Source organism: Balearica regulorum, chromosome Z, assembly GCF_011004875.1.
Source record: "Balearica regulorum gibbericeps isolate bBalReg1 chromosome Z, bBalReg1.pri, whole genome shotgun sequence".
Lineage (NCBI taxonomy): Eukaryota > Metazoa > Chordata > Aves > Gruiformes > Gruidae > Balearica > Balearica regulorum.
The window spans coordinates 55,976,488-56,030,089 of NC_046220.1; the positions used below are offsets into that span (position 1 = coordinate 55,976,488).

The following is a 53,602-nucleotide window of genomic DNA, read 5'->3' on the forward strand; positions in this document are numbered from 1 at the left end:
AACTTTCCCAAAAGAAAGCAATCTCAAAATAAAAATATGACTCAGAACATTAATCTACCAATGAACCAAGAAGCCATTATGAGAACAGTTTACTAGCAAGTACATTTACAGGGTGGAATATAAAGCAAATTCAAAACTGTAACCCATGGCAGGGCGCACGTGGCAAAGCTGTGTACTGAAGGAGAGAAAGGACTCCCAAACCCCTGTGCTCTCTGTGCCATAAGTAACAGGTACTGCATGGTGGTACCATGCAAAGATAACAAAAATAAAACTAATTAGCCATAGGAAACTGATCACTTAGTGAAACTGCTGCCAGAGACAAGCCAAATAACACTAAGCTGCAGGCAAGTCAAAAAAAGTTTAGATAGAGCAGGCCTGAAAAACCTCAGCCTTGAGGCCTGGAAAACTCAGTACAGAGCTGATGGTCTGATGCTAGGACTGGAGATACAGTATCACAGGGCTACACGGTAACAGCTATTCCCTGGGACTACAGTGACTAGTTGCAGTAATTGCAGTGTATTGTAGCATACCTAACATATGTAGTTTGTGTATATATCACATTTGGTATTTAATAGGCAGCATTACATGTGTAAAACCTTTTGCAGATTTAAAGACTGCAGGTCAAACAGAAGATCAGTGACTAAAGTTAACACTTGGTTTTACAAAGCTACCTTCATCACCAGAAGGCCTAAAAGGTGTGGCCAAACTATACCTACTAGACCATACCTCAGAGCACATTTGGTTCTCTGGTAATCCTTCTAACATCCACAGGGACTGCTGTAGAGGGTAACCAGAGCCCACTATGAGACCAGCAACAGTGTCTGTGACCTCTGCATATATCACAGAAGAGAGGACAGCAACCTCTACAAACTCTGTAATGACAACCCAGAAATGTTAGGGAACCTCTCTAATGGTATCAAGCATGGTCAGATACTGAAAGGCTCTGTTAGACTAACAAAATGTGATGACATGAGAAGGACAGTACCAATAAAAAAAGAGAAATGTTAAACACTTCTCTATTTACAGTGAAAAAAATGCTTTCTAGTAAACACTAAATCAAATCCCACTAGAAAGGAGGAAGAGAATCAGATAATGGCAGTGGGTATCACCTGTTTAGCATTTACAGCACTTGTGATGCAAGAATCCTTTTCCAAATGGAAAACCAGTATGAGCAAATATAAGCTGCACAATCATTATCCTGGGAATTACCAAGCAGCAGCATATCTCTTTAGTAACAACTTCACTTTGAAGTCACAGGGTAAAACAAATCTATTCTGTACATTGTTATCCAGTGGGTTCCTCTCTCGCCGCAGATTTCACCATCTAAATGAATGTGTTGGTTTTGCGTGGCAAGGTTTTGGTAGCGGGGGGGCTACAGGGGTGGCTTCTGTGAGAAGCTGCTAGAAGCTTCCCCTGTGTCTGATAGAGCCAATGCCAGCCGGCTCCAAGACGGACCTGCCGCTGGCCAAGGCTGAGCCAATCAGCGCCTCTGTGATAACATATTTAAGAAAGAGAAAAACAGTTAGAGAGAGCTTTTGCAGCCAGAGAGAGGAATGAGAAGATGTAAGAAACTCTGCAGACACCAAGGTCAGTGCAGAAGAAGGGGCAAGACGTGCTCCAGGCGCCGGAGCAAGATTCCCCTGCAGCCCGTGGCGAAGACCATGGTGAAGCAGGCTGTCCCCCTGCAGCCCATGGAGGGAGGATGAGGGGGTGTAGCGATTCCACCTGCAGCCCGTGGAGGACCCCACGCTGGAGCAGGTGGAGACACCTGAAGGAGGCTGTGACCCCGTGGGAAGCCCACGCTGGAGCAAGCTCCTGGCAGGACCTGTGGACCCATGGAGAGAGGAGCCCACACCAGAGCAGGTTTGCTGGCAGGACTTGTGACCCCGTGGGGGACCCACGCTGGAGCAGTTTGCTCCTGAAGGTCTGCACCCCATGGAGGAGACTCACGTTGGAGAAGGTCGTGAAGGACTGTCTCCCGTGAGAGGGACCCCACGCTGGAGCGGGGGAACGATGAGTCCTCCCCCTGAGGATGAAGAAGCGGCAGAAACACCGCGTGATGAACTGACCATAACCTCCACTCCCCGTCCCCCTGTGCCGCTGAGGGGGGCAGAGGTTGAAGCCGGGAGTGAAGTTGAGCCCGGGAAGATGGGAGGGGTGGGGGGAGGTGTTTTAAGATTTGGTTTTATTTCTCATTCCTCCACTCTGTTTTGCTTAGTAATAAAATAGATGAATTCCCTCTCTAAGTTCAGTCTGTTTTGCTCATGATGATAATTAGAGAATGATCTCTCCCTGTCCTTATCTTGACCTGTAAGTTTTCTTTCATTGTACCTTTTCTCCCCTGTCTAATGAAAGAGGGGAGTGATAGAGCAGCTCTGGTGGGCACCTGGCCCTCAGCCACTATGGAATTTGCAGTTTGATTTTAAAAAATCAAGAGTTTGATGAGTAGGAATCAAATTACCAATCCAGTTTTGTCCTTGCAGTTCAGAAAAGAGGTACACTGGTCATGGGAACTGGTGCCAGACATGAAGGTAACCAGCATAACTAATTCAGTTAATATTTATAATATTATAATAATAATAATTTATAATTAAATTATTAAATTAAATTTATAATAATTTATAATTAAATTGTTTAGTAATAAACATGACATTTGTAAACGGCAAATTTACTTATACAGCTAGTTAGTGTACATAAAGCTACAAAACAGTCACAAACCCAGACAAAACAGTCACAAACCAGTATGAGAATCTCTTTCCAGTAAAAACAGACTACAAAAACATTCCCAGAATGAAGAGGAAGTTCTAGTTTAAGAGCAACTTTACTAAGCAGATAAATTATTTAGATAACTAAGAGGATTAGATAACATTGGGACTTCCCTTACTGCAAACAAAAAATGCTGTGTCAAAGCTAAAGGTTTACATTCACTTTATGTGCATGCTTGGATTTTCAAAGTTCACATATCTATAAATATTCATGCACTTCCTTTTTTCAAAAGTCAGATAATAAGAGGAAAACAAAACCCAAAAATCTTTAAGGGTAGAACCATTTTTTATCATTAACATAACACAGTAGAAATCTAGATTCTCATTCCCAAATGAGAATCTCATTCTCATTCCCAAAATAAAAATAAGCAATTGTCACAAGTTAAGGAATTAATTATCATGTAGTTTAAAAAGTCTTACAGTGATTCATGTTTACAGTCAGTACACTTCTAGTGTACTGAGATAAATATGCTATGGTGAAACAGGGAAATCAGTTAGCTAAAGACTATGAACTTAGGGCATTGATATTTACCTCTTTCAAGATACTTAAGTGTTTTGATCCAGCAGCTTTAAAGTTATAAGTTATTAAATAAGAATTTGCTGTTCCATTTTAGAAAATGTTGATAGATTTTGGAATTTAATTTTGTAGATACTTTTTCCAGTTCAAGGGAATCAATCAGGCAGACTGATACAGATATAGCGTCCTTTCCTATAGCTTTCTGAACCAATGCAACACTGCCTGCCTTCAGAAACGCCAACAATCTAACAGCACCATGCAACACATGATGTTGCCTGATTTTTTTTCTGTGGACTCCAAATCATGACCTGACAGATTGACGGTCAACAGGCCGTAGCCTGGAGTACTTGGACTGTGTCTAAGCATAGGTTTTATACTGCTGTACTCCACAGGACAACGGTTCCCAGACGATGTTGTGCCAGCACATCATGAATAAGGCAATGTACCTAAGTAGATGTGGCAGCACCACTTAACCCAGCTCTTGTTCTTCATCATGCATTTGAAACACAGTGGTAGCAAGACGTTGACGGAGAAGTAGGACAGGTATCAATCAGCTAAGCAGTACAGAGATTCTGGATTTGATTGTGGCTCTTCAGAGGTGTTTCTGATTTCCTGTGACAGCCACTCAAATGGAGACCAGCAATGTAGCTGGGAGCGTGGGAACTGGAACAGGACAGGCAATGTTTCCCAGCATGGTGCCATGAATATTCACAGTATCAGTGGAATCATTCTGTTCAGCTTCTGTCTGGAGCAGCAAGCAGGTATCAGCAAGGAGAGGCAAAAGCTGCAGCCCCTCTTGCAGATGGGCTCCTCCCCAGTGTCTGCAGTCTGGTGTAGCTCAAACCTGACTCCCCTCCACATGCATAAACCACAATGGCTCTTTATGCCCTATGTGAAAATAGCCTCCATTCTCTCTGCTACTTCTTAAATCCTTTCTTCAAGAACTAGCCCCACTTCCCTAGCAATCAGCCACAGTTTCCCCCCCCCCACCCCCATTGCTCTAATCTTCTATTATTGAAATCTGCTGCCCCATCATGTTAACTCCTCCACAGAAACCAGACCTCTGTGATACAGGTCTACCAGAGCTGCAATACAGAGGTCTACTGCACTCTGAAATACCTTTCTGCTCAAGAAAAGAAGAAATTTGGACAGACCAAAATGGTTTGCTTGGCTGCAAGGGGCTCGGTGAGTGGGGGTGGATGATATCTTTGGTGACCGGCTTTGAAGGAAAATTACATTCTCTGAAATTCACCAGTAAGAGACCCATCAAACACAATTTTCTCCGATGAAGCCTAATTGAAAAAAAAGACCGGTTAGTGGTTGCCAGTGCAGTACTGCCATCTTGCGTGGAGCAGGAGAATAGCAGGAAATGTCTTCCCCGGATCTCTGCTGTACAGGTAGCCGGCAAGACCTCAGGGAGTTGGGTGACACGTTCCTGTTCATCACACAAGCCGCTGCTCCAGCACACTGGGAGGATGGATTCTTCTATTCACGAAGACAGATCTGTTATCAGCAGTGCATAATTTCATCTTAGTTATAATTTTTTCTGTCCTCCTCTGCCTTCTCACTCTCTGAGCTTTTCTTACAGCATGTCTCTCTCTCCCTCCTTCTCAGTACGCCACCATTTATTAATTTTTTCAGCTCCTTCTCATAACTATGCTAATCTCCATTTTTCATAACATTTTACACAACCACTCATCACTCATGTACCTAACAGACTTCCATGTATCCTTCCACAAAACCTTACTACCTTCTTGGATCACAAGCAATTAGAATTAAGTACACATAGTCCAATGCATCCTCCAGTTCTCTGCACTGGATTGGTGTTTTGTGAGTCAGCGTGCCTGTTTCTTCCTCCCTTGGTTGTTGCTGTCATTCACTGTATCATTATGACAGAGAATGTTTTGATTCTAGATAGAACCTTATGCACATATTAAGCTGCCCCAGAAGAGGGCTTTTCAATGTTCCTTTCCTATGATTGGCAGCTAGTTATTTTAGATAAACCAAGACTTATGCAAGGATGTTTATTCAAGTGAGCAATATAATGCCTTCAGTTAAACTATTAACTGTGGGCAAACCCCTCGCTTTCAAAGGTGTATACAGAATCTTGGGCCAGAGGCCTTCATCCTTACAAGTGCTTACATCTATAAGCAGTTAAATCAACACTTACTCTATACTGTAAATTGACAGTAAAAGTTTGACATGGACCACTCTGTCAAACCTCTGGAGCTGAAAATACATCCTACCATCATGGTTTTAAAGTTTGTATCTCCTTACAAACTAAAACTATGTGTGGTCACGAGATAAAATACTTTTAAAAAGTCACAGGCATTTTTAAAATGTCACTAAAAAAAAAATCAAGTTCTTGGAAAGATTTGAAGTAAAAATATTAAGCAATTTTCTACAATAGAAATTTTTTTTTCCTTTTCTCCTATTTTTTCTGTGCCATTAAAAAAGGGGAGGGAGGAAAAATGGGAAGATAACTGTCTTCTTTCCTGGTTTCAGCTGGGATAGAATTAGTTTTCTTCCCAGCAGCTGGTTAGTGCTGTGTTTTGGGTTAAGGAAGAGAATAACATTGATAACACACTGATAGTTTAGTTGTTACCAACCAGTCAAGAACTCTTCAGCTTCTCATACTGGCCTGACAAGAAGACAGGGGATGCCCAAGAAGCTGGGAGGGGGCACAGCCAGGGCAGCTGACCCAAAGTGGCCAAAGGGATATTCCATACCGTATGATGTCATGTTCTGTTTAAAACTGGGGGTAGGCCAGGAGGCAGTTCTGTTCTGGAAATAGCCGAGCATTGGTTTTGGGTGGTGAGAAATTGTGCTGTGAATCACTTGGGGGTTTTATTGTTATTGTTATTATTCTCATCATCATCTTCCTTTTCTGTTCTATTTGTCTTTATCTCAACCCACAAGTTTTACCATTTTCTTTTCAATTGTCTCCTCCATCCCACTGGGGGGGTGAAGTGAGCAAATGGCTGTGTGGTTGTTTTGGCTGCCTGCTGGGTTAAACCACAACACTTCTCTGACATTTTTTTCAAAACCACAACCTTTGCAAAAATGTATGCATTTAGAAAATGAATTAATACTAACAAGAAGAATCACTTGCAGGTCAAAACATTAGCAGCAAATGACACACACTATGTCTGAATTTTGAACTAGGAGACTCTTTCTGGAAAAAGATGATTAATTCTTGTTGTAAGGTGAGATGTGAAATTCCATTATGAGGTAGTGTTTGAGGTACTGTATATTCTCACGGACTAGTGTTGGAAACTTTAATGACACAGTCTTTATGCCAAAAGAATCCCGGGAATCCTATGCAATAGTTGTATCACTGTCTGAAAAGCCAGCTGACAGAGCATAATTTTCGTCTCAACACTTTTTTAATTTAATATTTTTCGATTTCAAAGTCAGCCTTTAATTAGGGATGATGATGCCATGAAAACATTCTGACACATGATGAAAGGAAGAGTAAGACAAGAAGCCCAGTTGTAAGAGGCATTTAATTCCTTTCTTTGCTAATTTATACTTAATACCTGGTTGCATCATGCCCGAGCTGTCAACCTGCCAGGGCATGTGTATACGTTTAACGTGGAGAGGAGTTCCTGGAAGTTTCTTGGGACAGTTTCTATAGACCAGAAAGAAAAAAAAGAGGAGAAAAATGACATGGACCCCACTGCAGGACTGGCACTTCCCATCCAGTGCATTTTTAATACCCACCCAAGCTGCAAGAACCGGCACGAAACCCATCACTCCTTCCCACATTTATGTTCTGAAGCTACCTGAAACCTGTAACGTCATTTCAACGCCACTGTACTCCTCGGTTAAAAACATGTGGTACCATCCTCACTTGAATGGAACCGCATTTTTTTCAGAGTACTAGAGGATTTAGGATGTTTCCTTGAAATTAGCTTAAAAGAAAATAAAAAAAGGCAAAGCGTTCTAGTCACGACAGAAAACAACGGCTCAGGCACGTACAAGCAGCACCGCACCCCCTCAGACGTTTGAAATGGCGGGCTGACGCTGCTCTCCCTGAGGGAGCACGCGCGGGCTCCACCCCGCTGTCCCACCGCACGAGGCCGCGGAGCACTGGGCCGGCACCCGCCGCAGGGGCCCGGCCAGCAGGCGCGGCGGCCAGGACAGGCAGCCTGGCGCCGGACCTTTAAACCCCGCCCGGCTCCGCCGGCGCCGGCCAATCGACGGCCGCAGACAGCACGGGCGGGGCGGCTGGTGACCTGCCGCGGGGCCGGTCGCAACCGTTGCCCTCTGCCCGCGGTCGATCGGCGCGTTTCCCGGAGGTGAGGTGAGGCGGAGCCGGGCCGGTGGCCTCCCCCTGGAGCGTGGCTGGGGCCGCCCGCTGGCAAGGAGGTGGACGCGGTTGGCTCAGGCCCGCCGAGCGTGAAGGGCCAGCCCGTGTAGCTGCGGCGGGTGCCGAGGGCCCCGGTCCCCCTGTGGAGCGGTTCGACCCGCCCGCCGCGCACCCCGCGGCCTGCCTGCCGCTCCTGCCCTGGGGCAGGCTCCTCCCGGGGGGCGGGAGAGACCGAGGAGAGCTGCCCGCGTTTCCCGCCGCGCCGGTCTCACCTGCCTCGTCTTTTCTGCACTCCAGGGCACGATGGGGTTCGTCTTCTCGAAGTCCATGAACGACAGCCTGAAAGCTCAGCAGGAGTTTATGCTCATGAACTCACGGCTTCAGGTAACGCGTACGCCGTGGCGGTGCGGAGGAAGGTCACCCGTCACCCACTGTCTGCACATAGCTGGGCTTGCAGCTTCACCTGCTGAGGTCTGCCCTCCTCCCAGGGTTAAAGGTCCTCCATGTACACACTCCACCAGTTCCGGTGTGGTCATCTAACAGCAGGTTCAGATGTGCAAAGCAGCTATTCTCTGGATGTAACGACTTCCTTGGAAGTCTGTGTTGACAAGTTGTAGAGGTGGAAACTATGCTTATGGTAGCCACACCCTAAAAATACAGTTGTGGAAGCACCGTGAACAGTCTGCTGAAGCACAACTGCACTACTCCTGTGTTAAGCAACAGATAATCAGGAACAGTATGGTTACTAAAACATGGATACTATTCTCTTAAAATACATGAGTTAAATATGTTTCAACTCTTTCATCATACAAAATCTTTCAAACAACTCTTTCTTTAGGTACAGTTAGGTACCTGCAGTTAGTCCATGTTAATAGGAAGGCACTACACAGCTATTCATTGTTCTAGAAACCTCAGACTAAATAGGACATAGGGGATTGTTTATTCCCTCTCATAAAATAATAAAATAGCAGCAGAGAAAGAGAAGGAAAACCTGTTGGACTAAAGTTCAGAAAGTTGTGCTGAACAGAACTTCCAGTCTAGCGCTAGTTAGAACTTTCTGATTTGTTGTTAGGTATCTTGTGTTCTGTAACTTGGTTATATACTAAAACACAATCTGAAGGACTTAGCTGGAGTTTATCCCTTTAGTTTTGCATTTAAATTGAATACAGGTAAATTTAAAATGTTTAAAGTAGTGATGGATGAACTTCCAATTTATTAAGTTGCCAGTAGATGGCATATTCTAGTTTTCAAAGCAATGTGCAGATAGTAGATTTTGTAGGATCATGTGTAAACTGAACTCTGGAGGTGACCCTGGAATTGTGGCTAGGAAGGAGAAAGGTAGCATGAGAAACAATGATACAACAAAATATTGCATAGCTTTTAACTGTTTAAAGAAAACCAGCTTTTTGCATGGTTTGTAAACATAATTTTCTGTTTGTGCTGGATTATATGTTTCTCAGATACAAGAACAAGTTTTGCATACAATTTTATTTTTCCTTATACAGGGGGACTCCTCCCACCCCCACAGTTTTTGGAAATCCAAATGATGGGAAGGTTTTCAGTTTGAGAGAATGAAGATGAAATTAAAGTGAAGGCTTGCTTCATGATCTCCTTCTCTGCTGTGCCAAACAAAAGACAGAGTTGAGGAACCAGCTTGAATTCAACCTACCATTTGTAGGGTGCTGCGGGCTATGAATGGCAGTCTTTGGCCTCTTGAGCCTAGAGGCCTAACAGCTCTAGTTCTAGCCCAAATGCTCAGCCTGACATTAAAAATAAACTACTTTGAGGACAGTTACCAAAAAGATTGCATACAAAATTTTTGCAGGTTGCTCTTTAGGAACTCTTCCTGTTGTGTATTTCTTCTTTTTGTCAATAGTGATAGTCAACATAGTAGATTTCTTTCTAACACTACAAATGCCCAATCTTACCAGATTTGTACTATGTTTGCAGACATACTGGCCATGTTAGAAAACCTACATCTTTTAAAAATGCATGAAGTGAGCAGTTATGTCAGATGTGAAAGATGCAGTGGGGGCAAGGGGAGGACTAAATTTTATGCCATAAGGGGATGGAAGAAAATAGCTATGCCCTGATCTTAGGGAGAGCATAGGAAAGACAAAAAGACTTCCAATTGTCTCTTCCTTATTTGAGTAAAACCTGTGACGTGTCTGGAGTTTAGTGTTAGACAAACTACTTTCAGGCTATTTGTGGAAAGTAGTATAGCCTGATTTATTTGCTTTTAGACAGAAAGTGTAACTAGAAATACCTGGAGAAGTTAGGTCATGCTAAGACCAGAATGAAATAGCTTAACTTAAAGTATTAGATATTCTCTTAAAGTGAAATAGTGAGATTTGAATGCTATCAGTTCACCAGTCTGCCTCTGAAAGCCATCATAGTTATTAATAAAATAGAGGCTTCCACTTCAAAGGAATATGATGTATTTGCTATGAGAGATTCAAAAATACTGATTTGTTTTATACATAAATCTGTCCCAAAACATTAGGAAATAGGGTACTACTGTTACTCCAAGCCAATTTTTGTGAATCAAGAAGTCATCAAAATTGTTACTTCTAGAATACCCTCCCTACTAGCAATGATGGTGTGACACTGCTCAGAAATGAACTAGTAAGTCTTTGCATTGTCCTGGAGCAAAACACTGCAGGTGTTGGTGACACAGAATCTGTGAAGGCTTCTCGTATTCCTTGTAGATGAGGAGGAGTCATAAGGTTACTGTAAGTTGTTTGGAACAGAATATTTATGCTATCAGTTTCCATGACAGAACACTTTCTTTTTTTTTTTTTTTTTTTTTTTTTTTTAAAGAAGAAAAGAAGTAGGTATATGGTCATCTTTGTCTGGAGAGAAAATACAAAACTGTTCAGTCATTGACTTCTCCTCTGTGGAGGCTTGCAGTTTGAAAGAAGACCGTTGCAAAAATAGGAAGGCAAGTAACATGGCAGAAGTTGATGAAGACCCCTCTAAATTCCAAGCCTTGGTGCATAGTAATGCTTGGTCAGTTTTAGAGTTGCTTTGATGTGTGCTGGACACCCAAACCAGCTCAACTACTTCAGAATAAGAGAACGTTAAGAGATGTTGTAAAGTTGTCTGCGTATTTTTTTCTTTATACTCTTCTTGGGACAACTGAAAAGAAGGGATTGTGGCCTTGTAACTTGTATCTTAATGCTTTTTGGCAGAATAATGAAAACTCAACTGTCAGTTTGCCTTGATGTTGAAGGACTTGCCAGTTGTTTGTGTTGTCTTGGTGTGGCTCCAGAATGAAATACCAGTCTGTATCAAGTGGGACTGTTTATGGTAGAAGTTTGTTGAGGCTTCATTTTTATCATGAGCCTGCTCCTTAAAGTACAACTTGCAAAATTCTTCACAAACACTTAATATATCAGATCTACATCTCAAGCCTAGCATATGGCCTTGCTGAGTGCTTTTAGTGTGGCTGAATGGGTAAAAGGAGGTTCCAGGTCTCAGAGCATTTATAGCTGATTATTTATTTTCATGAGCTATGTGGGTGCTCTTAACACAATTAAAAGCAGGAATTTAATTTATTTCTTTTGTTGAAGTGCTGTGTTCTGTACTTTCTGTTCTGGTTAGACTTTTATTCTTTACCATTTTTTTTCAACAACCCAAATACATACCTTGGAAAAAGCTATTTAAATAACTATTTACTAAGAAAGCTGTTTTCAGGCACAAGGCAACCTGGAAAAAGACACGCATTTTGAATTTGGCAACTAAGAATGCAGCATTGTTTGTGGCCGATTGTTCGCTCCTCAGTATGAATTAGAATGCTTTAAATGTAACTTTTTTATTTGATATTTCTAGACAGTGACATTCCTTGACCAACAGGTGGATCTCTTAATAGGAAGTTGGCTAAATTCAAACACTTTGAAGCTGGCTAAAAACTTTATTGTGATGGAACAGGTTTAAGTATGATTAGTGCATAATATAAGTACATTGTCTTCAAATAATTAAAAGACTTTGTGTACTCTATATGTAGTGTTATTTAGAGTGATAAGGAAAATCATGGTAGAAGGTCATGGTACAGATTAAAATTTTAAATGTCATTTCTTATTGTAAAGAATTTGATTCGGGGACTACATAGAACAAAGATTACTAAATTAACTTTGCACTACAGAAGAATTTTTCTGTGCTGATGAGTAAAATACATTCTAAGTGCAACTTAAAAGATTTTTACTTCAGGGTATTGACATAAAAAAGCCTAACCTCTCCTGTGGAATTTTTTGCCAAACTTTCTCATGCATGTAGAATAATCGAAACCACTTTCTTTTGTTTTGAATGGAACCCCACCAACTCAGTACTATGCCACTCCCTGCTTGCCCCCCTAATTAGATTTTAGTTTACACCCTGCTGTTATTTTTATAGAGGTAATAGTGCTTCTGGCTCTAAAAAAGTTGCTTTTCCTTGTTCTGCTTGGGAAACTCTTCACAGTAGAAACCAAGTCAATTCCCAGGTTTCCTGTATATAGTCTGTAAGTACTCGGTGAACTACACAAAAGGTAACCCTTCAGAGGAGGAGGTGGCTGAGTATTTTATAAGGAGGGTTTGGGGTTATTTTGCTTATGGTATTATGAGAGTTGAATGACATGAAGATATCTTGATGTGTTTGGGAATATTACTTCACAGTAAACAGTGGTTTCTAGTCTGTGAAATTAAAAAATTGAAGTTCTTGTAGCATTTGAAATCCTTGGTAACTGTTTTCAATTATATCTCAATGTATAAGGTGTTTTCTTTCTTAATAAGAAGAAATTTTTCATTGGAACTCCACAAAGAATTGGCGGTACACAGAGTCCCGTAATGACTAGCCTTTTTACTCTTTCATACATTAGCTTGTAGTATCGTTACTAATGAGATCTGAATTGATGACTAGTTTATAGTTTTGTTATATCACTCTTTTATTTTAACATGAGATGACCAAAATGGGAAGGCAGTATGTGACTGATTTGTTTGTGGTATCTTTACGTATAAAAATCATACCTAAGGGATTAAGCACACGTTTGATGTTACCTAGCTATTGAAGTTTTCACCTAGATAGTGTTGTGGGAAAACTGTACAAGAAAGCAATAAGGAGAAAGAGAAATGTTGATTTTGGTCAAAGAATGGAAGAGAAATATGTGTGGTATAGGAGACTGCCTAGTGAAGTGATCTAAATAAGGGCAAGTCAGCTCAAAAAACAAGAATTGTGTAGCTGGCGTTTAAGACGTGGAAAAGATTAATACCTAGCTTTGTTGAATTGCTAAATGTGATAGTGATCAGGTTCTAAACAATTAACTTCTTTCTCCAATATTTTAGAGCACAAAGAATTCTCTAAACTATTGCAGAGCATTTTTACTGGGTTTTTAAACAAACAAACAAACAAACCCAAAACCAGAAAATTAAAAACCTCTGTGTTTTCTCCAAATGAAACAATAAATCACATTCCCCCATCCTAAAAATTTGTTCCTGGTATAGCAGCATAATAGGAGCGTTTTGCTTTAGTGGCAGAGGTTAAGTAAACAAGTCTAGAACATATCTGGTCCTTGCAGAAGCTTTTATGAGTGACAACGTGCTGGAGTTTCTGTACTGTTGATGGTTCTGGAGAAAGGAGGCCTGTACATGCACAAGTACACATGTACACAGCCTGAGAAACAAGCAGGAACAAGAGCTGTTTCTGGTCACAAAACTGCAACACCATCGGAATAACTGAGATGTAGAAGGACAGCTCATGCAACTGGAAATCTGTAATGGACAGATACAAACTCTTCATGAAAGACAGTTAAGGAAGACAAGGAGAAGGGCGGCCCATGATGTGAAGGAGTAGGTTGTCGGTTAAGGTCAAAGGAGAGGCCACAAAACATGACACTGTGGTAGGAGTATGCTGCAGACCACCGATCAGGGTCACAAAGTACATGAAGTGTTTAAACAACTGAAGAAAGCCTCTGGATTACTGACTCTGGTTCTCATGAGACTTCAGTCCCCTAGCGTCTGCTGGAAGGGCCATAAAGCACCATAAGCAATTGAGTACATTTCTGGAAATGTGAGGGATAACTGTTTGATACAGAAGGGTATTGGATGGGCCATCCAAGGCTCATGTGCAGCAGATTTGCTACTCACAAATAGGGAAGAACTGATTTGGGGACATAATATCAAAGGCAGTCTTGGTTGTGGTGGTGAGATCAGAGTCCTGAGGAAGGCAGGTAGCACAGTGCAGACCCCGAACATTGGGAGAGCAGATTTTGTCTTATTCAGTGAACTGGTAGGTGAAATGCCATAGGAGGCAGCTCTGGAGAATAAAGAAAAAGGAAAGCTGACCTGTTCAAGGACAGCCACCTCCTAGTGTCCCTGGCAGAGCCCCTGGCAACAATACAGGCTGGGGACTGACAACTGGGGAGCAATGCTAATAGAGATGGAGGGGACACTGGAAGACAGCAACCAGAGCATAAGCTGGCAGTGTGCCCTAGCAGCAGAGCAAGTCAGAAAGACCTAATAATGAAGGCTTTATAAACAGTAGTGCAGCCAGTAGGTTGAGGAAAATGGCTGTTGCCTTCTGTCGAGTGCTTTGTTAAATGCATTTAGATACTGCACCCATTTTTTGCCCCCAGTACAAGAAAAATGTAGATGAAAAGGAGCGAATGTAGCTGCGGACCATCAAGATGGTCAAGGGCTGGAGCGCTTCTTGAGAGAAGGCCAAGTGAGCTGGACTTACTCAGCCTGGAGAGGGATGCCTTCTGCGGTGCAGGATCCAACAGCAGCCCCCCAGCAGTTGTGAGGAGGATATCAAGAAAGCAGAGTCAGGGTGTTCACAGTGGTGGATTGCAGGAGGGTCAGAGATAGTGGCTTTACATTGAAACAGAATGGGGGGAGCAGTTCAGACTGAATATAAGGACAAACCTGTCCCCCCACAAGGACAACCCAGCAGTGGAGCAGAGGCTCAGTGAAGCTGTGCAACCTCCATCCTTGGAGGTTTTCAAGACCTGACTGGATAAAGCCCTCAGCAACCTGGTCTGATCACATAGCTGACCCTGTTCTGAACAGGACCTGCTGAGGTCCTGTCCAACCTGAGTTATTCCATGATACTCTGACCACCATGGAAGCAGGCACAGACTGTGGCCCACTGTATTTTGGGGATCCTATGAGTCCTCACATTCTGCTTTTTGCCAGATTGAGATTTGGCAAGTTACCACTTGATGTCTGCACTCCTGAGCACCGCATGCACAGCAGCAATCTGTTGAAGCAAGCTGTGACTTGGTCTAGCTTTTAACTGTCAGTTGTTAGATAGACTTTACGTATGTGTAAATGATACAGAAGTAACATCACAAGGGAAGGAAGTCAGAATTAAAGTATGCCCTGCATGTCAGATTGCAAAAACTAAGCAAAAATCTAGTTGTCTGTGGAAATAATTTACTTGAAAAAGAATTGTACAATCTCCTGTATATTTTGAAAGTTTTCTAATATATATTGCTGTATTCACAGGTAAGTTTTCCCAACACTGCTTAATATTATGTATCCAGCAGTAGCACATACATACATCAGTCAAAATCAGCAATTCCAGTAAAAAACTATAACCATTATTTATGCAAAATTTGTTGCAAAAGTTTTGCTTTAAGATTACAGCAGGTTGGCCCCGCCAGACTTCCAGGGGCAGATCAGACTGATAGGGGTGGAAGACTAGAGGACTGGAATTCTTGAAAAATGTAAGTTTTAAGAGAAAGTAATACAGGAGAAGTAAAAAATCACTGAAGGTGCTGGAAAGAAGAGACTAGTTAGTGCTTAGGGCTTATAATAATTTCTGTGGCTAACAGATTTTGTTGTTGTTGTTGTTTTAGAATAGCAGTTCAGAGTGATTTGGAGTTTTGTTTGGTTGAGTTTTGGGGTTTTGTCCCAGCAAGAGAATTCCTTAATAGGCAAAACGGTAATCTTCTCTGTGGGAAAGCATAATTGCATTCAGGAGTCAGAGATAATCCTCCAAATTAATCTTTGATGGGAGCCACATAACCTTTGAGAAAATAAACAGGCTAGCAAAATAATATACTTCTGACAAATCTTGTATTTACCCATAATAAAAATGTTTGATTATAACCTCCTGTCTGCAATATGAATCTCTGGATAGTCTCACTCCCTTTCTCCTGCGTCTCTCCTCTCTTCATATTTTATTATTTCAGACTGTAAAGTGCATTCTTCTCCCCAGGTAATATTGGATAGCCAGGAAACAGCCATAGATCTGCTTTCATAGCAGTTAGTCTTTGGGAGTTTATAGACTTGCTACTTGTATGCTCCCTGTGTGGGTACAGGAAAGGTTCCGCACTCCTTGGTGGAAAAAAATGCCAGTATCAAGTAAAGTTGGATAAGTAAGGGGTTGATTTTTCTATTTTGACAATATAGTGCAATTGCATCTTTTCTGAAAATCCATGCCAGCCTTTCCTTGTTTTTCAAATCTTTTCTCTCTCTTAGAGTCCCCAAAGTCATATAGGTTCATTTTGAGCCATGGGAAGACTAAGTTACCCTATTCTAATGAGGGCCAGCTGGTGGTATTGAAGCTCCTCTGCAGTTTCGTACCTAATTGGGTACATTTATGCTCCCTTCTTTTTCCCCACCCCCCCTTGGTGGTGTGGTGTTTTGGGCTTTTTTCCTGCTTTGTTTTTACAGCTCCTTTTAAAGCCGTTTTGAAGCAGTTGTGCAAAATAAGGGAAATAAAACTAGAGACGTTTTTTCCCCAGTTGGTAAAAATTATTAAGTTTAATAGCTGAGCAGGTAGTATAAAGCATTGCTAGAGAAACTCATCGTCCAGTGAAATAATGCATAGTCTGACTTTTTAAAGATGAAAAAGAATATAGCAGTTTCTTTAAGTGAAATGTTCTTTTGTACACAGCACAGAAATGCCAGAACCATATTTGACTCTTGCAGGTTCTGTACCTGTAGAAATAACTTCATTCAAATTATAAATCACAAGATTTCTGCTTATGAAAACTACTCTTAAGTGTTCTGTGCTTTCATCTGTTCTTCAGCTCTTGCCTATGGAGAAAGATGTATGCATTTTACATTGTATGTATGAGCTATGGAACCTGCATTCCTGATTTAGCTTGAAGTGAAACTGCTGTTGAGTGTTTTCCATGTCTGCAAATGGCTCTAATGCTCTCAGTCTCATAAGAATCTGCTTTGGAATATTATTTCATCATAATATTAATGCGTGAACATTAATTTAATTAGGCTGGAATTTGATGTTTAAAAATAAGTGTGACAAAAGTATTTGTATTTGGAAAAACTATCAGAAACTCAGTGAAAGCATAGATAAATGCAACTAAATATCATATTTTTTCTTTCCTCTGCACTGTCAGCACTTGGTTAGAGGCAAAACATAGCATGATTGCATTACTTTCCTGCCAGGGTTGTATTGCCTTAAGAGGTTTGCACTGAATGGCAATAAATGAAAGGAATGAGGCAGTTTTCTCTTCATGGTCAACATTTTGTCCTTAAATCTGAAATGAAAGTATAGAAGTACCCTGTAGCAAGCTTCTTAATAGACCATGTCTTATGACCAGATTATATTGGATTTTTTTCTGAATTAAAGTAATAATAATAATAATAATAAAAAAATAGTCAGACCTATTATAAATGATGGAAAAGGATGAGAACATTTGGATTTATATTCAGACACTGAGCAGTTTCTCAAAATCTGGCCATAATTCAGCGAAATGTTGTTTATGTAAAATTTTATATTGGAGGATTGGTTTAGTATTCTGATTGTCTTGATGAATTAGAAAATACCTGAAATAATAGGCAATGGTAGAATAGGTAATAGAATAAATACTAGTCTAGAGCAGTATGTCCAAGAAGAAAAAGTTATGTTAACTGAGATTAAGTGACTAGTCTTCAGGAGCTTAAAAAAGACCTAGATTTTATACACCTGTGCATAAATATCGGTGTACTTTTTATATATATTTTTATATACACACTTATATAGTGATATATAAGCTGAGTCAACAGCATAGATTCTTATAAAAAGCAAATGTGATAGTGGATTTATTAACCAGGGGATAAAATTACTCAATTAGCACTACTGCCGACTTTGCTGGGAAAAAGATTTTGATACTTCTTTTAGTGACCAAACAAGCTGTGGGAAGTCCAGAGGGTGGTAGTAAGAATAATAAAGGCATTAGAGGATTAAAAAAATCATATTTGTCTGATGCTATAAACATGTCTGTTATGAATTTTAAATTTGTGTGTGTTGCTGGTGTTTTTTAATCCATTCATTTTTCTCATACGTCCTTCTAGAGATATCGAGTCTTTTCCATTGCAGAAGCAAGCGAGAATTGGGATAAATATTAGGAGACTTTGAGTGCTTAACTGTCATTATATGGGTTACTAAAAAAGGCAGTGAATTCTGTTACTGGTGGTCTTGATTGGGATAAATAAATGCCTATTTTGGCTGCCTGCTTTCAGGCTAATTTTAAAGGACCTGTGAATATGGTCTCTAGCCTTATCCTCGTGATTATGCGAATACAGAAGCTGAAGTACCTGAACAGAATGTAGCTCCAGTTAACGAAGGGCTGGCTAATATGTACCAACTCTTTCTTCTAGATTTATTTTGCACTCAATACTGTTTCTTCCTTAGCAACATCTCTTTTTCCAACATTATAATTTCTAACTAGTTCAAACACACAATAAATGTGCTTTGTTTTGGTTTTCTAAATACAGAAAATCCCTTTTTTTCAGGACTTATCACTGATTTCTGTGTGAATGTTATTATATTATATCATGTTACCAGTGAGATTTTTGTCTAGCAAAGATGACGAGGTGTTGTAACTTCAGTTATACAGCTGTTTGTTATTGGTGTTTGGTTTTCATCTCAATGTCTTTTTGAAAATGTACACAGCAATAGTAAGGTTTATATATGCCCAGCAAGAAATAAGTTTAAACCTTTCACCAGGAGTTTTATGTTTGTTTCTTATTGGGAAGTATCTGATAATCTAGTTATGCTCCTAGTAGTTTTTGGAATTCTTACTTTTTAAGAAAGAGTTTCTGTGGTAACATATGTGACAGGTTGTAGTGAAAGCGGCAGCTGAAGCATTTTAAACATTTGTGCAAGTCAAAAATGAGATTATTCATTTAGCATAGGTTAAGAACAAGCAGTATTTGTACCTGCATAGTGAAGAAGATAAATGGTTTTTATACAATTATGTACTCCTTCCTAAAGTTATTGTTTTTGTGAGATTTGAATTGAATAATGGATTCTACTGTCTTTAGGATATATTAATACATAACACTTTGCTGAACTTCCTTTACTACTGCAGATACTGAGAATTCTGTGAGGAAAAGATGAGGAAAACCTGACTTACCAGGCAGCTCAACAATCTCCTTTGCCTTCCTCTCCCCAGTTAGTTTTAAACAGGGAAATAATTTGTATTTGAGGTGAAGTTTTTATATGCTTGTTTTTTTATTTCAGTTACATTCTTAATACATTTTTAGTTTAAAGATGCTACAACAAGATAGGTCAGTAGGAGTTTTATGACAAGCTAGACATTGGGCCACATTATATTTTAGTAATTCAACTTAAAGACAAACACAAAATGTTAATGAAAACCAGAGGAGAAGAAAACAAAACTTTTCAAAAGGGAAAATATTCACGTCTGTTCAATATGTAGTAGACTAAGAGTACTCCATCTTAGGCAGGTAAGATGTGTTGACCTAATAAGCCTATCATTGTGTTCTTGGTAGGGACCTGTATCTTTTACATGTTCCTATCCTTATCCTGGGATGGTTTTTGAGTAATGAGCTAAACGTAGGAATGGAAAAGAGAATATAAGAAAGTATGAGTAAAGGCAGGGGGAGGTACTCTCTGTTTTGTTTGAAGATGAAGTGTATTTGCAAATACTGGTGTGGAATTTTGTTGGGGTTTTGCTTAATAAATTTAATTAACCCATTACTCTGTCAACATACTATTGATGATTTATCAGTTGACCATAAAATGAGGTGTTGAAAGGCATATGTGTGCTATGTTTTCACTCTTTGGAGGAAGAAAAATGATTGATGTTGAAGTTGTAATAAGTTTTTGAACAATAAAACTTCTTTTCATGCTTTATCACTTTCATTGATCAAAAAAGAATGATAACTGAGACATGCTTCTGCATAGGCTGCTTTCTATAGAGGCTTTCCTGTACCTAACAAAACTTTGTGTGATGACATTCTTTCCATCTACAGATTTGCCAGCTTATCTTTGTTAGTAAGAGATCAGCCACCTCCATAGTGATACCTGAAAATTTTAATTTTTCCTAATGTCTTAGGCACTAATTTTCTGCAGTGCTTTCTAAGTCCCTAAACTTTTCCTCTCTAAAGTTTTCACTGAGAATTAGTCAAAAGGATTTTTTTTTTCAAGTTCTATTACAATGAAAACAATTGTTCCCTTTCTTCCATGTGAAGTAGAATGTAAGCAAACTTTCACTTTCATGACTACTACCATCCTTTTCCCTTCAGGGTGGGAAATAGCTAGATTTGTTTTCTATTGACAAGATACTAGTAGCGCTCATGGCATCTCTAATGCATTTGTCTTGAAGCATAAGAAAAAATGTTTTGCCCCTTAGGTGATCTGGGCTTAATTCAGGAAATAAATGCTCTTGGGTAACAATTCTATATCCTTATTAGTTTGCGTGCATCAAATGGAAAAGAACAAGATGAATGATATCTGAATTGAGGAAGATTAGAACAATCTATCTCACAGGAAAAAGGACAGTTTGGTTGGTATTAGCTGGGAGATTGCATACTCACCTGATCATGGTGAAAAAATAAATGCAGCAATTTACAAAGAGCAGATTTTAATAGCTATTTCTAACATGCAAACACTGCCAGCAATAGATGTAAAACGGACTAACTGCTCTACCAGTTATGAGACAAATGTTAATTAAATCTGTTCAGTGGAATCAGTTCTACCCATCTTTTTGCTGGGGAATATCTGTGACTAGTACATGTTGTTGTGAATGCAGCCTGCTTAGGTAAAACTTTTGCTTGGACGTGCACCTGCAGCTAACACGTACACTTGTAGGTTTAGTTTGCTGGGAGGGCAGGGGGATTTAACTAACTTCAAAGAAAAAATATCTTCTGAAGCTGCCTCCTTTAACACTATGAATTTTCCATAGTTCCTTTCTTCTTAGTAGAGCAAACCTACAATTTTAGTCTTCTGCTGTTAAGTCCACTGAAGTAGAGTCTGGCCATTCATTTTTTTCCTATGAAATGCCATTTCTTGAATGCTAAGTTTAAAAAAAGAAGGAGGGGGGGAGGCAGGGAAGGAGCCCTGTATTGAGCAGAACTCATAAGAACCCAGGAGGTATAATGGATAAGTAAAGAGATCTTATACCTATTTTAATTCCATAACAAAAATGGTGTAAAGAGAGCCACAATAATTTTGCAAGTCAGAATCTGAAATGGATAGGAAGAAACATCATATTTGCAGATATTGTTGGTATTGTAACACCCTTTCCTTTCATACCACAGTATCATTTTACAGCTATTTCTTCTGGTTTTCATTTTTGAGTCAATGCTCTGAGACTTTATTTCTTTTTTAAAAAATCAGGTTTATGGGGCACACACAAAGAATGTACCTAGAGGCATTATTGGAAGATGGATATAACAAATTGAATAGTTCTAACTTACTCAGTTATTAGTCAGATTTCAAAATTACTTGATATTGTAACGTTAACTCTCTCTTACATTGCTTGATCTATTTTATTATTCCTACAGCATGGATACAGTTTCTACATAATTGGCTATCCAATGACTCTGGTTTGTCTTTATAGAGCTTGTATAAAACTCCTGAGAATTCTAAACACTGATAACAGTACCTTAAAACTTTGCTTACTCTGTAGATAAGATTATTAAATGCAGGTGGAAGACACCCTTCTTCACTCTGCTGCGTGTTTGTTGCTCAAAGGCCACACAGCAAAAGTGTGGAAATGCTAGGTTACTGCCAAGAAATCTCTCTTTCTTACCACCGTCCATTGGATTGAGCCTGTGCTTTGCACAGCTTAAAACATCAAATGGATTCAGGTGATTTTGATGTTATTTTCTTTTTATATGGCATGTAATTCCAGTAATTTATTGACAACAATGGGAATATAAAGGATTTTTTTTTTTAGTGTGGTTTACATTCTGGCTTGTGGCTAATATTGTGAAACCCCTTTCTTTTTTTGATAGCTCTTAGCTTGTAAGTATTTTGTTATGTGTCTTTGCTGTTGGAAGCTTTAAAAATGAGTTTTCTTTTTAGGGAGTGTAGTTTCATGCAGCACTAATAATTTTAATTGCTCTGTGTACTTGATGTGCAAAATATTTGCAAACAAGCTTTGAAGGAGCAAGATAAAACGTTGAAGTCTGATTTATTTTAACTGTTTGATCTAGAGGCACATTTCCTGACACTTTTGTGTGCATGCTGGTCATAGAAACAAGCAGACACTGTATAATTGTTACAAGTTATCATCTCTGTATTGCACTCTGGTGGCTTACAATGGAGGTATAAACATAGGTATCGCTATTCTACTTTACACTTTTTTGCTAAATGGCCGCTCACAGCAGCTTCTGGTTTTGCACATTGATTAGGGAGGATGACACCTAGGACAGGTCACATAAGTAAGCCTTTAATCTTTTGTCTGCTTATGAAATGCCAAGTGCATTGCTACTGCAAGGGGTTTGTGCAGTTACTTAGCTATACTACCTGCACACCAACTTTTGTATGTGTTTTGTGATTTGCAGATTTTTGTATGTGTGACAGTCAATTTTTGAAAAATTAAGCCTTATTTTCATTGGGCCTCTGAGTACTCAGAATTTACTAGTTGTTTAAATAATCTTTTCAGATTATTGAAAATCTTTTCTGATCATTGAAAAACTACAGTGAAAATAACCTCTTATTATAGGCACAGTAGCCATGGCCTCTAACAAATGTTCGGGAGATTATGACAAAAATGGAGCTTCTTTTAAAGTGTAAGAATATTCCAACAGTTTCTTCACATTTCTATTTTCTTAGATTTAGATAGTTTCAGAATTTAAGCAGAGATGGTGTATATTTATCTGGCTGATAATTCCTTCTAAGATAGATTAATTCCTTTTCTGTCTGAGTATCTGTTTACCAGGCTGTCAGCATAATTATTTCTTAATGATAGTGACATGAAATACAGTTCCCTGAATAGGTTTACTGCCATGACCACGCTCAAGCCAAGTGTTTGACCTGCCCTCTATTTTAGAGGGGGTTGGGGAAAACAGTGTATCTATCTGCCAAGAGAGCCATTAAATTTATCAGGTTGCAAACAGAGGCTTTATACAGAGGTGGTTACTATGTCTTCCTCTCTTCAGATACATCTTGACTTGTTCAAACTACATCAAAGAAATTGTATTTAATACACGTGAACAGTGAAGAGAGAACATTTTCCACTAGTTCTGCTTTCCATTTCTGTTGAGCCTTTGTACACCACCTTGCATCCCATTTGTTTTGCTTTGTGTGTCACCCTAATACAAAACCAAACTAGCATCTGTTCCTTCCTACAGCATCTGAACACTAAACAGAAAGGCAGAAAGAAAGAGAGAAAATAAGCTAAGAGTCAAAAGTATCAGAAGTTTCCATCTATCCAGTGCTAATGTGGTTTGTAATTCAGAGAGGACTGTTGGGGTTGTTTTGTTTTGTTTTTTGTGGGGTTTTTTTGTTTGTTTGTTTTATTTTGTTTTTTCAAGTTGTCAAAGTTGATTAAATTATTTCAGATGAGACTTTCCTCCCACTGGATTTAATCAATGAAATGATGCTATAAATGCTTTTTTCTGGTGTTTGACATCATTGTGACAGTCTGAAGAATAATCAATAGAAATGATAAGGATGGTTACCACTGGCTAGTTTATTAGCATTATCAGTTTCACAGTAACTGACCTTTTCCCTTTCTGCCTCACTTCTCTTCATCTGTCATGTTTCATTTTGTCAGATTGATTTCCTTTTACTATAACAGTTTGTATGTGTCAGACTTCAAAAGCTAATCAGCCCTTACAGTTTCTGACATGGTGTTGAGAAACTACTAGCTGTATTTAAAGAAAAGTTTAAATAAAATTATTTCTAATTGGGTCCTCCTGAGTGTGTTATAAAATATAAAATGTTACTTGCTACTAGTACCTATTTTATTTTGAAATACTAAACTTAAATTTTAAAATTGTACGATCAATATTTAATGTCAGTAAAGAAGCTGCTAGTCTCATTTAGGAAAATCTGTTCAATATGGAAGTAAACTCACATAAATTTATATAGGTTTTTTTAGATTATGGTTTTAACTGTGCTTGAATATGTGTCTCTAAAACATGGTCTGATTGTTATAGGGTGTGATTTCTTAACAGTAATATAAAAGCATGCTTGGATGTGTACCCATGCATCCCCATCACACCTTCAGCTCTCTTGTGCCATGCACAGCAGCCTGGCTGGTAAAACAACAGTATCTTACTTCCTCCCATGGTAAATCTGCACCTGAGACTCTTCACCTATAGTTTTTATGCAAGCATGATCATGTAAATAGTCCCTATTGAAGTTTTAATGGCTATATAGGTGGAAGGCTTATGTATTTAAAATGAAATAGAATTTATTCCCTAAGACATCGCACTTGGATGGTGAACTATTGTTCACCTGATGTATATGATGTGCACCTGTGGCTTGTTTCCTCAATAATCAACCTTTTCATCAGTGAGATTATTGTAAATAAACTACAGCACACCTGTGCTAAGGTTGAATGATACACTTTTTTTTTTATCTTATCACCTATGAAGTTCTGTGTGTGAAGTTATGGTTTGCAGTAAAATGAATACCTACTGTTCTTAATTCGTTACTTCTGATCTGCCTTAATGGGAAGTCATTTTAAATGTCATTGCAAAGTAAGTCCTAAGGAGGTAGGACATGGCCTTTGTCAGAAAATCTGCATGCTAATAGGTCTAAAGTCTACTCCACTCTTTCGCTATCCCAGTGTGGCTGGCATTTTCAATAGAACACATGTGGAGGAAAATAAGACACAATTACTAAGAAATTAACAGCTGAAAATGGGATATTGATTTGAACTGTAAACATGAGTTGGTTTTCTATCTTTCATCTAATTTGGAATCATCTTTTGTGGTGGACTCCCGAGTCTTTCCCTACATAGACCTGCTTTCAAATTGTGACTTGCTTAAGGTTAACATAATCTTAATGTAACAGTTTTGCCTTAGGATCTACCAATAGTTGTTTGCCAGTGTAAAGTCAGAATATCAGGGTGTCTTGGTTGTTCAGAACTCTTGAAGCTCAAGATTTTCAATTCAGATTGACATAGTAGATGGGTAAGCACAAGGATATTGCCCCCAAATTTTTTGAAATTTTGAAAGATTGACATACAGAGGAGTTGCTGCAGTGCCCATGTAGGTGCTTAATTTTGCAACTTAAAGCATTTGAAATTCATTTAAATACTTACACTGTTCTAGTGTCAAACATTGCTCATAAACCTATTTAGCTGATTAGATGTTGGGTCTGGACATGTTAAAACAGTCTTTGATGACACAGGGTAGATACGTGCCCTGCCTTATGTCTGCTCCTTGGTGTGCTGAACACACATTACTGGAGCCCACGTGAGGAATGTGATGGCAGCATTGACCCACATCATTTAGCAGTGCCATGGCTCTGGAAAGAGCTGGAGCCTCCTCCAAACTGGTTATTTCTAGAATTATTCCAGTAAGTTTAAGTTGTGCAATGAAACAGTATGTTCTGGGACAACTTTAGCTATAATTGTTGCTCAGTTTTCCATTTCCTTTTCCTTAAGGAAAGCTTGAAATCCAGTGAAGTCAGCATGGAATTGCCCAGGTACACTTTTACTAAATCTCTTCGTTAGGCAGATTTCCATTGGGGTCCTACAGCTACAGCACTATAGTGCCAAGTGACAAAACTGATCTTGGAAACGGAAAGCAGGAATGAAAATTTTTTTCAGAGTAAAGGAAGACAGAACAAAGGGCATTTCTGGTGTTTGGGCGAGGTATTCCTGGATTTGGCATAAGATTGCATCGGTTCAGAGAGATTTTGGAGCATGTTCAGTGATGTTTGTGTGTTGTTATTAGGATTTCTCCATATAACTTATGACTAAATAAGAATCAATTTAAAAACAAACATCTGCAGCAGTATTGTAGATTACTTAGCATCCCTAAAAACATCTCAGTGCTTTCTTGGTGCTATATTGTAAGTTTATGGATGAAATAGATGTTGTATAGTAAACTGTTCATTATAACATCATGCAACTTCAGTAATAGCAAGAATTAAATTATTAATTTAGCTAAATGTCACTAGATCTACTTTTTACTGCCTTCTGTGCATCGTGATTCCTCTGAAACCTTTTCTTCTTGGCTATTCTAAAGCTTCCCTCCAACACATCTTTTTTTAAAAAAAAAAAAAAGTTAATTTAAATGCCGTATTGTGTTTCATCTAGGTGAGATTTTACATCCGAGTTGAAGAAGTTTGCTCAAAGGAAAGGAATTATGAGCATTTTTCTATGCATTCCCCTCTACCCCCCACCCCCCTTATTTTTGAATGGGATACCATGTAGAAAGTTGAGTGCTTGGGGATTTTAAGTGAGGGATTGAAAAAAAAGATCCTTCTGGTTAGAAAAGAATATGAAAAATTGTTTGATTGTTATCTGGCTGCTGTTTATAATATACAAAACAAGTTGTTTTCATTTAGATTAAGTTATTTATATAAATTACTTGTAGATATACATAAAAGTATCCTTGGATTTCTGAAATTTGGTATGACAGGGTCCTATAGAAAGGTGCTTGTTTGACCTTAGTGTCTGTGACTTAGTAATTATCTTTTTCTTTCAGTACTTGGGTTTTTAAGAGCTAGCAAAATATAACTTGTGTGAGGGTGGGGGTTTGGGTTTTTTTTGTTGTCGTGAGTTTTTTTGTTTTTAAAGAAATCATGTTAAGATCCTTTATTTTATGCTTGTAGATTGAAACTTACAGTTTCCTTCTATTCCATGCTTATTTCTTTCAATGCTTTGTGCATATTAAACTGTCTGTTTTTCTTCTTCTCCATTGAGTTTCCATTTAGCAAGACCTATATTTCATCAGCATATCCTTGTCCCACTTCCTCCTTATGTACTTCTTCAAATTGAAGCTCATTTAGGGTGATACTGTGCATCTTGGAAGCGTAGGCTCCTTATCTGTGCTGACAGGCAAACAAAGGATCCCTTAATACTTTTCACACGTGTGCAAACTACAGACATAATCAAATTGAAGGGGAAAATAGAGGTCATTAAATTGATATTACATGTCATTATTTTATCTTGTCACGTCAACCCTCAGCAATTTACCAGGCTAAGGATATTGGGGACCGCAATGGGGCTAATTAACAGGCAGTATGCTTGTTTACTTTAGAATTTCCAAATGTCTCATAGGTGACAAGATAAAATCTAATTATTTTTGATATTTTATTAAGTGGTTTGTCAGCCATTATATAATTACTTCTTCTGAAAAAAGCAAACTGAAAATTATGGATATCAGGAAGGTAGAGCCTGTTGATATTTTTTGTGAGAACAACAATTGCAAATCTAAGTCTTGAGGAAAGAGAAACAGATGAAACAGTATTGTGAGACTACAGTGAATGTTGTTTTTCCTACTGTGTACAATTATATGTAATTAGATCTGTCCTTTTTTTATTATGCTGTCTAAAAATTAATTCTGCCTATCTTGGGTACTGAATGAGCTTGTAAATAAGATAGCAAGATCAACATAGTCGGAAGAAATAATTAGTAACAACAGAAATTGTTCTGGTCGGGCTAAATCAATAGTAATGGAGATTAATAAATGGGTGGAAACCTTAAGTAATTACAAATCCTTTAAATTATTCTTGAATTAGAAAGCAGGAGAAAAGAACAGATTTAATTATTTTTATAGATGCATGAGAACAGAACTTTCTGAATTCTCTCTTTGTTCTTTCTTTTTTAGTGCTTTTTTAGGCAGCTGGTATTCTGTTTCCTGTACCTTGCTGGATTTTTTATGCAACTTGGTTAGCTAGGCTAGACATACCAACTCAGGTACTCTGTTTTTTGGAAAAAAAAAAAAAAAAGAGTTACAAACATTAATGAGAAGAGGCAGACTTCTTACTGTGTTAACTAACTTCTGTACTCTGGCTTCAGACTACTTTTTTTGTACAAATCTTATTTTCTGCATCATTCTAAGGAGGAAAGACCACTGTTCTTTTTGGTGTTCTGTACAGTAGAGAGGAACTTTTAAGAAATTAAATTTACTTTTATTTAATGGAAATGTACCAGTATGTTTAGATGGGGCATGTAATTTAAAAAAAAAAAAAAAATCTAGTAGTCTGCTTTTTTTATTCTTATGCACCATAGAAAGTTCTACTTTGACATGTGAATATACTGTCTGGATTGTGCTTTTTGCATTGTTTTTCATTTTAGTTATAGAAGTATTTTCTCATGGACTTTTGATACATAGTTCAGTATCTTTAAAAGATCTGTTACCTTCACAGCATTTTTTCTATATTTGTAAACTATGGTGTTTCAAAGGAGTTATTAGCTTTATGATGCATTATGAAGACAAATCCTCAAAGGGCAAAGAGGTGTCAAGATTGACTCTAAAGATACTATCAGCTAAATTAAAATCAAGCAGAATACATTGGAAAGCAGCTAGACCCTTTGGATCACCATGGAAATAAAAGGTCAGAGAACCTTAACCTAGGGAGTGCTGCTGAGACTTGGGGATCTCTCAAAACTGAACGCTGGTGTTGTGATTTCCTTGACCTTGAGGAGCAGCATTAGAAAGATTCTGCATTAAAACATTTGCTAAGTGACCTAAATTCATTCTTGGTGTAAACTATTCTGACTTATTACTGAGGAAGGCCATTCTCAATCAAAAACTATGAATGTCTGAAGTAAAAGAACAAAAAAGAAACCTTCTCAGTTAATGTTTTGGATTTATAGACCAATGAGAGATTGACTCAGTCTTTAAAATAAATAAATGACTTAATTATGTTTAACCTCTCTCCCTTCTTTAGCTGGAAAGGCAACTATTGATGCAGAACCAGATGAGAGAGAGACAAACAGCCATGCAGATTGCTTGGACACGGGAATTTCTCAAATATTTTGGGACATTTTTTGGACTTGCTGCTGTAGGTTTAACAGCTGGGTATGAAGTTTATTTCCTAACAGAAAATATAAATATATTACCTTTATATTTCTATGATGCACGACCTTCCTTTTGCATTATAAGAGGTAGTTATTTTTATCCAGTAACTGCTCAGAGGTTGATCAATGACAGAGTGACTCTGATTTCTGTCTGCTTCCAGATGTGTTTTGGTTATGTCTGTACTGCAGAGTTATATAAAAGCAGAGATGTGTGAGCTGATGATAAAATGATACAGCTGAGGTACCAAAAGTTCAGTGCAAAAATAAAAGTTGTCTGTGGAGCAGGAGAGATTGTTTAAAAGCCATGCTATTTTCTTGTCTGTATTGTGATTTAATGAACTATTAATGAGCAACAAATCCTCTGCCATCTGTTTTTTTTAGTATGTCAGTGAACAAGTGGACATACTCTGAAATCTGTTCACGTAAAATTTGAATCCAGAAACACCCAAGGGGGAAAAAAACCTAATAAAGCTGAATTGCATGGGGAGGAACTTGCCATATAGGACTTTTGTTTGGTAACATGTTTTTGTGGTGCTATAACGTGATTAGAGGGAATGTAGGAAATACTTGTGGTTTTGTGTACCTAGTACAGATTAAATGCACCTTATGTATTATGCGTTCTCTGTGGACTCATATATGTTTGGAGCTGAGCATGGTATCTTGATTGCTACATGTCGCATGTGGCTGGATGAATATATTCATGTGCACATGCATGCTACACAAGTTAGATATTCCCATTTTTGTTAGATATATTCAAAACTCACTCGAAGCATTATTTTTTTTTATACCCTTGGGTTGACAGTTGAGCAAGAAGGCAACCAGAAGACGAGTGCTTCTGAAAAAATTAATACTTGTTGATCAGAGAGTGTAGAAGGATGCACAAGTCCTAGACAGTCAAGGTCTGTGCTGAATGTCCTAAATTTTCTTATTTTTTCCTTCTATTTTTTTTTTTTTTAACAGAGCAATAAAAAAGAAGAACCCAGGAGTTTTACTGCCAATAGTTCCCTTAAGCTTTGTATTTGCGTATCAATATGATATGGGCTATGGGACACTGTTGCAAAGGATGAAAGGTATGTGTATGCAAGTCTGTCTAGTTCACACATAGAACCAAGCTTAATATCTTAGATAGCCTCTTATCTTTTTAGAATGGCTGGGAGAAAACTTTCAATAGATTTTCTCTAGACAAAAATCTTACTCTTTCATTTGTTTTCTACTATGTCACAATCAGATGCTTTCCCAGTCAAGAGTATGCACTCTACTTTTACAGCCTTTCCCTCCAGTTAAGACTGTTTGTTAATTTCTCCTTTCTTGTTTCAAAAAATGTGAATTTTAAGGCTAGAAATAAATCTGAAGTAAGCATTGCGTATTTTGGAGAAATGACAGATTTGGTAATTTCCTTCCATATTCCACTCCAGTGTTTTGGCAAGGGCTAGGGATGATAAGAGCAGATAAAGGGATACAGACAGGAATCGTGCCCTTATACCTTCATGATGAAACAGAGTCATCAGCTGATCATCTTGCCACAGTGCCCTGCCAAGATGGAAAAAAGAAAGATGAGTCCCAGAAAGTGGGGTCTTGCCTTATAGTTGTCAGTGGCAGATCTGATTAAGTGATGGGTGTTGAGGATTACAGAGGTGCATTTATGTTAGCTCTGATTCCTAGTGAATAAGACATGCTAAGAGAGTGTTCACTGTAAGTGAAGATGGTATTGGGCCATGGCTTGTTACCTTCACAAATCATCTTAGTTCACTAGGTTGATTTTCCTGTCTGCTACTGACACAAACATACTGAAACAAAATAAAAATTTGTTTCAGCTCTTGGTCTTAGCATCCATATCTAAGAGCTAGGTTTCCTAACTCTGTGTACTTCATTGAAAATAATGATAGATTAATTAGACACTCTGAGATATTTTCTGCTGCATAGAGGTGCAAATGTATTTAGGTGATGCAGCAATGTATATCTGCAATCATTTCCTAAACTAAATACATTTCTTTGGATTTTAATATGAAGAGGCAGCTAAGCACAGGGTGAAAAACTGGGTGGTGCTTAGAAATCAGAGTGTTGAAAAGGAGACTAGTGCATACAATGCAGAAGGAACACTTGGCATTTAAGATTTGGGTTTTGGGGTTTTTTGGTTGTTTTTTTTTAAAGATGAGGTGATTTTCATTCCAGAATTTTGAAAGAGTGAGCATATCATAATGCAGACCCCATGGCAAGAGTATGTAATGTGTTTACTGACTACTATGTGGTCCTGTATAGATTGAAGAGGGGCACTGGGGTATCCTGTTGCTTACCAAATACAAAAAGTCATCTTCATAACGTCAGATCCACTACGGCAACTTCAGCAGTATGCAGCGCTTGTGAAAAGGTTTTGGAGAAAAGAAGCTGTGGAACCAAATGGACAATAAGAGAAAATTAAATATGCCATACGAACTGTGTCTTTTCCAGGAAAATAATTTATCTTTCCCAAAAGAAATATGGTAGATCTACTATAAACTCATGAAAGTATTTAATGTGATATCCAATGAAGATTATCTTAGCATGAAGGACATGGAAATTAGTAGACAGGTAAGCTTGGAGTAAAGAAAAGATGTCAAGGTTTGTGCTTAAAGAGGAAGGCCAGGCCTTAGCAGAGTTATTAGTGATAATTCCTCAAGATTTGGTCTGGACCAGCTTTTGTTTTGTATTTGAAATTATGAGTAGGTTATACTAATCAAATCTGTGGATGACAAACTTGATTGGTGTCATCAACAGAGAAGAAATAAACTGTAGTGCAAGAAGAACTGATGACCTGAACAACTGAGATAATAAAATAGGATTCAGTTTGATAAGGAGGTCAGCAAGAAGCTAGAGACTAATAGGGATTTCTACTGTCAGAGCTCACCATCTGGAAATGATAGAAAAAGAGAAAAACCTGAATGTATTAGGTGATTACAGAATGAGTATAATCCAGTACTGTGATGAAATTATGAGAGTCAAGCGAAGTCTAGAAACATCAAGTGAGGTTTCCTAGCATCACAGCATGGTTGAGGTTGGCAGGGACCTCTGGAGGTTATCTGGTCCACCCTCCCCTGCTCAGGCAGGATCACCCAGAACCATTTGGTCAGGAAAATGGCCAGCTGCCTTTTGAATATCTCCAAAGATGGGTATTCCACAACCTTAGTATAACTAGAGGCTACAGATAGGAAGGTATTGATGCAGGAAAATAGTAATACCTTCCTTGGAAATTTATACATAGTTTGGATCAGTTCTGTATAAGGAAGCTAGAATTACTGAGGAGTTAAAATTATCAGGGAATGTCAAGCTGCCTTGTGAGAGAAAACAAAGCGATTGGTGTGTTTAGCCTTGTAAAAAGACATAAGATATTTGGGTCTACAGATCCTACTTACAGGATGGGATAAAGGAAAGAGAAGGAAATTAAACTAATTACTAATATCAGCTCTAGCATAAAAGGAAGTGGAATAGCCTGAATGAATCTGGAAATCAGAAGAAGGTTTGTAATTATGTGGAAATTGGGTTCAGGAGTTCATTTTTATTTTAAGATTAAAATTAAGTAGTTGGAGAGACGGTTTTATGACACAATTGACCTGCAGCCACAGTGCTTGTTCTTATTATTCAGCTGATGGCTGTGTCCACACCCATACTACTTTCTCAACCACTTCTCTGCTTGCTCATGTATTCTCTTGGTGCATGCCATACTTCATCTCTATGGTGTAATAACGAATGTATACACCATTTTCTTTATTGTTCCCCCTTTAGCTGGTCTCTTTCGTCCAGGGTATGCCTATCTTCAGCCTCATGGCCACTTCCTCTCCTAAGATAATCTGCAGTTATTTCTGTGCTGTACAGTCTTCCTTGTATCTGAACAACCTTGATCAAATAGTCCTGCGTGTGTTGTCCTTCATTCTTTGGAATCAGTTTATACCCCTGCAAGGTTTCTCTGTGTCTTTCACCAGACATTTTGTCTTTGATCTTGCTTACAGTTATTTTTTTCTTCTGTCTCTAACCTACTTGTCCAAACATTTTCTCATGACTTGCTTATTCTCCTACTTTGAAATCGGAGGGATTTTTTGCTGTTTTATAGCTTGGGCTAATTAAAGCAAAAACTCAAAATAGCTATTTTGAGTTTTGCTTGTACTGCTGAAAAGCTGTAAATGTGCCAGGACCATGTATCACAACTGAATCTTTTGGGGATGGCAGGGTTACAGAACAGCCCTCAGGTGCACTGTCTTTTCTGACTGGCTGAGGACACTAAGAATCAGTCATGGACCTGCTATCTATGTTCTTGGCCTTGCTGTTCTGCTTTTCTTCCCAGTCCAGGTACGTATTGCTGGTGTTTTTCAGATAGATTATTAGAGGAAAGGAGGGACTGCACAGAACTTCCCCACTAAGCAATGAAACTCTGGCTACTTTTTCCAAGATTTAGATAGCTTGCTGCTTGTATCCTGAACCATGTGAGAAAGATGGTGACTGGACAATCTGCTCTAGTGCATGTGAGGGACAGGTGTAGAGATTTGACTATCTGTAACATCTTTCTGTCACCTAAGATCTCTTACTATTCCATAATCAAATGCTATATGCAACTGACTGACATTGTGTTATTACCAGTTACTGGGAGTGGCAACCAGTGTCATCCTGTTTGATATTACTGATGTGTGGAGATCCCAAGCACTGTAGTACTACCAAAATTGCAGTTGTAGATTTCAGTATTCAGACTGGTTTTAAAGAATGACCACAACCTTGATTCTATTACAATATTCATTCAAGTTTATTGCACATAAATACAGCTTCAAATCACTGCCATAACCATCATCAAGCTAGGACTTAAGGCATAGGTAAACAAGATTGTTGGCATTATAGCAAATGGCATCAGCCAAAACAAATACATTCTTTGCCTAATCTTCATCCTCTCTTATATCACAGACTACCACAACTTCTGTGTGATGTTCAATCTTTATCTTTGTTTTTTGGATTCTCTGTCCTAAATGTTTTCATTCCAGTCTTACCCAGAGCATTCTGCACCCCACAACTTTTCCTTGCTATGCTGTTAAGACTGCATGTTAGTTAACTGTCTTAGAACATGTTTTTGGAAGCAGTATGCTTTGACCAATGCTTTGTCAAGTCCTGGGCTATCCAGTTTCTGCCCATAGCCTGGCATCTTTTAGCCTAGGCCTGAGACAAGAAGAAGAGTTCTGCCCATATATGACATGTCTAGGATACTGTGTACAAGGAATTTACTTCTTAAAGCCTACCTATTCTTTTATATGTATGTCTGATCCGCCCTCTTCTCAGACTCCTTATTGGTCAAATAGAGTACGGGGTTGGTAAAAAGTACATGGTGATGCTAAGTCTTTGCTGTATCTCATGCCTCCCGTCCAAAGCATGTGTGTAATAAATCGCTAAACAAAGCATTACTGTAACTCATGTAGTTTTTTAGGAGAAAGGGGCTAACAGAAATGGCAACAACAGCACAATTGATTGGTTTTGCTGAAGTTCTTTCAAACAAATGCAGCCTGAGGCACATATTCAGTTCAGACCAAACACTTCCATGTGCAGTTATCCCACCAGTCCAAAATTTTTAAAGACAACTTTAATGCTGCATTGGCATCAGCTCGTTTGTAAAATACATAGCTGTGACCTGGTATTTTGTTGTTCTGGCCCAAACAAGAATGGCTTAATGAGTTTCTTTTTCTTTTTTTTTTTTTTTTTACTTTCTTTGCTTTCTCATAGTAAAGCTTAGGAAATTTATTTAATTTCTTTATTTTTTTAAGTTGAAGCAGAGAACATAATGGACACACAGAGGGCTTTGCTAGAATTGCCAAAAGGACAGCTCACTTATGAAGACCTGGAGAAAATCAGAAGATCTCAGAGCAAGTTCTTCATAGAAAAATAGGAAGATGGTATTAAAGCTAAATATCTGAAATGTGATCATAATACTGGTGTTGGACAGAAATGAATCATTAAAATTTTGAGAAAATTATGAGCTTTTATAAAACAAAATATAATTCATTTTTTAATCAGTACTTTCTAAAGCAACAATTTTCATTCGTATGTATCTCTTGAACATATCCATTGTTGATGCAGTATATTTTTATTGTTTAGAGTGAAATATTGGATTTCCACTGTCTATTTAGAGTCTGAAAAATAACTTTCACCTGTAGTAACAATGTCTGGTACTGACCAAACTCATCAACAAGAACAACAAAAATTTTATTGGTAGTAACAAATTTGTATAAATATCGTCATAATTTTCAAATATATTTAAGGATGCCAGCTCAATCTGAAGTCACGAATAGACAACTTCTTTGAAAAATAAGACATTTTTTATTTGCTGTTCTTTAGGCAGTAAACTCACCATCTCTGCTTCAAATTCTGGAATAAACAGCTTTTATCAGAAGTAGGTTCAGAAGTAAACACATCACTTGCTAACTGTGTGTTTTAGGAAAAACTGTATTAAAGTATGAGCAGAGATAATTTCTCAAAAAAGAGAAAACAAATTACATAGCTATTTCCTGAATCTTTTTCATGCTTGTTTGACATTCTGAAACTCAGGATAATTTGTTTACATGAAATCAGAGTTTCACTACTAAGATGAATATTAACTTGAGCTAACAGCAAGCAAAATTATTAATGTGTGTTTTTGTAATGGGTAGATCCAAGGGGCCTTACAAGTACTGAAAAACTGAGGGATTTTTTTGCATGCCTTTGCTCTAACATGGTATATACTGAGAATATGATTTTAGTATATTTTAGTGTTCTGATGTTACACTTGGCAAAAAAATGCATCTTTCTGTATTGGAAATCTTGTTTAAAACCAGATTATTTTGTGGTTTGGAGCAAAGCTTTTCTAGCATTAGTCTAATTGTGGAATGAAAAACAAATGCTCAAAAAGCATCCAATAATGAATTAAGCCTAAGTCTGTATTGCCAATTTGTTGAGTTAAAAAATAAGTTCCAGCTGGAGATAATGCCCTAAATCTGTTTTTGAAGACTACTTGACTACAATGAGAATATTGTTACAGTAAGACAGGTGAATATATAATAAAACAAAAGCTTTTCATCATAGAAGTTAATAGCACAGTTTGCACTGCTGTGTAAGATTGATTTCTGAAAGTGCATTCACTTCTGCATTCAGTCACTTCTGTAACTGGTTCTATCATCTGCATGTTAACAATACATACAATTTGTAACATATTTCAAATGTGATGCATTTTAATGTGCAGGGTGATAAAATGGGTTTTAATAACTCGTTTGGTTATAATAGCTTGGCCTGCACTTTGACTGCTTAGGATCTAAGGCAGTGATTTTAAGTCTTGGAAGGCATGCCTCAACTCAGCCTATGGTGCTACCCATGTTCTGTGAGCTCACAAAATGCAGCCCAAGACCACCTCATGTTTTCTACCTGTCCTACACCATAATCACTTACCACTTGCTGCTATATTATGTAGTACTCTTAGGACATATGTGTCACTGCTTACTTACTTTGCTTTCAGTAACAGATCATCTACTACCTTTCCTCCAACTTCTGAAGTCCACCTTGCTTTAATTTTGAAGAAGTTACAATAGCCTTTTATGTTTTGATTTCTGTCATCTATTGATACTCTTTCTTTCAAGAAAGAAAAACAATTAAACCAGCTTGTTTTGGTATTTGTGCATCTCCACCTGTGCCTTTTAACCCATCTTTTAATCCTACGAAAGACATTTTTACAGGAGAGCAGTTTTAATAGTCAATACAGCAGTTTTACTGACAAAGCCTGGAAAATTAGGAAATGCCCTAATGCTATCCACTCTGAAATAGGAATTAATATCTGTGTGTTTGTGATAGATTGATGGCTATGGTGGTGGATCAAAAGGCAGTGTTAAGGAAGCAAGCAGGCTTCCAGACACAGATAGCAGTTTTAGGAGATGATAGGATAGCTATTTATTACTCCATCCTAGCTAAATTTGAATTTTTTTTCTCCCAAAGGTTAAAATTAGATCAATAGCATTAATTCATTGCAAGACTCCACACTAAAAAATGACGGAAATGGGGCGAGTTTAATTGAGTGTTATACAGGGAGTATCAGTGAAAGTTACCAAATTTATATGGGAAAAGCAGCAGGCTTTAAGCAGGACAGTCTAATGCCAAACCCAGAAATGGATTCAAACGGGCTACATGGAGTGTGCCAAAGATCATCATAGAAGTTGAGGGTTAGTCACCTTTACTGCCTTTATTTTTCACTGTTAGCTTTGCTTTTTTTCTTGATAAATATATACTTTGTTTTGAAGATGCTCATTCTTTGTTACAGTGTATTAATCAAAATGGTTGCATGTGCCAAGCCCAGTCGTATCTGTCACATAGATATCTGGCTACAGAGTGGTTGAACTGTATGATTTGCTTCAGAGAACGATGAAAGCAAGCAGGAAAGCTCATCTCTGACAGAGTCTACTTCAGGAAAATAGATGTTTACAGCACAAGTTGCCCATAATCATCATAACAGTTGTACTTGTAGAAATAAATAAAACACCTAAAACATCCTGCTCCCTTCAGTCATTGGTGCTCAACTGGCTTCAGCTGTAAGACTGACTTTAATATATCACAGCAACTGTCTTTGTTCTCATGAATCACAGGGGAAGAGAAGAATAACTGTGGGGAGAGCTTGTTCTAACCTGAAGGCACTACTCTTATGATCTTAATCCTGTTGGTTTTTCCGGTCGTAATATCTGATAGCCATGTATCCTGAATCAGTGTCACTCGGAGCAGGATTCTTCCAGGAAAGTGAGAAGTAAGTCATGATTAGGATGTCAAAATTAAACTCTGTGTTCTCATTTTGGATATGTCTCATTTAGAATCCAAGAAGGTGCATGCTACTTGTGAGCTATTACTGCCTGCTCCACACTTTTATTGTTAATGTTGTTGAGAAACAAGCAAAGTCACTTTGGGGGGTCCAGTTTAAGCCCCTTCCTTCATTCCTTGCATGAATGATTTAACTTTTCTGAGCCCTTCTTCACGATAGGGAAAGCTGATTCTTACAGTCCCTTCCTAAATGTTTTGAAGTTATTTTATGACTATGACTGCATATCACTGCTTTTAAATGTCAAAGGGGAAAGCATTTATACATACATATACATACACAAATGAGATAGTGTTTGCATAATTATTGCTTAATCAGTCTTGGAATTCATTATAGAAAAATAGTTGGATTTCTTAAATTTTTTTATTAGTTTTCTTAAAGGTGAACTGCTTTCTAAAACTCATGATCATCTGATGAAGTTAGCTGGATAACACTAGTACTTAGACACCAATCACATACATGCAGTGGTGTTTCATGTTTGTTGCAGAATCCTGGCTGGTAAGAAATATGTAAAATTCATGTTTGGGCAGCTTTCAAAGACTAAATTGTTCTTGCAGCAGTGATTGCATGAATTTGAAATGAAGTCTCTGAAAAAAAAGACTTACTAAGTTTGTGCATTTCTGTGCTGTGTCTCATCATCTGCGTAGACTGTCTGACGTTTAACACATGAATAAGACTTTCATTCAAGGTATTCAAGGCTATCAAGGTATTGTTAAAGGATATCTTCTTTATTTAGCCTCCTGTTTTCATGAAACATCCTCTACCCTCTATAAACTTTGATTGCTGTTGGCCAATAGATTCAAAATTTAGAGCAAGGGAGAGAAGTGGTACAGTGACCTTTACCTAATTTTAGGAAACTAAGAAATACTAAATACTTGCTCTGAGACAGTACCCTGGATGTACCTATCTTGCAAGATCCTACAGATCATGAATGGAATTTCCTTTCTTTGAAATGATGTTGATCAAAGAGCTTTGAAATTTGTTGATCAAAGGGCTGGAGCACCTCTCCTATGAGGACAGGCTGAGAGAGTTGGGGTTGTTCAGCCTGGAGAAGAGGAGGCTCTGGGGAGATCTAATTGCAGCCTTCCAGTACCTAACGGTGCCTACAGGAAAGATGGGGAGAGGCTGTTTATCAGGGAATGTAGTGACAGGACAAGTGGAAATGGCTTTAAACTAAAAGAGGGTCGATTTAGATTAAATGTTAGGAAGAAATTCTGTACTGTGAGGGTGGTGAGGCACTAGAACAGGTTGCCCAGGGAGGTTGTGGGTGCCTCATCACTGGAAGTGTTCAAGGCCAGGTTGGATGGGGCTTTGGGCAACGTGGTCTAGTGGAGGGTGTCCCTGCCCATGGGACGGGGGTTGGAACTAGATGGTGTTTGAGGTCCCTTCCAACTCAAACCATTATATGATTCTTTGCTCTGCTGTTGTCTGTTCTTTATAATACAGTAAGAAGATGGATAGTTACTTCAGATTGGTTGTATTTAAATTTTCATTCTGCGTGTACTGTTTTGAATGGAAGTAGTTTTTCTAGCTATGATGAACAGATAAGCAAACCTAGCTTCTGACTTGATTTAAATTCATGGCGAATTACTGAGAGATTGCCAGTTAGGCTTTTCTGCGTAAAGTCCTGTATGATTTAAAGTTACATGACTAACATAGGAAGTTTCTTTATAACCTACTGTTCAAATCATAGTAGATGCAGTTGAAAGTCCTAGATGCAAAAACAACGTTACTAAAATATGTCTGGAGGAAAAATACTGAGCGCAGCATCCTACTAGTGAAACAGCATTAAGCATAGTAACATTAGGCAATGTCAGACTACTGCCAGCATTCAGATATGATCCTTAATAAAACTCATTAACTCACTGCCTGTTGTTGCAGTCTTTAATCCTAGCAAGAGAGAATATGTAGCCTGTGCTTTTCAACACGAAGAGTGATGATGAGTGCTGCAGTGTGGGCTCTCCTGAGGAATTATGAATGTCTTGAAAAGACATTCCTTCCAAGGCCTCTTTGACAACTCGTGCTCTATCATATTCCAACAAGCAAGACGGAAAGCAGAGAAAGTGTTTTCTTTCACATTGAGTAGTCCTGACGAAGAAGCAGGTGAGGTCATTTAGCAGCTGTAGTCAAACACTGCTTGCGAGCCAGCCTAAAGGTGGCCATCATAATGCCTGGCTTTGCATAGGGACAGTTAGATGTAGTGCCACAGTAATGCACGGTCCAGTTAAATTTGAAACTAAAGCATGTGGCGAGTCAGGAGTTTACCAGCTAGACTGACAAATCAGCCTGCTATTTAAGGACCTCTCAAAATTGCCTGGTAAAAACTGAGAAAGACATAGCTGACATTTTGCTGCTTTTAAAGACTGGATCCAATATTGGGCATGGGCATCAAAGTAGGGTATAAAATTAATTGTATTTGTTTACAAGCTAAGTAAGTCACCAGGTCAGGCCCATCCTAGGAGGCACCTTCCTTATTGCCCTGAAACTCCTAGTAGTGCTCTTGCACATGACTGCAGCTCTCCTATCACTGAGAACAGTTTCCATGGCTAGAAGACTACTTACAGTCCACGAGTAAGTTCAGCTGATGTGATGAGTATTTTCAGAAAAAATCCATGACACCAACAAGATCAAGCTGCTGCTCTCTTTAAAAATAGAAGTTGTGATTACCCCTGCGCAACTTGTCTGTAACAGGGTAACAGTTAAGACTTTAACTGGGGGAGAAACAGATCACTGTTTTGTTCTTCAGGAATTTCAGGTTGGCAGCCTTCACTTCTGCAGATTGCATCCTAGTAACAGCCTGGATGACAGTATCTACTGTTGAAGCAGTACCACTGTCTACAACATTTAAGATGGGACCAGAAAGAAAGTCCAAGTAGAGACAACTTTGCAGGTTGCTCACTATTCTAACCCTCGCGGCCTCTTTCCACATCCAGCTCCATGTAAAACACCCAAGTTCTCCTTGAAAAGGCGATTGTTGTCTATGTCTTCTCTGCCAGCACAGGTGAATCGTTGACCTTCGTACACTAGGCTGTGGACATGTGTCTTCTTTGTGCTGTCTTTCTAGATTGAGTTTTGAGGGTTTTTCTCTTACAGACTATCCGTACTCAAGGGATAGAAAGCATAGTCTCATTGCAAAAGGATCTCTAGACAACAGCTTCATTATATTTTTAGAGAGATGAACTTTCCTGTTTTCCTGAGTATGACTGTTTATAAAAGGGGACAGCAGCCACTTCTTGTCCTACTGTGCTGAAAAAAACCCACCAAAGAACATATTTCCCCCCCACCCATAAAAACCCCCAAACAACAACAACAAAAAACCCAAACAAGAAGTTTACTTTCACAGGGTACATAGTTCTGCTTGGTGATGCCAAAGAATGCCACCCTTGTCAGCCAGAGCCTGCTGGGTGCTGCTGGTGAAACACACAGCTGTGGTGCTCCACATCCCCAGGACGTGCATGTCAGGGCCAAGGTGTCTCCAACACTTGGGTGCCTATAGCTGACACTGGCCGTAGGTGTCCCAGAATGACAAACTTGACTCCAGAGGAATTCAGGCTTTTAAATCCCACCTCAAGTGTCCATGGCTTAAGTAGTTCTGCAGAAGCATGTTAATTTTACTTACTTCAGTCTTCAGCCAACTTTTTTAGAATGTAAGAGTAGTTATGTGGATTCTAGACCTGTAAGGGAAAAAATGGTCAAGCATAAGTTTTTCACATTTATTTAGGAGTCATTTGACAGGGCGTCAGCAACTGGTACTTGACCACAAACAGGAAAAGCTGAGACGGAGACAGAGTGCCCGGCAGAGGGGATGGAGCAAGTCTCCGGGTCGGTGGGGAGCCTGGAGCCTGAGGAGGGATGCCGAAGGTGGGATGCCTCTTCCCCGAGGCGTGAGGAGTCGCGACAGCAAGGAAGGGGCAGAAGGAGGAGGGAGTCCTGTCTGAGGGCACCTTGACGCCGGTTTCAGGCGCAGGGACCGCCCGGCGAAGGAGCTGCCGGCGGCAGGGGCGGGGCGGGGGCCGGGGCGGTGCCTCAGCACCGCCCTCAGCGCATAAAAGGCGGGAGGCGAGCGGGAGGCGGCAGCGCACGCGGCACGCGGAGCAGTAGCGGTTGGGCTCGAAGCCGCGAGCGCGGGCGGTTGGACGGCCGGGGAGACCGCTTGATAGAGAGGGACCGGGACAGGGAGGGCGGCCGGCCGGCGCCATGGGGACCAAGCTGCGACTTCTCTGCGCCGCGGCGGCGCTGCTCTGCGCGGTGCCGCCGGGACAGCCCAGCGCCCGGGACGCGGCGGCCGCCGTGCTCCCCGCGGGCGAGGGGGACGGGTACGGGGTGAAGCTGTGCGGCCGGGAGTTCATCCGCGCCGTCATTTTCACCTGCGGCGGGTCTCGCTGGAAGCGGCTCTCCCTGCTGGCGATGGAGCCGGCGCCCGCGGCCGGTGAGTGTCCGAGGAGCGGGCCTGGGTTGGACGGGGCGGCCCAGGGCGGCGGCGCTGGTGCCTATCCAGCCCCGCGGGCGGAGAGGGTTCTGGGGACGCCTCGCTTTCTCGGGAGAAGTCCTGCGAGGACAAACGGCAAAATGGGAGGCAGCGGGGAAGGGCGAGCGCCCCGTCGCGCTCCTCCCGCCTTGAGCCGCAGTGGGAGCGTCCCCGTCCCTCCCTTTCCCTCTCGTTCCCGATGTTGGTCGGCATTTCCCGTGACTTCTGAAAGGAAAGCGGCAAATTTACAGGAAAAGACACGGCAGTCGCTAGGGCGTTATTAGCCTGTGAAGTTTTTGGTCTGTTCAGAGACATTGCTCTGTGCAAGGCTGAGCAGCTCTGACGGCGGCCGAGGGCCACTGAACCCTTTTTATTTAAAAAAAAAAAAAAAAAAAAAAAAAAAAAAAAAAAAAAAAAAACCAAACCCACAAACAATAAATCACACTTTTTTTCTTCTTGGCCATGCAGGGAGATGTGATGCAGCCTTGGAAGCGTTAGGGACTGCCTCTCGCTTAGCTCTCTTCCCAAAGCTCGGTAACTCTTCGGGCTGGGGAGACCTGGCTCAATCTTCCGCCTCTGCCAGGAGCTTTAAAGCTGTGCTCCTCGTCTTTCTGGGCTGTCCTAGGGGCGTTATTGGATGTGGCGTTGCTTGAGGGTTTTATCACTCCCTTATGCTGCTCTGTGCAAAAGAGTTGGCACTCTGGAGGATGGACGGGACTCTGGGTGCTTCAGGTTACAATTTAAACAGCAAGAACTGCTTTAGGGATCTTTGGTGAAACAGATATTCCTCAGATATTTTACTCAGATAATTTTTTTTTACTCAGATAATATTCCTCAGATAATTTTACTGTCATGTGTTCCAAGTCCAATATATTAAGAAATTATAAGCAGATGGGTTTGGGGCTGTGTTTGCAAACTACAGTAACGAAACAGAGTAATTTTAAGTGATGACTCTCATTTATGTTGTTACTTTTAACAGTGAAAACAACTTTTTTTAACAAGGATAAAAGTTGGAATTAAGGCTAAAACGTGTAGTGGAAGACCTTCTCTTTTTCTTGCTTAAACATGCTGTTAATCAAATAACATTAGACCTCACGTGGTTACTGAAGCCAGTATTTTAGGTGTATCTTGGGTGTTTTTTGCTTGTTGTTGGGTTTTTTTGGTTTGGTGGGGTTTTGGTTTTGGGTTTTTTTTTTCCCCAACAAGTTGAATAGTAGATAAAAGTTACCTTTGTAATTATAACAAATTACATATGTACAGCCTCTGCTGTGATTGTGTTCTTTCCCTGCAAACTTTGTTTTCCTTTTTATTAACAGTAAATAGCTTTTGAGAGCATCAGTCACTAAGGAAGCCACCACTGTGCTGCATGCCATCTAATCAAAAGTCTTCCCTGCCCCAAAAGACTACGAAATAGCAGATACTGTCTAATTAGTAAAGTAGCTACAATCACTTTCATTTTTGTACATATTCAGGCAACTGTTCTATCTGAAAGTTAGCTTTTATATATTAACCATACTGAAGTAAGTATAACATTCACTGGATGTTCTTGTGATCTTTCAGCTTTCTGAAACAAAAACCTTATTAACAGCATTAAGACCACAAGACAAGCACCTATTTGGGATTTTTTTTAAACTTAAGAATTGAAGGAGCTGTTTTTCTTCACATTAGCTGAAGTAAGCAATGCCACTTGCCTTGCAGAAGTAAAATCAAGAGAAACAGTGTGAGGTGAAAAGAAGTAGAGCTAGATTTTTGAGAACACTCCAGTCAGTGAGACAAAGTGTGCTTATGAGTAAATTCTTTTCTCAAGGCCTAGCAGAGGCTTCCAGGAAGAAATGAGTGGAAAGCATTGGCTGAAAATACCTATAGAAAAATGCAGTCTCTAAGAAGCAGTTTACATACAAATATTTGTTTATTTAGTCCTCCCTATATTTGTTCTTCATATGATGCTAGTTTGTGTGATTGGGAATGGGAGAGGAACAGTCTAATCTAATTCATGAGCCACATGACGTAGCTCTATGTGGTTTCTGGATATGTGTCTTTACAACAAAAGTTTGATTTAATAGAAATATTGAGACTTCTATATCAGTAATACTGCAGTTATGATAGGATGTCTATACCTCAGTCATGATTGTAACCATGTACTCTCCATGTCTAGCAGGCAGGATAGCCTTTAAAAAATAAAGATTCCCCTAAAAGTAAGCTATAACTAAGTCATGCAGCAGAGACTGCAGTACTGACGGTTCTAGATAACAGTGCTTTGCTTATTTCTAACTGAATGTTTTTTTTATTGCTATTTCTTAGACCCACGTGCTCCTTTTGACACTACTATAGCCTGAACTTAAAAAAAGTCTTGTCTTTAAACAGATCCTGCACGAACAGCAAGTATCAAACTACTGGGAAACCTCAAGCTGCAATCACTTTTGGGTCCTGAAGTGGAGCAGCTGCAGAGAAGCAGCCCATTTCTTGGATGGGAGACATTTAAGGACTTGAATAGTTTAAATGACTATAATGATTATGTGCCTGTGGCAGACGACTTCAAAGAACTTGTTCGCCAGATAGATGAAGCTGTTCAGAAGGACAGGGGAGGAACAGAAATTGCAAACCCCATGGGATCAAACAGTTATCTTTGGGCCAGGTATCCCAGAAGAAAACGGGAATCTTTGGGTTTGGCAGGAATGTGTTGCAAATGGGGCTGTACAAAAGCTGAAATTAGTACTATATGCAGAGTTTAAAATCCTCTCCACGCTTATGCATGAAATCAATGTTTGTTGCAGTGCTACTTGATTGAATACTGTACGGAGGAAGAAAATTCTCACTGTATTTTATTTTGTCTGTACGTTCCAGTCAATACTGCTGGTTTTCTTTAAAAAAAAAAAAAAAAAATACACAAGTGTACTTGTAATGACTTTGTTTTGCTGCAGTAGCTTTTAATCTGTATTTTTACTAAGTCTTTTCATTTTAATGTTGAGCCTTTACACTTTTACACATTACAAATGTATTGTATCTTCGTAACACTTTAGAAAGAACTTCAATGTTTCATTAAAGTGTAATTATATTAAGTGTTACCGAATTGTTCTTTCTCTGTTGACAGAAAGAACATCCAACAATCCAACATCTTATAATGAGATTCATGGTACAAAGCTGTACAGAAAGGATATTTTGCCAGCTGAAACTCCACTCAACACTGACTGAGCTTGCTGATTATTTTGAACACACTTTTCCCATTTCCTTGTAATTGCAGAATTGTTTTATGCAATATTGTCCTTCTAGAGACTACCACAATACAGCGCTTGCAGCCTAAATATTTCTTCATATCCACAGATAGGCTTAAATAGTTAGTGGACAAAGTATTTACATTTTAATTATTCCTTGTTTACCTTCCCCACTTTTTTTCCTACTAGTGGTAAATAGAGAGTGTTGGATGTGCTTCAAGTAACTTACTCTACAGACACTCAGGGACCTTCCTGTGTGTACTTACCATATGCTGGTCTACACTACTTCAGGTGTATTTCTGAGTTGCTAATTGCTACTGTATTTATAAATGGATAATTTAATCCTTGTAGTTACTAAGATTTTTGCCTTCCTGGCCATTTTTCTCAGCTATAACAAGTTGTATTTCTAGTTATGTTGTTGATGGCTTGGGGGTTTTGGGTTTGTTTTTTTTTTTTCTGGCCTTTATGATGCTTATGATAACTTAGCTTTGTAGCAGTAGTTGGCTCAGAGTATATATCATTGCTTAGCTTCATAGTTGTTGCCTTTAGCTGATGGTGCTTCATTCTTCAAATTGTCTTTTGAAAAATGTTCTTTGATTGAACTACTGCTTAGTGAAATTATTGCATCACTTCCTAATCCCTTTTCCTAAGAGATTATTGTTATTCCAGCAATTAGGCATTTATTAATCCTTTTTAATTTTTTAAAACATTAATTTTATTCAGTAGAGATTGGGCAGAATAAGCATTCGCTATGAATGCTGTCATCTTCCAGCTGAAAAGCACCACCTCTTCCATCATTGTAACAATAACATTTAGCAAGAAAGAGTTATCTTTTCCTACACCATTGTTGTAGCGAGTGTAAGGAGCTTTTTGTTACTCTGGAGTGGAGAAGGTAACTCTCTAAAGTTCTGCTACAGTTTTCTTTGCAACAGGCTGGCTAAACTTCTGTAGCTTAGCTTCCAGCAACTTCACCTCACAAATAGTTAGGGGTATGGCAACTCTTCGTTCAGATCAGGATTTCCTAGAAGAATACAGGAGAAGTTTGAGGGGAAGTTTTCCTTATTTTCAAGTAGCATCCAGGGCTTTCGGAGTTAGTCAGGCAAAGACTAAATGGTACACAGAATCCCTAAGAAAAAGAAAAAATGTGAAAATGCCATGCTTGATGAAACTGAAAATTAGCCTGTATGCATTGTTCATTTTGCTAGAAAAGTTTCTGCCAAGCTTTTAAGAAGAAATATGGTGTTTATTCTGCTTCCAGTAGCACTGGTCTGTCCAGGCACGCAGCTTGCATATATAGTGACCAGGCTTTCTTATAGCCTGAGTGAAAAAAAGATGTAGTTAAAACTTTACATTTGAGAGCTTAAGCCTTGAACAGAACAATCGGGAGTTGTAACTTGCCAGGTTAGACGTAATCTGTTGGTAAAACTACAAATAGTTTAAGTGGACATTAGTGTTCAAAATGAACTGTTTCATGCTGAGACAGAATTATAAACAGGAGTATCAGTCTTTATCTGACATAGGCATTTTTCAGAGGTATGAGTCAAGATACATCAGTATGCATAACCCAAAGAAATGGTGAAATCTGTATTTTCATCTGGTTTCTTAATAGGCCTTTGTCATAGTCTGTAACAGCTTTAGGAGGTCAGCCATGACACAAATACACAGCATAGACTGAAATTCAGTCTGTATTTTACAGTAAGGATTTGCATCTGAGTATACATGAAAGTGTGCAAAGATTTTCTTTGTTTTAAAGCAAGTAGGGTTTTTAAAGCCCTCTCCAGTTTTCTGTGTGGGTAGGTCATATTTTATAACTGTTTCTTTGCAATGTAGCCAAAGGTGACAATTATGTGTCACTCGATTGCAACAGTCTAGAGGATGCAATCTGCTTCTGCTCACATGACTCAGTGTCCAAACACACTTTTTTTGAGGGCAGAAGCAAACCTTTTACATAAAATGACATGTCTGCCTAGACACATGGGGGAAGCAAACATGTTTTGGAGTAGACAGCTTAAAATGTAAAATAGTTACTGAATTGGCACATTGATCCAAACAGCAGACCAAACGGACGTTGTCTGTGCTGAAAGCCCCTCTGGGACTGGGGCTGTAAGGGTATAGCAGTGTAAACATGAGGGCAGCAGTTCAAAGTGACACACTATGCTTACCATCACAATTGTTCAGAAACATACACTTTTTTGCAAGATCCCCCACCCACCCCCCAATTAATTCACAGAGCAATTAGCTATTGAGAAAAGCAATGTTTTAGCAACTTGCTGCTTACAGAAGTTGAAGTCCCACTGATGTAGGCTTAACCCAAATAAGGTGTCCAGTTTCTGGGTGATATTTTAAGAGGCGTGAGCCATTTTCTGAACAGTTACTTTTGAGTTTGTGAGTAGAAAATGATACATCAGCACATTCACATGTGGCACTGCTATTTGTGTCTGTAAGAGTTTATTATTCTGGACAGTTTGGGAATTTTTTTTCACTGTGGGTGTGGTCTGATTCAGGTCTGACTATAAACTCCTTGAACTATGCCCAGAGATATGGGAATAATACACAGCAGTATATACAATAGGTTTTCCAGCTCTACTCCCTGCTATTGCCTTCTTTAAAACCTGACAGAACTCTTCATCTAAAGCACTAAGCAACGTGAAGATTGTGATATAGCTAGAGCCAACTACCTCAAATGATGATAAGGTGCAAGCTTGACCATACACAGAATGCTAAATGTGCTATGGCGAGCTACCTAACAAATCCCAGAGTCTTAGAGGATACGGGTCCCTGCTATGTCTAGGCCTAGTAGGCCTAGTTGCTTACTTTGCCAGTTGTTTAAACCATACAGGGGAAAAAACAAGGTAGATTTCTGAGTTATTGGAGTAGATGTGTATTGCCTTTTTCTTTTTTTTTTTTTTTTTTTAACCTTATCAGATGTGGAATGAATTTTTTCATCGCACAGCTTTTCTGTATCTGGGGAGCAAACACCTCAGCTGTTGGCTCCTTTTCTGGAAGAAGGCATAGTCTTCTGTATTGCTCCAGTTGTTCAGCAAACAACCATCTTTGCCCATCCAATTTTGTTTAACTTCCGCAGGGTCATCCACTTTTGGTATAAGAGAAGCATTCTCAGCTTTGCTTTTGGGAACTTAGATGACTTCCAGCCCAGCACTGCAGTGTGCTGATCCACCTTCCTGTCTATCCCCTCAGCTGTTCACCTGCATTGCCTCTTAGAAACGTGGAGTGCAGATGTCTTCAAAGAGATCCACTCATCTTGGAGAGGACTTTTTATTAAATGGAACCTCATCCTTTAAGGTTCACATGTCCTCTTTTCAAGGATTTTTAGACCACCCTGCAATTCCTGGGAATCTTTCCAAAATTTATGTGAGGAAGCACACGTTCCAGTTTTTTTGCTGTCCCCCTCAGACTCTCCTTTTGCAAGACTCTCAAGTAATTACAGCTTTGTAAATTGACCTTCAAGCACAATCAAGCTTTTTTTCCTCTCACTGTGGTTCCAAGCGTGTCCAAAACTTTACTCAGGCAAGAGCACCCCTGGGATTTCCCCTGCAGGAGTGCAGCTCGGACTGGATGCAGAAAGGATACAAACCGAGGAGTCACATACGAGACAGCAATCAGTATAAAGACTTAAATGTGGAAAGTAGTACTTTCCTGATCTGGTATTGAGACAAGTAAGCAGAAACATTTTAGTTTGTTATATACAAATATATATTCATTATATGCTAATAGATAATTAGCATATATACACACATACACACTATAATTAGTTTATTAGAAATGCAAGAAGATAGGAAACAGGAATGGTTAGATGTCTTAAATTACATTCAAACTCATGTCTTAATTGGCATGATAGAGATTTAGTTGAATAGTTCATACAGACAAGTATGGTCTGTTCAGGAAAGACAGCTAAGATTAAAAGGCTGTTTCAAGGATATGTATGCTTATTGTTTAGTCCAGAAGGGCTGTCTGAGGTTAGAGTGACTAAACATTTCTGAGTAAAAGTAATATTGCTGTCATGTATTGGACTACAGTAGGCTGTAAATAAAGAAGCTAATGAGTCTTTTGCTGGGTGACCAAAGGACTTTTATCAAAAGCATAAAAACTTCGTACTAATGGGAAATTTCAATTATCATTTTGCTGAAAAGGCAATACAGAAGGACACAGACTACCCAGAAAATTCTGGAAAGGTGCTGAAACACTCTGCAGAAGACGGATAAAGCAACTGGAAGGGAATGTGCTATTTAATTACAACCACTACAAAAGCTCTAGCTGAGAATGTGGACACAGTGGGCATCATAAGAAAGAGTGACCATGATATAGTCATTCTTTTTAGAAAAGAGAGGAGCATTTAAACACATCATGACATAGGAGGGAAAAGAAAAAAGTATCTAATACCTCCCCCCACACTCCAGTGTTTACTGAGATTACCAAGTGCAATTGACTAGCACAACTGCACCAGTGATCGTGGGCTGAGAATTGAGACTAGGCTAATGTCACAGTTGAGTGGAATGCACCTCACTCAAAAGAGAGAAGCAGCAATAGGTTTTATTGAGGCAAAATAATAATTTGACATAGTTCAATAAATTTGATGGACTTTAACAAAGTGTAACAGTGGTTTGCCAAGGTTTGATAAGTTTTATGGCAAAGTTTACCTTATTAATTATTTCATGGAGGAAATATACAAAGGAACATTGAGTTAGACTTGAGTTAGAATGAGTCACACAGAGACTGGAGACACAAAGAGTAGGGAAGACCCTCCTGTTGAGTCACAAGGTTCAGAGAGGACCCCTTTGTTTTCTAAACTCCTTACGGACCCTAGGTGTGGCAAGGTCCAATCTTAGTCTCAGACTTGGACAAGAGTTTATGCCTAATGGAATTATCTATATAATGTTTATAATAATATTGAGTAGCTACATGGATTAGTAATGTTTCTTTAGTATAAATTCAGCATGCTATCAGTTATTTACCAGGGATCTGTCATGGGTAAGGGACCTATCTGCCTAAGGAAGGCTCTCTTGGTCTCGGGTGAGGAATCTCAAACCATGAGAGGTGTCCCTGCTCAAGGGGTGCAGCCCAGGTGTGCAGCCCAGCTGCAACTCAGGGAGAGCTCCAACCGGGCCCATCCTGATGGTAATATTTATAGTGTGAATAGTATAGACAAGACAGATATAGCTTCATTTTAGTTCTGGTATCTTGTGCTGTACATGGGTTATTTGCATCTTCTGGGTTTCAAAACCACCTTTTGAAATGTTTTTTCAAGACACCTTCACTCCTTTGTAGGTGACCCAGGAGCTTTCCGGCTCACCAGTTCACCACAGGACGTGACGTTTGTTGCTCCTTACTCAGCCTGAACCAAAGTCCAGCGGGGGTCAACTGTATCCATCACAGCTAAGGAAAAAATGATTCAGCGTGGGCTTGTTAAGCTGGGTGCTTGCATCCCCCAGGCTGAGACTGCAGAATCACTGATAGCTACCTGTGGGAATTCAAAGAGGACAAGAGAGCTTTCAGGTGGTAGGAAAAACATATATAAACTCTATTTAAAAAGTGGACAGAGAATTACAGATCAGTCAGTCTGACTGTAATTCAGGGGGCAAGAGGTAATGTAGCAAACAGTCAAAAAAATATTCAGGTCTTAGAAGATGATAAACAACAACCATAATGGATTTAAAAAAAAATATTGTCACATCTTGTGGTTAGGCAAGATATTATATATCTTGGCATCAAAACTGATAATCCTTGCAAATAATCCAGGGTAACTCAAGTTGAACTCAACTAATAGTAAGAGGAGCACTGCCAGACCTCTTAGTATGGTGTTGAAGCCATTTATGAAAGGTGTGCTGTCAAGGAGGAGAAACAGACCAAACTGAGTTCAGAGCATCCTCTCTTTGGTCTAGTACTATTTGACATTTTTCATTAATTGCTTACATGAAGGAAGAGAGACAGTAAAGATGCAAAAAGAACTAGAGAAAAGATGCAGAGGAATTTGCAGGTGGCATTAAGGAGAAAGGGATTGGAATTATGTTGGAAGAGTTCAGACTGATTCTCAAAAGTTAGGGAAATTATTTCCTATATTTAGGAATAATCAAAAGCATAAGTACAAGGGATGTCTGGCTATGCAGAAGAATCTGGGGTTGTACATGATCACAGAATGAAATAACAATATCATATTATTAAAACAGGTGACATCGTACCATGATACATAAATAAGAATGCTAACTGTACGATACGTGAAATATTTCTTCTCCTGGGAACAAATAAGGTCCACAGTACCATGCCCAGTTTTGGACATCACAATTCAGGAAGGAGGAAGTCTTTAAAATAGTTACAAGAACTATCAAAGATATAGAAAATATGGCTTATAAAGAAAGAAAATAGAAATGGCAATTGTTTTTTACAGAGCAAAGTCTCAGGCAAGAACTTGCAGAAGTCTTCAGCTATGTAAAGGTAGCACTGAAGATGAAGAAAGAAATGTTATACAACCAGTGTAGGACAAAGAGCAATGTGTTTAGAGTACAGAAATGTATTTTAGAATCAGAAAAGGCTTTTTAAGAGCCATAAAAAGTAGTCACTGAAATAGACTGGTATATGTCGTGGTTCAGCCCCAGCTGGCAGCTGAGCACCAGGCACCACTTTCTCACCCACCACCCCCCGCAGCGGGACGGGGAGGAGAATGGGAAGACAAAGGCAAACCCCATGGGTTGGGATAAGGGCAGGTTACTGGGACAGCAAAGGGGGAGGGACATAACAACAGCAGCACTTATAACGGAATATACCCAATGGGGGATACCACAAGGCAATTTACCAACAGACCGGACGCTCAGCCCACACTCAGACTGTCCCAGAGCCACACCGAGCCGCATGGTGAGCATGACGTCATATGGTATGGAATACCCCTTTGGTTAGTTTGGGTCGCCCGTCCTGGCAGTGTCCTGTCCCGGCTCCCTGTGAAAATTAACTCTATCCTAGCTGAAACCAGGACACCATAGAGGTTGTGGGATCCTCACTGCATATTGGATACGTATCTATGAAGAGTAACTTCAGTATGGCAGGAGAGAAGATCTGCAGAGATATAAAAATGCCTAGTCTGTTTTACAGGATCTCATAATTATGACTTCTTTATAAACAGCAGAAAACTATAAATTCAGGGTACTTAGTAAGTGGTATGATAAAAGGATTTCATTGTGATCACCTGATTCAGTCTCCCTGTCCATCAGCCTAGACTATAACTTTATATACTTAGGTCAGTTACTTTAAAATCCACTTGACAGTCCTCACATCTAAGGAATTTGGTATTCTCTCACCTTGGGAATCTTCTGTGATTTCTGACAGATTTGCTACACTTTCCTGTCTTCTCCCTCATTTAGGAATTCAGTTTGTGTGGGATTTCAACCTGTTCAGTCCTTAATGGAGAAATTCTTTAGGCATCTGAACCCTTTCCCCCCCTCTTCATTTGCTAGCTATTAAAGCACCCTTTTAAAGAGCAATATCTTTGGCTAAGTGAAGAGAGGGATTTGTGTCCTGATGTCAGATGCTCTTCTGTTGAAGGCTGAAGCCAAGCTTAGATTTAACTTTAAATTTTATTCAGGCTCTTTTCAGAGGTCCATTCAGAGGTAAGAGGTAAGAACTTACATGTGCTTATTTGTAAGCTCCACACTTCCCATACAGAAGCTGCTATACATGGACTAGATGTTAAGTTTGATTTATCTTTTTAATTGATACATCAGTATTTCTGAGGAGAAGCCACTTCTAATACTGACCTGACAGTCAGTTTTTAACAACATAGTTAGAAAAGCCCATTGATCTGATTAGAGCTCAATCAGCTGTAGCTCAGGCAACACACCTACCATCCACATTTAATAGCCATTCTTCTCAGCTCCTCCTGATGTAATTGTTTAGCTTTTGTGGTTTCATCATTCAAGTTAGATGTACTCAGTAATACACTAGATGATTGCTAACTGGAGTTCTTGGGGGGAAATTACTGCAATTTAAAATGAATTGCAATGCACTTGCGCTATATACTCAGTTATATTTGATTTAAATATCTGTTCTGTAAATATTTAATTTCTTAATAAAGTTTTATAAAATGCTTTATAAAAAATTGTTAGGCATATATAAAGACTAAAATTAAAGTGAGTTGCCTACATTCAGTAAAACAGTAGACGATTATAGTGGCAAAGCAAAATCATTAACAGCTATTACATTTGTAGGCTTTTTTTTTTTCTTTTTTAAGAAATCAGTAATATGATGGTAGCTGTATTAGAAAGGGAATGAAATACGATGTTGATTTTCTCTCACCGTGCAGCATTCAATCACACACCACCCA

At 39.1% G+C, this 53,602-nt stretch overlaps 2 protein-coding genes across 3 annotated transcripts; both read left to right on the top strand.

Moving 5' to 3' along the window:
* The first annotated feature begins 7,378 nt into the window (after positions 1-7,378).
* PLGRKT (plasminogen receptor with a C-terminal lysine) lies at positions 7,379-37,274 on the top strand. 2 transcript variants are annotated; one of them, XM_075741047.1, is made up of 5 exons: positions 7,379-7,583; positions 7,892-7,978; positions 28,631-28,761; positions 29,721-29,830; positions 34,532-37,274. In XM_075741047.1, the coding sequence occupies exons 2-5, from the start codon at positions 7,898-7,900 to the stop codon at positions 34,651-34,653; spliced, it is 444 nt and encodes a 147-aa protein (XP_075597162.1). In that variant the 5' UTR covers positions 7,379-7,583; positions 7,892-7,897; the 3' UTR covers positions 34,654-37,274. The 2 variants fall into 2 exon arrangements, with proteins under 2 accessions (XP_075597162.1, XP_075597163.1); XM_075741048.1 differs by having other exon boundaries at positions 7,399-7,588.
* A 4,039-nt stretch (positions 37,275-41,313) lies between these two features.
* LOC142599585 (relaxin-3-like) lies at positions 41,314-45,163 on the top strand. Its single transcript, XM_075741046.1, has 2 exons — positions 41,314-42,022; positions 44,426-45,163. Exons 1-2 carry the CDS (start codon positions 41,791-41,793, stop codon positions 44,791-44,793), a joined length of 600 nt encoding a protein of 199 aa, XP_075597161.1. The 5' UTR covers positions 41,314-41,790; the 3' UTR covers positions 44,794-45,163.
* The last annotated feature ends 8,439 nt before the right edge of the window (positions 45,164-53,602 follow it).

Excerpts from the sequence above, each read along its gene's own strand:
- LOC142599585 (XM_075741046.1), top strand. The coding sequence starts at position 41,791 with ATGGGGACCAAGCTGCGACTTCTCTGCGCCGCGGCGGCGCTGCTCTGC. Across the intron at positions 42,023-44,425 it reads GGAGCCGGCGCCCGCGGCCG|ATCCTGCACGAACAGCAAGT; the intron begins GTGAGTGTCCGA and ends GTCTTTAAACAG.
- PLGRKT (XM_075741047.1), top strand. The coding sequence starts at position 7,898 with ATGGGGTTCGTCTTCTCGAAGTCCATGAACGACAGCCTGAAAGCTCAG. Across the intron at positions 7,979-28,630 it reads TCATGAACTCACGGCTTCAG|CTGGAAAGGCAACTATTGAT; the intron begins GTAACGCGTACG and ends TCCCTTCTTTAG. Across the intron at positions 28,762-29,720 it reads GCTGTAGGTTTAACAGCTGG|AGCAATAAAAAAGAAGAACC; the intron begins GTATGAAGTTTA and ends TTTTTTTAACAG.